This window comes from Physeter macrocephalus, chromosome 2 (genome assembly GCF_002837175.3).
Source record: "Physeter macrocephalus isolate SW-GA chromosome 2, ASM283717v5, whole genome shotgun sequence".
Lineage (NCBI taxonomy): Eukaryota > Metazoa > Chordata > Mammalia > Artiodactyla > Physeteridae > Physeter > Physeter macrocephalus.
Window position 1 is genome coordinate 128,955,590 of NC_041215.1, and position 58,165 is coordinate 129,013,754.

At 37.2% G+C, this 58,165-nt stretch overlaps 1 long non-coding RNA gene and 1 pseudogene across 1 annotated transcript; one reads left to right on the top strand and one right to left on the bottom strand.

Moving 5' to 3' along the window:
* Positions 1–14,951: 14,951 nt before the first annotated feature.
* On the bottom strand, positions 14,952–25,044 carry LOC102977851 (60S ribosomal protein L7a-like; annotated as a pseudogene).
* A 7,569-nt stretch (positions 25,045–32,613) lies between these two features.
* LOC114484671 (uncharacterized) lies at positions 32,614–39,537 on the top strand. Its single transcript, XR_003677825.1, has 3 exons — positions 32,614–32,793; positions 33,893–33,962; positions 39,464–39,537. It is a non-coding gene; the product is annotated as an uncharacterized lncRNA (long non-coding RNA).
* The last annotated feature ends 18,628 nt before the right edge of the window (positions 39,538–58,165 follow it).

A 58,165-nucleotide genomic window follows, 5' to 3' on the forward strand; every position in this document is an offset into this window, starting at 1 on the left:
AAAGAAAGAAAGAAAGAAAGAAAGAAAGAAAGAAAGAAAGAAGGAAAGAAGGAAAGAAAGAAAGAAAGAAGAAGGGAATTACCTTCTGGTCCAGTGGTTAAGACTATGCGCTTCCACTGCAGGGGGCATGGGTTCGATCCTTGGTCTGGGAAATAAGATCCCGCATGTCACACGAGGTGGCCAAACATTAAAAAAAAAAGAAAGAAAGAAAAAGAAAGAAAGAAAGGAAGGAAGGAAGGAAGGAAGAAAGAAAGAAAGAAAGGCATAAACTGTATGTCTCCCGGGCAAATCAAACTGTAAGGTCACCCAACCACTGAACACCAAGCAATTACTATTGTAGCACAGTCATGTGAAATATCAGTGGAGGATTCCTTTTCTGGCTCCCTGTGTTTTAGGTTGGCCCTTTCTCTCCATCACTCATTCTATCTCCCCACCCACCTCCACTCTAATTCTGGTAGACAAGCTGTATGTGCATAGATTTCTATGGAGACTGCTTAAACCTAAGAATGAATACTATTTAATGGAGATCTATCCAGCAATGTGAAATCAGCAAAAATGATTTCTCTCTCATCCCTGGAAATGTTGCTGTAAGAAGAAGACGAGGGTGTGTGAAGGAGAGTGAAAACCACATGCCTGGCCTCCCCAACTTAGTGATGATGGGGGTCTGGGAGGGAAACTGGGAGACTCTCCCTTGACCTTTTGGGGGGATGCTGAACGCAAAACTCAGGTGGCTTCATATCTCAAGTTTGCAGAGTAGTGGGACATGCAGAGATGACCTAGTCAGTGTTGCTTGGCTATAGGGGAAGATAGCAGAGCAGGGGAAGAGTAGCACAGCTAGGTGGGAGAGGGCCAAGTCAGGCCCCACTTCCCATAAAGCTATGTTTGTCAAGCGTCCCATGGATTTCAGAGCTTTCCATGGGTGAAGGGGGTGCCTCAGAAGTTGGCTAAAATCCTGAACCAGCCCACAGCTCTTCAGGAAACCATGGGAAGGACTCTGCTGGGGACGAGAAATAGAAACAGTTCTTTGTCTGCGGTAGCACACACCCAGGATGCTGACAGGTGCCTGGTTGAGTGCCAGAAGCTCTTTTAAAATCAGATGTTTTCTGAGCCACACAAGAGGGCCTACAGTGGATCCAAGCATCTGGACAACACAAGCACAGATCTGAGAGAGCTGGGAATTGAACAGTGGGTGGAAGAAGACTCGAAAAAATAGGTACTTGAGATGGAAGTTACCCTAGATTATGTTCGAAAAGTGTGTCATTGCTGAGCTAGAATAGGTGCTTCTAAAGAAATTGAGATCTATTAGCAAAATAAAACGTTTATCACTCTGCACTTCAGACTTGTGATGGTGCTGTGTCCTGTGCCTTTTTCTCCCTTCCCCTTTGGCCCTTTACAATATTGCTTCCTACTGGAGTCATTGTCAGCTCACCTCCGAAGAATAGGGAGATACTTTACACCTTTTTCACCTCTTGTACTTATTGCTTATTTATAGTTTGTTCTCAAGATGTCTACTAAATGCATGCAATAAAGACTACATAACAAGGATAGAAAGCCTTCTGCAAGTACACGTGTTTGTACAAGAGTTAGTTCAAAGGCTGGGACTTGGGGGTCCATTCACTGCCAGGACTCACTTGGCCAGTTGAGCTGACTAGAGAGGATTTTGTCTTTTTTTTCCACTACACTGTTTATATACTCAGAAAGCTGGTCTTCATAAAAAAACAAAAGCCTTTTCTCAATTAAAGAACCATTCCTCAGTTGAGGATATGAATGGATTTATTTCCCCCACTACAACCTCTAAAAACCATTAGATTTTTTAAAACAAGTATAATTTGAAGTTAGAGCAAGTCAAAGTTTGGTTAAATCAACACCTTGTTAGCTGCTGCAAATTTTAACTTATTGGTGCTATCAGGAAATACCAAAAGTGTTAGTTAGTTATGATGACTATAAATGAATGCTTTCTCTGTAATCTGTTGAAACACAAACATGTCCTCATGATTCACCAGTCAGATGAGGCTTGCTGCAAGCCAAATAGTGTTTTGGTCTTAATAAAGGATAATTATAATTTAGTAAAAACATCTGATAATTTAAGCAAGCTGAGCACCACCGGCAAACGCATGAGACCCCAGTACACAGTCCATTTTTCCAAAACATCAGATTGAGAAAATGATAAATATGGAGCATAGAATATAAAATACTTCACCATGTAGCTTGCAGATGTGTATCACACAACACACATTTACAAACAGCCCACAGAAAACATTTTCAGTGTCCTGCATTATTAAGAAAGATTTCAAAAAGTACTTTTAGAATACATTAGAAACAAAGGAATTCCAAACAGAGTCCAAATAGCAATAGATTCCAGCTGCTTTTATGTCGATGGCCAATATAACAGTGGTAGTAAGTTCCAGGGGTTACAGCAGGATTCAAAATTCTGATTTATGACTTGAGTTGTGTGCCAGGTCCTTCCTTTGACCTGGAGTGTCATCTGGGACAAGTCATTCACCTCTCATGAGTTTCCTTATTATTTAAGGATTTCTAAAGTTTATTAGCATTTTGACAATGTTAGAACTACAAGGAAGACTTTCATAGCCCTGGAGATGAGCCCTTCTCCTGTCTTGTAAGTTGGCTCTTTCACATATAATTTTTTTTGAACATTATGTTTAATGAATCTTGGACTCTTAGAACAGGAAGAGGGTTTGGAGATAAGGGAGTCTAGGACAACCATGTCACAGAATTCTCATACTCAAAGCGAGAAGTAAATTGATAAGACCAAATATTCTAGAGGCAGAGACTAAAGAGGAAGCCAGGTGTCCTAATTCTTTCCAGTACAGCCTTGTGCATCTTTGAATTGGTGGAGGGTATATGTAACTTAATGCTGGAACAGGGATAGAAGCTTAGAGTCAACTGGTCAACTCAATCAAGGTGAAATAATACCTGTATCTATTATTTACTAGTTCTGGAATCTTAGACAATCATTAAGCTCACTGAACCTCGGCATCTTCCTTTATAAAGTAGTTATGACAGTTCTTAATTCACACAAATGTTGTGAAATGAATTAATGCATATCAAAAGTTTGAGTAAATTATGATTGATATGAGGTGAGACATAATTCATTCCCTGCATCAGATTATTATTCATTCCTCTCCCTCTCTCCCTCTCTGTGTCTCTCCCCAGCCATGATCTCTTCCCACCTCCAACACCTTTCCTTATTTTTACTAAAATCCTCTTGTCGATAAGGCTACAAACCACTGTGCTAATGCCATTAATGCTCACACTTCATATCCAATCAATCTCTAAGTCCCACAAAATTGTTTTTCTTGACATCCTCCACTCCCTCCTCATTGGTTTGATGGAGGTTTTCATTTAAAGGCAGCAGCTGAGTACAGAGGAAACAGAGTCAAAAACTGAGATACATAGGTCCAAAAAGAGTATGAAGCAGATGTGAATCAGGAGCCAGAGTTGATCAAAGATGACTGGACAGGCAGAATGATGAACTCAAGAAGCAGCAGAACAGGAGAGTTAATGAGAGAGTCACCTGGCTGAATCCTAGAAAAAAGACCTCATTGCAAGTGTGGATGACCTCCACTTAAAGCGCCAAGACCAAAGCAGTGCAAACTGAAAGACCTTTGAAGGTCAGAACTCTGTGTATTTTATTTACCATATCTATAGTATGTATTCATGAAGGTGAGTTGAACTGACTCTGAGGACTACTTAACATACTGGATTCAGGAGAACTCTGTTTTCTAAACTCTGTTTTCTGTTTTCCTACTCCTTCAGTCACTCATTCAATAAATATTCATTAGGATGTGCCAGCATATAATTTGAAAGACTAAAAAGGAGGAAAAAGAAACATGAGGCAACAGAGATCTCTTTCTTCCTAACCTTATTTTTAATGTATTTATTCCATTTTTGTTCCTAACCTTTTTATGCATGCCTTGAATTGTCAGAAAAGATGATCTTGTGGTTGCCTGTGGACGTGTCCTCCTAGCTTATGTACAGGGGTAAGATTCCAGATTGTGGGGTATGGTGAGAACCACAAAATCTAGGGATGGGGAAACTTCTGCAGTTACCCCAAGGCCTAGGATGATCTAGGGCAAATCCAGCCTGAGTCTTACCATTTCAGAGGTGTAGCTTCCTGCGGCCCCTGTTGATCTGGTGAAATATCTCGGGAATTGCCATGCTTTCTGAGGACAAACGGGTGGGGAAAAAATTGCATTCAGGACATTCTTCCAGAAGTTAGTGTGTACCTAAGTAGTTGAAGACCTAGACATCTACAGTACTTGTCTTTTTCTTAAAGATCATTTGTTTACTCCAGCCCCTACATCTTAGCTCTCAGTTGAATGGAAGGACCTTGCCTCCTGCTAACTCCACCCCATGGGTCTTCCCCTCTTTTACGCCCTGGTCCAGGCACCAGTTTTTTGTTTTTTGTTTTTAACATCTTTATTGGAGTGTAATTGTTTTACAATGGTGTGTTAGTTTCTGCTATATAACTAAGTGAATCAGTTATACACATACACATGTTCCCATATCTCCCCCTCTTGCGTCTCCCTCCCTCCCACCCTCCCTATCCCACCCCTCTAGGTGGTCACAAAGCACCGAGCTGATCTCCCTGTGCTATGCGGCTGCTTCCCACTAGCTATCTATTCTACGTTAGGTAGTGTATATATGTCCATGCCATACTCTCACTTTGTCACAGCCTACCCTTCCCCTCTTTAAAGTGCAGCTTAAGCTCCAATTCCAGAGAAAATCTTCCTGGGTCATTTCACTCTGCAGTGGCTTCATGCTCATCTAAACTCCTAGAGCATTTGCTTCATTTATATTTCTAAATAACTATAGTTAATAGTTATTGACTTACTAATGAGGTGCTGCATTTTACATTCTATGTGCATTAACTTCTCTAATTCTCACGAAAATCCTATGAAATAGATACCATTTTTAGCCTCACTCTGCAGAGAAGGAAACCGACCCCAGAGCCCATGCTGCACTGCGTCTCTCACTAGAGGAAAAGTTAAGAAAAACCCTACTGACCTTCAGCACAAAAACTCATAGTGTTAATAATACGGACACTTGCTTCCCAATTGGGGATTTTTGTTTTGTTTTGTTTTCTCTTTATATGTAGGCAGGTCATAAATTCACTCATGCTAGGCTTAGCTGTCCAGAGAAAATGTAGCTTTACTTCATTTAACTGTCCTGATATTTATCACAAGGCCCCACTCCACTGAACAAAAAAAACGTTAGACCTGCCAGTGTGTACTATCTTAATGTCTTCTGTGTAATCAGTCGCTCTGTGTCTTTTCAGTCTAATGCAGTCTTTTGTGGTTCTGTCTCCTCCCCCCTGACCTCTCCAGATGATGTCTGGCTGTGTGCGGAAAGTAGGGCTAAGGTTCCATGAGACAGGGAATGAAGGGTAGAAACAAATCCTGTCCCAGTGGTCTTCTCGGGATCCTCTGTGGTGAGTACTGTGCAGCAGTTGGTCTGGTTTGCTCTCTGGAATGGTGAGCCCTGGGGGATCTGGTCAGTCCTGGCCTTTGAGATTGTGAGGGGAGCCACTCACTGCTGGATTCTGTGGTCCTGGCCAATTGATGGTCCACTTGCAAATTCTCACAAGTGGAAACTTCCTTGTCCTGAACCCAGACTCTTATTGGTCTGCCATCTCCCTGTAGCTCTCTGTACCTTCTCACCAGGCAGTCAATAAATGTTAAATTCCATGATTTCCCAGAAGCCCTATCTCAGGCTCCTAGTCAACCACTTCGTCCCAGCAACCCTGAATTGATGTTCCCACGCCAGACTGCACAAGGCCATGGGGATGGGCGTGGGCTTCTCTGAAAGGCATTACTTTGTTAGTTATTATTTGACTTTTCTGCCCTACCTCTGTCCCTCTTCTTACATGATCTCCAAGAGAAAGGGTGAGCTTTGCCTGTTGTCTGACAGGAGCTTTTCTACAGTCTTAATTGCAGACAAAGTGTAGAGAGAGAAAACAATATACCACTAGGGAAAATAAATTAGCAAGTATTGCAAATGCAAGATTGAAATCACACTACAACACATACCACCCCTAACACTCACTTGGCGTCTATTATAATAGATTACTCTTTTTGGAATTCACTGAGCACATGAATTTATTAGATGGGATTTGTCAAATGATTCTATTATTCAGGATTCAAGATAAGGAGTGTTTGAGGCTTTTCATTTAGTTATTTCCTTTAATTTGATCACGAGAATTCATATCAGCAACATTAATCCTACATGAAAAAATGAAACACAAAATTTACCATGATGTTTAAACGTGATCCTTAATTTGAAACATAGGCTTGGATAGCTTAAAAAAAAAATTAGAGTAGCATGGAAGGGATGAAAGAGTAAATATTCCCTGGCCAAAAAAAAAAAAAAAAAAAAAGTAAAATTTTCAAGCAATGTCCTTGAGGCAGTTATCTAGTCTAATCTGAGATAAGAATGGCCAAAAGGAAGATATGGGTGGAAGTAAGGGAATTGTGCTCTCTTATACAAACAAGATTTGTGATGGAAAACACAAAGGACCCAATTACTATGATTTAAGGATATTGCTACAAATAGGCACAGACCAAGCATAAAAGTGCTGGTGGTGATGGATAACATCTGACCACCACCAATGAGATGCATTAAAAAATGAAAAGTTTCCAAGGACGTTTCCACAGCTGCAGGCCAATATAAACTTTTAACTCTGCTAAACTCTTTTCTAAAAACAAAACAAAACATTAAAAAATAATCCCTCAGTACATTCCATAAGTTTTAGTTAGTTAATTTCAAATATATTTTTTGCTCAAAATAACTATCTACCTCTCTGCCCTCACTCTTAAGTCTAAGAGTTCAACCTGTCATGTGTCAAGAACCTCTCAACCTTAAAAAACTCTGCCTTCTCTTTCAGGAAGCCTTCACATTTGGCCCGACTATCTGTTGAGAAAGCACATGTAGTAAGTGAATTTACTCATTGAGCAAACTGAATAATAACTATTGTAAATACTGCATTCAGCCACCAACTGGTCGCTAGCAGCAGTCTGCTATAAATGAAACTCATCTTCAGTTGGGCTTTCATCAGGAAAATTCACAAAAGCCTACTTTGCTTTAGAAACTGTCAGTTGAGGAAGTGGTTCAGAAAGTTAGAGGAACTCCTCTTCTCCCTCATATTGAAGCAAAAGAAAATTTAAAAGGGCCAAGTCAGTGCAGAGAGAAAGCAATCTAGGAATATGTTTCAAAGAGAATAAGGATTTCACTCAAAGCTTGTCTATTGATTAATGCCTTATGGTTGTTATTCATTATTTCCTGACTTCATTTAAAATTATTGGATTGGTCCAAGACAGGAATAAAAGGTTAATTTCAGTTGGACAAGACTGAAAATTGATATGGTTCATCCCACAATGTTCCTTCTTTTCTCCTTTTCAGAAAATCCCTCCTCTAACTAAGCATTCTTCTGACTTCTCCTTTTTTCCATGTATAAATGAATCACACAGTAAAGCAGGTAGAATAAATCTAACTTTGTTCTTTGTCCTCAAGATTTTATCTATCTAGATCCTTTGGAATTACATATATCTTAAAATCAATATATCAATTTCTACAGAGTGCTGAGGTTTTTTATTAGAATTACATTGAATCAAATTGACACTGTAATGATATTGATTTTTCCAAATCATTTCTTTAGGCCTTAATTAATTTCTGTCAGTAATATTTTGTAGTTTCAGGGTAGAGATGTAACATTTCTCTCTATATTTTTCCTAGGATTTGATATTTTTTCATGTTACAGTAAATGGTTTTATTTTCAAAAGTTCTTTCTCCAGTTGCTTAATGATAGTATATAGAAATGCATGCTTTCTATTGACCTTGTAGCACAGGACCTTATGAAATTCACTTATGATAGTAGCTTGTTTGAGGATTATTTTGGATTTTTTACATATACAATTATGTGGTCTGCAAATAAATACAGTTTTACTTCATCCTTTTTCATTTCTATGCCTATTACTTCTTTCATTTTTTTTTTTATTGAAGTATAGTTGATTTACAATGTCGTGTTAGTTACTGGGGTACAGCAAAGTGATTCAGATTTATATATATAATATATATGTTATAGGTTATTACAAGGTATTGAATATAGTTCCCTGTGCTATAGAGTACGACCTCATTGTTTATCTATTTTATAAACAGTAGTGTGTATCTCTTAATACCAAACTCCTAATCTATGCCCCATCCTTTTCCCTTTGGTAACCATAAGTTTGTTTTCTATGTCTGTGAGTCTGTTTCTGTTTTGTGAAAAAGCTCATTTGTATCTTTTTTTTTAGATTCCACATGTAAGTGATTTCATATGATACTTGTCTTTCTCTGTCTGACTTACCTCACTTAGTATGAAAATCCCTAGGTTCATCCATGTTGCTACAAATTGCATTATTTCATACTTTTTATGACTGAGTAATATTCCATTGTGTGTGTGTGTGTGTGTGTGTGTGTGTGTGTGTATACCACAATTTCTTTGTCCATTCATCTGTAGAGGGACACTTAGTTTTTTTACTTTCTTTATTGAACTAAGAACTCCAGCCCCAATTTAATTTAATTTAATTTTAGTTGTGACTGGTAGGAGTAGATATCCTTAACTTGCTCAAGATTTTAGGAAAAACATGTTCAGTATTTCCTCATTAAGCATGATAATAGTCATAGGTTTTGCATAGATATGCATTATCAGAGTAAGAGAATTCCTATGTATTTACATTTTACTGAGAGTTTTTCATCATAAATGGGTATTGAAATTTGTCAGATAGATGTTTTTAATCTATTAAACTGAACATTATTCTCATTTATTCTGGCGTATGTGTGTGTTGTGATTTGAACCAATGGATTTTGGAATATTAAAAAAAAAAAAAAAAAAAAAAAAACCTTGTGAAAAGCCAAAACAGCAAACGATCTTTCATTGATGGAATAAATTTCACTTGGTCATTAAGATATTACGCTTTTTATATGTTTCTGGACTCAATTTAACAATATTTTTAAGGGATTTTTTCCATCTAAAATCATAAGGTTGTTGGCCTGTAATGTTTTTTTCTTGTAGTACTCTACTTGGGTTTTAGCGTCAGAGTTATGCTAGCCTCACGGCTGGAAAGTTTTTCCCACTCCGTCTCTGAAAATGTTTACTGGTGATATATTTTCGTCTTTAACAAAGTCACCTGGGCCTGGAGTTTTCTTCAATGAATGATTTGGTTTTTGCAAACGTAATGTATTTACAACATATAAGAATATTCAATCTTTCCATTTCCTTTTGTGTTAGTTTTATAAAGTCGATCCAACGAATTTGCTCATTTCATCTAATCGTTGAGTTTATCGGCAAGAAGTTGTTAACAACAGCTCCTTATTTTCTTTTTAAAATCTGTGCAATCTGTAGTGAGGTCCATCTTTCATTACAGATAACTATTTTTGTTGTCACTCTCTCTTTCTCTCTTCCTTGAGCACTCTCACTAAAGGTTTACCAATATAATTAATCTTTTCAAAGAATCAGCTTTTGGTCTTGTAGTTGTTTTTAATTTTCTGCAATGTCATCTTTATTTTAATTTCGTGCTTTTTGCTCTTATTTTTATTCCCTTTCTACTTATTGGGTTTAATTTCCTCTTTTTATATCTCTGTGATGTAGAAAATCAGATCACTGATTTGAGTTTTGTGTACTTTACCAATGTATGCCCTAAAAACTATAAACTTCCCACTAAACGCAGATCTAACTGTACCCAGCAAACTTTAACAAGATGTGTTTTCATTATCATATGTTTAAAATCTTTTTAAATTTCTCTTAGGATTTCTTCTTTCACCCGTGGACTATTTAGTAGTGTGTTTTTAAGTTTCCAAATACTTGGGAATTTTCTAGTTATCTTTTGGATACTGATTTCTAATTTAATTTCATTGGTCTTAGAATATATATCAGCATGTTTTCAATTCTTTGAAATTTGAAATCTGCCTTATGAGCCAGCATAAGTTTACTTTGGTGAACGTTCTGTGAGCGAGTAAAAAGACTGTGTATTCTGGATGTGAAGTGTTCTCCTAATGTCAGTTAGATCAATTTAGCTAAAAATGTTGTTCAAATTCTTACAGACATTTGCCTACCAGTTACTGAGATATGAAAGTTTCAAGTAGAACTTTCATATTTTTCCTTTAGTTTTGTCAAGTACTGATTCATTTTTTATAAATATGTTATTTGATATGAACACATTTGTTGAAAACAAATTTTTATATTTTCTTGCTGAAGTTCCCTTTTATCATTATGAGTTACCTTTTTTATGATAGTGTTGCTTATCTTTAAGTCTATTTGCTTATATTAAAAATAGCTTCACCAGCTTTCTTATGATTTCTTATGATTAGTGTTTCCATGATCTATAGACATTTTTCATAATTTTACATTCAATGTAAATGTCTTTATATTTAAAATGTCTCTGTTATAAAGAGCATATATTTGGGTAATTTCTAAACTATCCCTTAAATCTATGTCTTCTAATTGGAGTACTTGTTTATTTACATTTAATGTGCTTACAGGTGTAACTGAGTTTAAATCTACTGTCTTACTAATTTGCTCATTATCTTTCACATTTATTATCTGTTCCTTTCTTCTTTCCTCCCTTTCTTAGATTAATTGTGTATTTTTTTCATTATTGGCTTTTTATATTTACCATTTTGTGATAAAGCTAATGATTTTTCTAAAGATTGCAATATACATCTCAGGTTATCACATTCTACCATAAAATTATAACACCTGTTTATAGTTTAAGAAGTAAGAACACTCTGCTGTCACTGTCATATATTTTACTTCTATATTTTTTAAAACTCCACAGCATTTTATTATTTTACCTTTAAACAATCCGTGGTCCATTTTAAATGTTAACTACTTACCAACATTCACCATTTCTGGTGTCTTTGTTTCTTCTTGGAGATCCATGTTTTCCTCTGGTACCATTGACCTTCACTCTGATCATCTTCCTTTAGTATTTCTTGTAATACAGACATGTTGACAATAAATTTTCTTAGATTCTGTTAGCCTGAAAGTGTTTCTTTTTTATCTTCATGATGAATCCCTTTGTTAGATGTGGAATTATGGGTTCATGATTTTTTATTTTGTACTGTCTTTTGACTTCTATTGTTTCTGTTGAGAAACCAGCTGCCATACTTATTGTTGTTCATCTGAACATGGTATCACTTCTTATTCTGGATGATTTTATGATTTTTTAATTTTTCCTTTGTTTTCAACAGTTTTGCTTTAATGTGTCTCTTTATATTTATTCTGACTTTCTATTGACCTCTCTCTGACGTCCTGGTCCTTTCTTCTGCTGTCCAAAATCGTCTTAAATCTATCCAATGACTTCTTCATTTTATATGCTTTAATTTTCAGTTCTAGAATTTCCACTTGGTTTAATATTAGATTTTTGCTTCTCTGCTGAAATTCTCTATCTGTTCATCTGTGTTATCCATCTTTCCTCTAAATGTTTTAACCACTTCATAATAATTATTTTTAAATTCCTTTTCTGTTTATTCCAAAATCAAGGAAATCCATGAGTCTGCCTTTTGATTATGGGTCACATTTCTCTGTTTATTTGTAAATCTCATAATTTTTTAAATATATATCACATATTTTGTATAAAGGAACACTAGAGACTAAAGTATGTTTTTGTTTTGTTTTTCCCTGACAAAGTTCACACTTTTCTCTGCCAGCCAGCAAGTGTGAAGGCTGACAATTTAGGTTCCATCACAGGCCAAAACTTTAATTAGTTTCAGTTCATATCTGGTTTCAAATGAGGTAACAGTCATCCCTCAGCATCTGTGGGGGGATTGGTTCCACGATCCCTGCATCTACCAAAATCCAGGAATGCTCAAGTCCTTTATATAAAATTTCACAGCACAGTAGGCCCTCTATATCCATAGGTTCCACATAAGCAATAGGAGGGGCTAACTCTACATAAATCTCCCTTTGCATTTCAGCCCAACTCTTGAGTTTCCCTTATTGCCTTCTGAAGGGATCATTTCTTTAATCTTATTAGAATTGGAGCTGGGAGGAAATAGATTAGTTTCAGTTCACCTCTAGATTAAATTTCAGTCTTGCATGTGATGCAAGATCTTCTTTTGCTCTCCTGCTATTTCCCCACTGGGAAATCAGCAAGATTCCCAGAGCATGAGAATTTTCAGAATGAGGGATTTATTTTGGCACTCATGCTTCTCCAGACTTCTATCTATCATACCAGCTCATTCTGTTAATTAAACTTTAACTCATTTCTCTTTGCCCAGAAAAGTGTCTCTGTTTAGGTATCTCCCTAGCTTCTGCCAGTACCAGGACTAAGGCAAAAGTGTCACGTATGAACGTGGCTACTATTCTTTACTCTTTTAGGAAAGGCTTAGCCCTGTCTGAAATTTAGTTCATTTAGACTTCTATTTATCCACTGTACTTTGGTGGCTTTTTAAAAAAGTATAATTTTTAGTTTATCCATTGTTTTCTTGCTACTGTAACGGAAGTGACGTTCATTCTATCTTAAATGGAAGTGGAATCCACTGTGTTGTTTTTATTATTGAGAGAGATAATATCTGTACATTGAAGGAAATAACTTCTGTGAAGTAGCTATAAAACATAAAAAGAATGAGCTGCCTATGAGGGGATATATAGAGTAATATGCATATAATCTTAAAGAAGTGTCTGTATGAGTGCAATGAAAAATAATCAGTGTTAACAAAATGGTGGAATGGGATTAGGAAAGAATTGAGCAGAAGCATAAATAAAAACTGACAAACTTGTTGGGAGACTGTATCCACTACAAAAGAATAGGTAAAAGAATAGGTATCTGATAATTAATAGGGAAACATAGAGAATATTCAGAAATATTTTCACCAACTAACCTTTAGTGGAGTTGCCAATATTTTGTCAAAAAGGTCCAATGTTAGTTTGTTCCAGTATCTCTTATGTGTCTTGAAAAATGAGCATTCCAACTGTTATGGGCTGAACTGTGTTCTCCAGAATTCATATATTGATGTCTCAACCTCTGATAGCTCAGAATGTGACTATATTTGAAGATAGTGTTTTAAAGAGATGAATAAGGTGTAATGAGATATTTAGAGTGGGCCTTCATCAATCTGACTGGTGTCTTTATAAGAGGACATTTAGAGAGAGGCACCAAGAGTGCACACACACAGAGGGATGACCATGTGAGGGTGCAGTGAGAAGGTGGCCATCTACTAGCCAAGGAGGGAAGCCTCAGAAGAAACTAAACCTGCTGACACCTTGATCATGGGCTTCCAACCTCCAGAACTGTTAGAAAATAAATTTCTGTGGTTCAAGCCACCCAGCTTGTGGTATTTGTAATGGCAGACCTAGATAACTAATACATCAACAAAGAGTAAAAATCATCACAACTCATTTCAATCTAAAACCATAGGAACTCTCTAATAAAAATTTCAAGGGTATTTAAATAAACAAACAGTGAAATCTCTAATTATCCTTTAACTTAGTCGGGAGACTAATTACCATTTTTCTCCTGAGAACATAAAATCTATTGGTTTTCATGAAATGAAAAACAGAGTGAGTATAAGCTTTGTCTCATGCTTATAGCCCAGACAAGGTGGCCCCAAGGCTGAGGGAAGGATAGCCAATATCATCTTTTAATCACAAGGAGCATAATTTGTGCTGGCTTCAGAGCCAAGAATGTAAAAACATAGCCTCCTTGCAAATGAAAATAGTAGTTACAAGCCAACTGGGATCAAGTGTGGCTTTATGCTTTCTACCATTGTTTGCACAAACTAAGGACAAAGCGTGTTTGTCCAGACAAGTCAGAACTGTCCTATGCTGTATAATTAACTCGTTCAAGTAAAATTATACATTATCTAATGTATGATCAGTCTTATTTCTTCATATCTGCTACAACCATGACTTCTTTTTAAAGTTTTTATTTTATCTATTTTAGAAACTATTTTCAAAGGCTGAAGGAGAAGAAGGGTATCTAGATTCTTCTCAGGCAAGTACTCAGGCAAGACATAATACTCAAATATCTTAATTCTATTACAGTGTATCCAGAAAACGTCATCCAAAAAAAATTGTATCATTTATCTTAAGTAAACCAAGGATTAAAAAAATACATATTTAAATTTTTGTAACCTAGATAGAACTTTGAGATTTAATTTTGGTTTATATATCAAGGATTTCCTTTCATACTGGAGCTTGCATATCCTTTTTGTGTATGGTATTTTTAGTTTACATTGATATAGCTTATGTACTTCAATATGTAGTTTTTATCAATATAAACTTTAGATATACATCTGTCTTTTATATTTGTATCTTGCATTTTGAAGACATATTAAAAAGTAGAAACAATCTCCATTATATTACCTTTTACCCATATCAAATGCTCCATAAATATTTATTAATTTATTCAACTAAATTAATACTTTTTCTTTTAATTGGTTAACTCTACTGTTTTCTCTTCAGTTTTAAAGGGTATGGGTTCAGTTACATATCAAAGAGTTCATTTTCACTGGTAAGGAACATATCCCATTACCAGGCATTTTGTGGAATTTATACCACGTAGTAAAATTTAATTTCCTTTAGTCTAGGACAATTTCAAGGTATAGTGGAAATAATGAACTGGAAACTCAACAAGTCTGGGTTTAAATCACCCCTTTTCATTTTACCAGCTAAAAGACCTTGAATAAGTTATATAATTTCTCAGAGCCTGTTTCTCCTCTTTTTAAATGGAGATAATAATATTTACAAGGTCATTTTGACATTATACATAGTGGTGAGCACAGAGTTCTTGCTCAATAAATATATTTTCTTCCTATTTCCTCACATCCTGGGGATCAGCCAATTATCTGTTTATTTAGCCTTTTCAAATGATCCTAATTTATTCTTTCTTTTTTTTTGAAGAAATTTTTTTTTTTTTTTTACTTTTATGTATAGAAAACTCAATAGTGTATACTTAGCTCAGTTTGATGGCCAGTTCTTTGACCTTTGCCCTTTCCAGCTTGGCAATGCAAGCCACCAACTTTGGACCCAGGATGTTGCCTCCTCAGTGATGGTGGATTTCATCATATCTGTCATTGTAATTGGTCCTAATAGCTTCCGCCAGCTTAGCCTGAGGTCCTCTGTCTGCTGAGTTAACTCGTGTGAAGGTGACAGTGGTACAATTCTTCCTGTGGAATGGATCTCCAGCCTAGCCTTCCCTTTGCTAATGTGGTAGGGAACCCCCATCTTATGCCACAGGGCAGGCAGGAAGACAACCAGCTCGATGGGACCCACATTTTTGCAATCATCACCAGCTAAAGCTTCTTCTCCACCAACGCAGTGACAGTATTAACCCCTGCTGGAAGGATAGGTGGCCCCTTTGTGGGGACATCCCCTTTGCCGGCAATTTTCTCCTTAGCCTGAGCCAACAACCTCTGCTTCTTCTCTTGCTTCATATCTGGTCTGCACTTGTGGGCCAGCTTAAGCAGTTGAGTAACTCTTTGGTGGTCCAAGGCCTGGGTGAACTGGTTAGTCAAGGGAGGCACTTTCAGCCACTTATAGAGGATAGTTCTTTGCTGCTGCAGCCAGATGTGGTCAGGCCATTTGACAAAGTGGGTGAGGACCCTTTGGGGTTGATGTCCTGTCCTGATACGTAAAGGGCAACACTATGAGTGATGCTCAAGTTCCTTGTCAAGTTCGTGTTTAGGACCACTCAGAAGGGTATAGGTGTATCAGTGATCTAGGTGGTTTAAGATGCCATCACAATTCTGAATTATTCTTAAATTTCTTCGATTGAAAAAATTCTGGTGGATCTTTGAAAACTATGTCAACACACAGTTGCCAAGTTAGAGCTGCTCCTCAAAGTACAGTCAGACCTCATTTTATTGGGCTTTGCTTAACTGCACTTTGCAGATTGCATGTTTCTTACAAATTGAAGATTTGTGGCAACCCTGCATGGAGAAAGTCTATCAGTGGCATTTATCCAATAGCATTTGCTCATTTTGTATCTCTGTGTCACATTTTGGTAATTCCTGCCATATTTCAACCTTTTTCATTATTATTATATCCTATGATTTTCTAGAAAGAAAAGTAAAAAAAAAAATTCCTACAAAGAATCAGGAACTCAAGTGACTTTAGACTCCTCAATAGCAACAAAAGGAACAACAAAACAATGGAATCATGACTCTACAATGCCAAAGAAAAGTTAATTCCAACTGTGTATTCTATATTCCAACTATCTATCATCTGCCAGGGTAGCATAAAGCATATTTTCTTAATGCAAGTTCCCAAAACACTTATTTCCATTACATTCTTGCTAAAGGGGCTGCTGGAAGATGATTTCCACCTAAAAAAAGAGCAGACCAAGAAAAAAAGATGATGAGGGATTCATAACAGAAAAGATACAACCCAGGAGGGAAGTGATGAAAGTCTTCAAAATAATGGTGGAGGGAGATCTCAGGGAGACAGCTGTGCCCCAGACATAGACATTCCTGGAGCAGTGTGACACAGGGAACAGACATGTGGAGGGCCGTCCACTCCATGCCCTCTGTAGAGATGCCATCTTTAATCTGATCAAATTACTGGAGGATGTGCTCCACACCAAGACAGTAAATCAAGAAAGAGCAAGGCATAACATCCAGAAAACAGCATCAAACTCCAGATTAGTAAATTCTAAGGACAATAGTTCAGATAAGATGTAACCTGATGATAGCGTTCAGAAGACCCGGAGCAAAACCAGCCCAGAGAGAACAAAGAAGTCTCCGGGAGAAGAAAAGCCTGGGTAGATCAACTGATCTCATTGACCTTACGGAGAACTGTCCTATGGAGCTATTAGGAGGTCAGAAGAATTAGCAAGAAGTGCAAAGATAATCTGATAAATGAAAAAAACAAAGCAACTACTTCAATCTCAAGAAAGACAGAAAGTAAGGAAGGAAAACATCATAATCCACTGGATGTTCGACCGTGAATAATATTTGCAAAGGCATCAAAGGAACACTGGATATTCTTTAACTAAAAATTATAATATAAATCTATTAGGAAGGGGTTAAAGAGAAGTGGGGGTGGGATGGCAGTGTAGAAGAGCAAACATAAAAGGAAATCAATATGAGATTATATGCACATATGATCTAGATGGATATCTGTATGTTCCAATAGGGACTTGCGGAAGCGAGGAGAGAGAAAGAGAGGAGACCTGGGAGCTAGCGGGCATGATGTCCTCCCCTCGAACAAAAACTTCACAGAGTATCAACATCAGACAAGGCCATTCTGTGCCTGTGATCGATCAAAACAAAAACAAGACCACTCCATAATCACATCTGAACACAGACAGAACATGAGGATTGTTCAAGCCACAGAATGACCAAACTCCCCCTTCCTGCTTAATATGAGTGATCACTGCCTCTTTACCCTTCAGCTCTAGCCTCACTCTAGTCTCCCCTTCTTCAAGATACAATTTATGATGATAGCCATAGAATTGCCCCTGCTTGCGTATAGCATCCAATCCAGAGCAAAGACCCACCTCCTTAACCCTACCCTCCAATCACCTAATACTAGCTCAAATCCTGTGAGTTTAATTAACACCCTCTTAGTGGGACTTCCCACAGATGGTGTGGGGTCTCCCTTGTGACAATGAGTAATAAACCAGCTCTTTCAACCACAGGTGTGTTCCTGGTGGTCTTTGGCGGGCGAGCCTTTCTTTACTTATAGGAAGTATGGGGAGAGAAAACACTGGGTTTTGTTAAAATTATTTTAGTACTTTTGGACATGTGAACGTATACAGGCATGCTACTTTGATAAAATACAAATTAATTTTTAAAAAGCTTATCACACGTTACTTACTTAATAGATATACTACGTCTGTATACCAGAGTGGGAAAGCATATGCATATGCTGGCTGATGGGGAGATTGTAACTGTTTTAAGAGGTGTCGTCTTAAGAAGACGGTCCAATAATTTCCAGTGATGCTGAAAATAACTGGAACGATAACAATCCTCCCTGGTCCATAAAGGGCAACGTTTTAGACTCTGGGTCTGGTCAGCAGCAACAGGAAGGGGTTAACCTGTAGGAGAATTGAAACTGAATCCCTTTCACTTGCTCTGCTTTGCAAAGACCAGATATTAAGGGAAGAGAAAACTGAGTATGGTTATTCCACAAAATTTGGATCACTGCTTAAAATAAGCTTGCAAGTATTTATTCATTAGTGATCCATAAAAATAGAGTACACACTTTAAAAGCCTAATTTAACATGCCAAGCACTGGATGCACAAAGAAATGGATACAGTTTAAAAGTATCTGGTATGTGGCAATTTGGGTTGATCTTTAGTTCACACTTTGTTTCTAAAAATCCATCTATTTCTGTGGCTAATGCTAGTGGTTTCTTTCAATTACAGATTCTGGTTCCTGGAGGTAATTAGAATGGCCCGATATTTTTTTAGCTGACATTAAAGCCTCTCTTAAATAACAGAGGGAAAATGGAGCCACCCAGCAACATAATCATGATCCAAATAATCCCTAAAAGGCTTCGTAGTATCGAGGCACATGAGTCAAACAGAGTCACAATTTTTAAATCTGCCAGGATGTCATAAACAGGCTTTAAGGGGAAAAACCCAAACATTAATTTCAATCATCCAGTTTCAATAACTTTCAACACATTGTCAATCTTGTTTTATTTATGCCCCCCACCCACTTCCCCTATAGCCCCAGAATAATTAGAAGCAAACACAAGACACCATATCATTTCGTCTATAAACATTTAAGAAAACGCCTATAGAAAGATAAGAGCACTTCTTTTTTTAAGCATAAACACGATATCGTTGTTGCACAAAATCACTGCCAATAAACTTGTAATATCCTCAAATACCCAGTCAGTGTTCAAATTTCCCCCAAATATCTGATAAATATTGTCACATAAGTGTTTATATAGTTCATACTTTTGAATTGGGATAAAAAAAATTCCACACATGGCATTTGGTTGGTATATCTCATAAGTTTCTTTCAATTCTATCAGTCTCTCCCTCTTTCATTTTCCTGGTTGCAATTTATTATTTGAAGAAACCAGGTTTCTTGTCTTGTAGAATTTCCGTACTCTGGATGTTATTTTTTTTGAACCAATGTAGTTTTTTTTTTTAATGTTCTCTCCCCACCACACACCCCTCCAAGACTTTAAGACTTTTAAAAGGTTAAGATTAATCAGTGGATTCGGGTGTTGTCAGCTTGATTCATCCATTATAAAGGTTTCCATCTAATGAATGCTGGAGAGGGTGTGGAGAAAAGGGAATCCTCTTGCACTGTTGGTGGGAATGTGGATTGATACAGCCACTATGGAGAACAGTATGGAGGTTCCTTAAAAAACTAAAAATAGAGTTACCATATGGTCCGGCAATCCCACCACTGGACATATATCCAGAGAAAGCTCTAATTTGAAAAGATACATGCACCCCAATATTCATAGCATCACTATTTACAATAGCCAGGACATGGAAGCCACCTAAATGTCCATCGACAGATGAATGGAAAAAGAAGATGTGGTGTGTACACACACACACACACACACACACACACACTGGAATACTACTCAGCCATATAAAAGAATAAAATAATGCCATTTGCTGCGCTATTCCTGGCTTATCTTGTCCATTTTATGTTCCAGACCTGGAATCAGCCACTCTCCATGGTGTTTCTGTTTCTTGTGGAGACAAATGACATTTAGAAATCACAATCTGGATTCAACAGGTGTTCCTTGCTACAGATTGACCATTGTTTCCATGCTTTTTTAGTGGACAAAGATAAGCAAAAAATCATAAAAATGTATCCTGAATTCATACTATTATTTCCAGTTCAGATTTAGGATTAACTAGTTTTTACTTCATTTTGATCTTATGTCTTTTTTCCCTTATACTGAAAATCTTGGTTCCTAATAGCATTAACGTAATTACTTATTTGCTATACTGTGTGTGTGTGTGTGTGTGTGTGTGTGTGTGTGTGTGTGTGTGTGTGTTTCAGATTCTCTTTTAGAGTCATTTGTATTTACATGTTTAGAGTCATTTTAGAGTCATTTACATTTACATGTATAAATATATTTAATGATATATGACAAACCAACTAACTCAAAGATATATGTGTATGTATATATATATGTATGTATATGTGTGTGTGTATATATATATATATATATATATATATATATACACATTCCTCCTGAAGTCTAATTTTACAGAGATTCCAGATAAGGAGCAGAAACCTCATTTCACAGAGAGGCTATTGCATAGAAATTTTGTCATTTCTATGAAAAAAGTCAGAAGTCTGAAACTAGATAAAAGATACAGCAAAAAAAAAAAAAAAAAAAAAAAGATACAGATGTGCCTGTCCAGATCCCAAGCTGGATGACCAGGACTGGTGATCTTTTTTCAGATTAATGTGAGAGGGACAAGAAGGTTAGGAAAATTCACAGTAAAATTTTTTTTAACTATCTTGAGAAAGATGGCAAGTGAGATGGGTATGGACTATTCTCAGTGATGTCTGATAATTGCAGAATTAGGTGTAGTAGAATGAGTTAGCTGAATAGAGAGTAGTAGAAAGGGGATATTTGACACTGAGATTGAGTGGTGATGGTACAATATCTAGGATATAACACTTTTAGTGCAGGGCCATGGGATGGTGATTGGAAAGGCACTAGGGCTAAAGAAGTCAAGGAAATGGGAACCCAGGTTTGGGTGGATCATCTATGTAGGTATTGATATCTTTAAGCTGGGGTGTGATCAACTCAGGGAGTGATTCAATTGAGATGTAGGAATAAAGTATTAGAATTTCTACTTATACCTGACAATATCCTTTCAAGATTCCTTCCTAGTGCATGTCTTATGTTGTACGCTATAGTACAATACACTTTGTAGAGGGACTGATTTACATGAACAAGCAGCCAATTAAAGATTGGAGCTGACTGGACCCTGCAGTCTCTTCATAGTGCCTAAATTATACTCCATGGTATGGCTATGCTACCATAAATGTAACTCATTCCTTCTTAAGAGAATATTTGGTTTGTTTCTAATAAAAACAAAAATAAACAAATGGGACCCAATTGAGCTTAAAAGCTTCTGCACAGCAAAGGAAACCATCAACAAAATGAAAAGACAACCCACAGAATGGAAGAAAATATTTGCAAATGATACAACTGACAAGGGATTAATGTCCAAAATATACCAGTAACACATGCAGCTCTATGTCAAAAAGCAAAACACCCAATCAAAAAATGGGGGGAAGATCTAAATAGACAGTTCTCCAAAAAAGACATACAGATGGCCAAAGAGCACATGAAAAGATCCTCAACATCACTAATTATTATAGAAATGCAAATCAAGACTGTAATGAAGTATCACCTCACACCAGTCAGAATGGCCATCATCAAAAAGTCTACAAACAATAAATGCTGGAGAGGGTGTGGAGAAAAGGGGACCCTCCTACACTGTTGGTGGGAAGGTAAAATTGTTAGAACCACTATGGAAAACAGTATGGAGGTTCTTTAAAAAACTAAAAATAGAACTATCATATGATCCAGCAATCCCACTCCTGGGCATATGTCCGGAGAAAACCATAATTTGAAAGAATACATGCACCCCAATGTTCATTGCAGCACTATTTATAATAGCCAAGACATGGAAGCAAGCTAAACGTCCAGAGTACAGAGTAATAGATGTAGTATATATACAATGGGATATTACTCAGCCATAAAAAAAGAATGAAGTAATGCCATTTGTAGCAACATGGATGGACCTAGAGATTATCATACTGAGTGAAGTAAGTCAGACAGAGAAAGACAAATATTGTATGATATCACTCATATGTGGAATCTAATTTTCAAAAAAGAGATACAAATGAACTTATTTATAAAACAGAGGCAGACTTATAGTCTATAAATCTATTAAAAACAAACTTACGGTTACCAAATGGGCAACGTGGAGGGGAGGGGTAATCAGGAGCTTGGGATGAACACATGCACACTACTTTATGAAAATAGATGACCGCCGGGGTCCTAATGTATAGCACAGAGAACTCTACCCAATATTCTGTGATAACCTATATGAGACAAGAACCTAAAAAGAATGAATATATGTATGTGGATAACTGAATCACTTTGCTGTAGACCTGAAACTGACACAACATTGTAAATTAATTATACTCCAATAAAATTAAAATATTAAAATTAAAAACAAATATTTGGTTTGTTTCCAATCTTCAGTATTATAAAAATGGTAAAATAAACACTTTTCTTACATATGTTTCTGCATAGCTATTCAATTAGGAAAAATTCTTAGAAACAGAATTAGTGGGTGGAAATTGATGGATTCCAAAGGTATATTATTAGCTAAATTGGTACATATAATTGGAAAAAATAATACTTATTGCCAAAATATCACTGAAAATGCTAATTGACTTTGTATTTTATGAAAGTTCTTATCAAGTCATAAATAAAAGAAAATTGATTAATATGAGAGGGGCAGAGAAAAAATTTCATCAACACAAACACTGATGTACCTGATTATAGGAAACCTTCAGAAATAAATGTTTTGTGTCATTGATTCTACTTTTCAATTTTAATGATTCCCACTTTCCTAATATTTTCTTTTATATATCTATTTTGTTACATAGACTTATTTTTGTGACTCAACTAAGTTGCCGATTTATGCCTCCAGAATTATGGAAATTTCACTAAGCAGAACAGAAACAAGAAACTGGCTTTCCCTTTTTTCCCATAGTATCTGGGAAGAAAGTACCATAAAAGGTAACACGAGGTATACCTTGTCAAATTCAAGGTAACTAACTGATTCCTTAAACAACAAGAACAAATACCACCAAAAGCCCTCAGTTGCATTTTTATCATTATTATTATTTTTTTACTATTTTGCCATTTGATTTTTTACTTCTTGACACTGGTCAATGTTACTACATAATTTCAATTCATTGCTTCAGTTTCCAGATCTGGAAAACTCAAACGAGATTTAGTTGGAGAATCAATGACATTCAACTTTAATATCAAGCTGACTTCTAACAAAATTGTCAGAAATGGTGTTTCCTATAGAGGAGGAACCATTCCACTCATCCATGTAATAGAATGAGAATTAGCTTCTGTTTATGTCTTTAATTAGGCACGTTCTCTTCTTCCAGACTGACAATGCACAAAGGAAAAAACAGAAATCTGATCATGCAGATGAGAACAGAAGAGTGCTTTTTAAAACATATTAACCAAGCGATGGAATTTCTGTGGTTAAAGTCATACATGGTCCCCAGAGAAGCCATTGATAATCGCCCTTTTGACTGAATGGAGTCCTTCAGTCAATGCATTCTGTTTTAGTTGTTGTCTTTTTTTTTTATTTTTAATTACCTGATTCACTGTTTTTGTTGTGGTCCCATGAGGCTTTGCCTTCTCCTGTGGAATTTTCTTGAGGAGAGTCGCATGAGATGACATTTCTTCTAATTAGATTTCTTGGCTGTTAGAGATTATTATGCTAGAAAAACCCCACTCTTTCCTCCTTCTTCCCTTCTCCATTACTACTATCCTGTTCTTGTGTTTTTATTTATACAAGATGCAAGCCAGATGTTATATTAGTAAGAGAGCTGATTTTCCTCAAGGAGCTATTCATTAGCATAGAAAAGAATTGCAACCCTGTTGCAATTTCTGGGAATTCTTTAAATTCTTTCCATACTTTTTTTTTTTCATTTTAAGTAGTAAATTTTGGAAGATACACTTGAATTACTTTTGTTTACTGGGAATGTTGATGGAGATTTGGAGTTTTCACAATTAAATTTTAAAATCAAAGAGAGAATTAAAATCAGGAACTGTATCTTATAAACATAGGTAGCATATCACATTTGATGTGTGTAAACTTTTTGAAAACTTAATTAAATGTAACAAAGGTGCCATATCAGAGCAAGGGAGTATCTTACACAATGAAGTCCAGATCCTTTGTTATTTGAGATATATACATTAAAATACGTAGAATTAGATGATATTTTTATTTCTGTCACAAATGCTAGTTTATTAAATGAATAATATTAAAACAAAAATAAAGACCTTCTTATACTCTTCAGATGAATACATCTTCTAGGGCACAAAAATATTTTTTTAAAGACCACAGTTAAATTCATTATGATTCCAAAAATAATCTCTTAAAACAGACATGAGATCCTTAAACTCCCAAACATCACAGGAACACTCAATAAAAGTTTTGGAAATCTTTTTTACATCCTCAGAAGACTTATTTTGTGTCTTCTTTCCTTTCTGGTTTAGGCTCTGTAACTTAAATTAACTGACCAGACGAAAGAGGTCATCTGAAGTCCATGACCACAGGGGTAAGACTTGAACCTGGGGAGCAATGCAGTACTTCTCCCTTTCAACAGGTTGTCCAGGCACTCATAACCTGTGTGTATTATTCATAAGTCGAAGCACCACCTTGGTTTTTATGCACACCATATTTTTAAATCAAAATGTATGGACAGCCCCAGCAAACACTGCTTGCTCCTCTAGCGCTATAGCAGGTAGGAGTCGATAAGACTCATCTCTGACTTAATTAAGCCAACTCTAGTAGTAGTTATCTGCAACTAAAAATAAAGTCCTCACTGTCTCAAGAGCTACCATACTTTTTATTTTATGTCTGGTTGTGCTAGCAGCCACAGAGGTGGGGTGGACACTCTCTTTGCTCATCATGGGCCCTTCCATACCATTATCCTTTGGTCATCCTTAAAAACCTCAGCTTTTTTCTTTTTTTTGGATTTGATTTGATTTGATTTTTTTAACATCTTTATTAGAGTATAATTGCTTTACAATGGTGTGTTAGTTTCTGCTTTATAACAAAGTGAATCAGCTATACATATACATATATCCCCATATCTCTTAAAACCTCAGCTTTGACCTCCTGTCTGTCCTCCTTAAACACTTCTTGCTTTCCAGGACTCTAAACTCTGCTGTTTTCTTACTTCACCGGCTGCTCCTTTTCAGTCTCCTTTGCTGACCTGTCTTCATCTCTCTGACCTCTTATTATTAGAGTCCTCCAGAGTTCAGGCCTTGGACACATCTTCCCTAACTACTGCATTCCTTTGGTACTATCACCCTGGCCCATCTTTACATGCTGACTCCAAAACTGAGACCTTCACTCTGTACTTCTCCCCTGAACTCCGGACTTGTATATCCCATTGGGCACTCCACACAGCCACTCCGGTGTCTAGAGGCTTTGCAATAACATGCTTTAAACATCACCTGACTGCTCACGCTTCTCACCTCCTCCGCTGATGCCACCCAAGTTCAAGTTATGACTATCTCTCCCTTGGACAATTACAATAGACTCCCAACCAGTCTCTTTAAGGATCTGTTTCTGTCCTGCAGTCTATTCTCGACACTGGAGCCAAAGTAATCATGATAAAAAATAAGATAAATTATGTCACTCATCAGTTCATATCTTCCCATATCTTTCCAGCTCACTCAGAGAGAACCCCGATATATGTACACTGACCAAGAAGGTCTGACCTCATCCACTGGGATTTTGCTGACCTGAGCTCATATCCTCTCGCCCTTCACCTGACTTCAGTCACACTGGCCTCCCTGATGTTATCCAGATGCCCCTTGCCAGGGACTCTCCCACCTCAAGTCTTTTGTACATGCTTCTTTCTCTGCCTGAAGTGTTTCTCTGCCAATGTCTATGTGGCTTGCTTCCTCATCACCATACCATCCTACTTCATTTCTCTCCAACACGCTTGTTGCCATGTGGTGTATCAGATGTTTCATTTACTTATTTTACTTATTGCCTGCCACCCTCCCACACACAAAAATTTAAACTCTGTAAGGGCAGGAATTTTTGCCTTTGTTGTTCACTGATGTTTCCATATCCCTGAAAATAGTATCTGGCAACACAGTGCTTACTCAATAAATAAGTGTTGAATGAATGAATTTCAGATAGCCTTGAAATCATAGATATTACCAGTCAATCTGTTGGCAAACATAAAATGACAACCTAGAGCATTCCTTAGTTGTGTATTCAGTGCTATGGTGGAAAAATATACAGAATAACTGCCTTCAAACGAATTATAAGAAGTTATATTCTACTTTGGGGTTTTAGACACATCTGTATAGAACACAAACAACCCAATGTAAGGACAACACATAAAATAAGAATCACAATTGCTTCTATATAACTGCTATCTTTTGAGACAGGACATATATCAATAAATACATCATTCTAAAACCTATTTTTTTTAAAGCAAGTTCCAACTCTATTCATTTGTCAGGAACAAATTCACACATCAACATACAGGTTGACCACAAAATAAATAGGTGTTCAAATTTCATTTATTCAGTTATTCAAAAAACAGATTCTGTGAGCCTCTCACGTACCAGACACTGCCCGAAAGACACAGGCTCTAATTGTGAATGAGAAGGGCCAGTAACTTGCACTTACAGAGCTTATCATGATTTACTTGGGCTTTGACCTAACAGATGAAGGAAAACTGGAAAGTTTTCTCTGTTCTTGCGTGCCACAGAAGCATGCTTCCCCTTATAGCTGGAATTCCTTCAACATCTATTTGCCAAATATTGGTAAGTTATATGAGGAAGAGGAGTAAGGGCACAGGGGCAGTGAAAGACAGTTTGCCTATTTCATGAAAAGTTAAATATGTACTTATCATATAACCCAGGAGTTTCAGTCCAGTAGACATGAAAGCAACCACAGAAAGACCTGTACATGGATGTTCAGAACAGCTAAATTAGTAATATCCAAACACTGGAAACAATCCAGTGTCCATCAACAGTTCAATGAGTAAACAAACTGTGGTATACTCACACAATGGAATAATAATAAGTAATAAAAAGGGCAAACTATTGATGCATGCAACAATTTAGGTGGATCTCAAAATTGTCATGCTAAATGGAAAAAAAAAGATACAAAGAGAATGGTATCATTTCATTTATATAAATTCTAAAAAATGCAAATGAATCCATAGGAACAGAAAGCAGATCATTGCCTAGAGACATGGATGAAAGAAAGTGAGGACTGCAAAATGGCTCAAGGAACCTTTTAAGAGAGATGGAAATATTTATTATCTTCATTGTGGTGGTGTTTTATGGGAGTATACACCTACCAATGTTCATCAAACTGTGCTCTTTAAATACATACTTTTTCTTGTACAAAAGTTATACCTCGGGCTTCCTTGGTGGCGCAGTGGTTGAGAGTCCGCCTGCCGAAGCAGGGGGACACGGGTTCGTGTCCCGGTCCGGGAAGATCCCACATGCCGCGGAGCGACTAGGCCTGTGAGCCATGGCCGCTGAGCCTGCGCTCCGCAATGGGAGAGGCCACAACAGTGAGAGGCCCGTGTACCGCAAAAAAAAAAAAAAAAAAAAAGTTATACCTCAATAAAGTTATTTTTTTAAATAGACATACCATACAATTTATCAAAAAAGAATTTTGGAACCACATGTTCCTCCAAGAAAAAGCACTGGCTGAAGCACCTAGCAATGTTTGGTACATAGTGGTGCTAAATGCTAAATGCAAAAAATAAATATAAATAACTGTTAGCACTTACATAAGGCTTCCTATCTATCAGTAACATTTGTTAATTTAATTCAGCTAATAACAAGTCTATAAAGCCATCTTTATTATTAAATTTTTTTTTAAAATACTGTATAATTGTCCTCTATTTTAGGTTAGGACACTGAGAGCCTAGTCCTCAAGGCTCTCCAGCTGGTGAGATGCAGAACTGAGAGTCCAATGCATGCAGTCTGTCTCTGGATGCATGTCTTTAGCTCCCTCAGCATACCACCATAGAAGAAAGCAAAGAAGGAATTAACGAGCTCAGAGAAGAGAGGCTTCTCTGTGTGCTTGGCAGTCAGAGAAGTCTTTTTAAAAAGACAGGATGTTTACTGAGCTTTGAAAGATAAGGAGGCTCTGGAAAAGGAAGAGAGTAGACGTGCATCTCAGACAACGTAGATGCTGCCAGGCATGAAAAGGCCTGAGGAGGTATTTGTCCAGTTTCTGGTGACATTCTTTACAGGGTGAGTTAGATCAAATTCCACTGACCTTTTATCTTATAAATATTGCGTGCAGGCTCGAAATAGCCACATCAGTGGCGGAGAAGGACAAGGGGAGGTGATTTCTCCCCTGACAGAGGTTCCAGGGCAGGAAAGGAACAGAAGATGGAGATAGAGCTGACTGTTTCATGACGGATGCGGCAACCTTTTTCTTTAATGTACGATATTATATGACTGAGAAAAGAGGAAATGATGAGCCTTGGCTTCTCATACCGACAGGGAAAAGGAAATATTGCTTTCACAGGGTCATGTGCCCACACCAAAACTGGTTGTCAGAATTAGGATTTAATAACAACAAAAATATTGCTCTTGTGATTCGACCGTGGTGGTGAACATGATGTTAACCAGACATCCAGGAGAACAAATACAGTGCATACACTCGCAACTAAAGAGACGTCTTTCACACCGGAGAACAAACTATGAGGAAAGGGAAGGCAAAGGAAGGGAAGGTCACACAAGGTTGCTGAAGAAGCAGAGAGGACCAGACGCAGATCTTGAGAAAGCTCACAAAGCAAAACCAACAACTGAAGAATGGAAGGAGGAGAGCAGACATGTGGTGGAGGTGGAAGCTGCCCCGAATCCATGCTGATACAAAGAGGATAAAAGAAAAGTGGACAGTAAGAGACACCACGCAGATACACCCTATTTGCAGGAAGCGGTCTGCCAACGGAGAAGTGAGAGGAGACATCCTCTGCATGATGAGCAGTGCTGCTGCCGCCAATCTGAGTGATTGGGAAAAATAGCACTAAGTTCACTCTCATATAAAATTATACATCATAAAAGAATTTCTGCTAGCCTGAATCATGGCTATTGCCCTTATTTCCATGAGCCTCCTGAAAATGGTAGGTCTAGGAGGAATTTAACTTATTCATATACGTGCAATGATCAAAAAAGTACCCACCTAAAAGTGCATTCAAAATAATTCTCAACAGACTATTAGTGAAGGAAATTCAGCAGCACATTAAGAGTACAATAATACAAACTAATCTAGTGGTCTTTATTCTAGTAGTATAAGTATGGCTCACTGATAAGAATATATTAACATAATTCACTATAGTAATTTGTTCAAAAGTAAAAATTTCAACACCCATTATTTAAAAGAAAAAAATTTAAACCATGGTAAGAGAAAGATAAGCCTTTAATATGTCTTTATCAAACTAAAGGCCTGAATTATACAAAATGAGAAGCAGTGGAAAATTTCCTCTTAAAAACTGAGATGACCACTATCAATGGAAAAATAATTGAGGTATAAAAAGTGGAAAGGATATGGATACAAGTATCATTAGTTGCAGATGATATGCTCATTTACTCAGAAAACTCAAAAAATCATTAGAAGTAATCAAATCAGTAAAATCTATGTATCGGTAGCTTTATCTACATCATATATTAAAACAAGAACCAGTTGGTATAATGAAAGCAACAGTTACTAAAAAGAAAGTAAATTATCAAAGACCAAATGTTATAAGAAATATGAAAACCCATATTAAGAAAACTTTAAAACACTATTTAGGTACCCAAAGACTTAAAGAAAATATATATCATAATCTTAGATAAGAAAACTCAATGTCATTAAGCTACCAACTCTTTCTAATTTAACCTGTGAATTTATAACTTTCCCAAGAAAATGACTAGGCCTTAAAGAAATAGACAAGCAAATTCTAAAGTTGATATAGAAAAATCAACAAGGAAAAATATCCACATAATATCTGAGTGAGGTTAATGAATTGCATTATAAAGCCTAATTGATTACTACAGTGTCCTACTGTGAATGGATAGATAGATCAAAGAAAGAATACATAAATAGAACCAAATACATGAAGGATTTTGTTTTAGGGTATTTCTATCAGTAGAAAAAATAGAAATTATTTAGTAAATGGTGATGAGGGAATTGGTTAGCCATCTAACCAACACTGAATCACTGTATCACTCTGCAATAAAATTCAGATGGACCAAAATTTTAAGTGTGAAAAGTAGAACCATGAAATTACAGTTTGTGTACTAGTAGAAAAGGCATTTCTAAATCAGATACAAAATCCAGGAAAAATAATTGGAAAATCTGACTATTTGAAATATATAAACCCAAAAATCTCTACATGGTAAAAATTATCATAAAGATAAAGACAAAAATAAAATATAGAAAAGTAATAAACTATGGTCTTTAATGTTTAAAGCACATTATGCTAAGTGAAATAAGTCAGACAGAGAAAGACAAATACCATATTATTTCACTTATCTGTGGAATCTAAAAAGCACTAATAAACAAAAATCCCCTACCTCCTAGATACAGAGAACAGATTGGTGGTTGGTAGTTGCCAGAGGGGTGGGTGAAATGGGTGAAGGGAGTCAAAAGGTACAAACTTCCAGTTATAAAATAAGTTATGGGATGTAATGTACAGCCTGGTGACTATAGTTAATATTACTATATTGTATATTTGGAATTTGCTAAGAGAATAAATCTTTAAATTTCTCATCACAAGAAAAAATAATTTTGTAACTACATATGGTGATGGATGTTAACTAGACTTATTGTTGTGAACATTTCACAATATATACAAATATTGAATCATTACGTTGTACACGTGAAACGAATATAATGTTATATGTCAATTATACCTCAATAAAAAAAATTTTTTTAAACAATAAGGTATGGCCCTTAACGTTTAAAGAACATTAATACAAATCAATACAAAAATTTCAAAATATCTAAGTGAATACATAATTATATATAGTCTTTGGTTGAACCGTATACCATTCTAAGTGCTCTACATTACATATACTATCTCACACAATTTCCCAACAATACTACTACTGTACAATACTACTACTATCCCATGTTTTACATATGAGACGAGAAGTTAAGTAACATGCCCAAGATGACACATATATTGAGTGACAGGACTGGTATTTGAATCCAGGAGAATCGTATTCCAAGTTCAGAGTTTGACCACCATACTATGATGTCTTACCATGATATAATAATTAGTCTTATAATGAGAATGAGGCAGCTCCCCAGGTAGCATGTGGAAAGCTCCTCAGGATGTAAATTTAAATGGAAAGGGCAAAGTTCAGAATATGTATATAGATTCCACCATTAGTGTAAAATAATTAATGGAATATAGACACACACATGGATATACTTACTTCCGCATAAATTATTCTTGGAAATATACTGAAAAAAAAAAAAGACCTGGTACTTGGAGAAATAACTGGGTGGGTAAGGGTATACAGGAGTAAGGGGGACATGTTGCTGCATGCTGCTCTATGTTTTTGAAAGTTGTGCCATGTCACGTATTAACCATTGAAAAAAATTAAATATTTTTCTAAAATAACACATATTTAGTGTTTAGTGCACTGCATGGTTTATTGCAATCACACTCTTTGTAGTGAAAGTGCTTATAAAGAGTGAAATGGCCAAATGTTTACACATAGACAGAGAGAAGGCTTGAGCTAAACGGCTGTTAACAGCATTTTCGCTTTCCCCTAGTAGCACAAAGCCAGTTCAGAGCTGGGTCTAGAGTAGACAGTGAATAAACACTACCCAGGTGCCAGAAAGCTCAGTGCCCAACTTAAAGCTGGTCACACTAACTCCCTTAACCCTTAAGTTGACTCATTTGAGTTTTCCTTTTTCCCTTGGTTCTCATATTCTGTGTCTACTATATTCATTTTACTGTTATTTCCTATGTTGTAAACTTCACATCATTTTGGAGTGACAGATAGACTATTCATAGTTAGCATATACAAAAGCATAATTTTAAATATTTGCTTACCAAAGCATTTCCATAAAATGGAACAAGAGAATTTGTTGCTCTCACCAGGCATAGGCACTCAGGCTTTCCATTTAACTTAGTGAAATCACTCACCTGTAACAGTCTGTAATTTGCTGTTTTTAACCAAAGCATCTTGTTTCATTTCAGTGTTTGTGAAGTAGTAAATCACTTCATCTCCCTGAACATGAACTCTAAACTAAATGATCGACCAGTGTGCTCCTTAAAGCTTAACTTGGAAATGATCGTCACTTTCTAAAACCACCACAAAATAACAAGAACCCACCATAAGGCAAAGCCTGAAATGTAACGAAGGCTTTATGGTGCTATTTATAAATTGCTTAAGCATCTGCCGCCAACCTGAGTTTCATGTATTCTCAGGCTGCTGAATTACGTCTTTGTACACCGTAAGAAAGCACGTCTAACATTTTTTACGTAAGGGAGATAAACCCTGTTTGTGAGCTCTGCAGTGAATGAGACTGAACTCAGTACTTGTTTATGGCCCCCAAGATTGTTCACCAAGCCTGAAATGTATCAAATAATTACACGGTAGCAGTAGAAGCTGGAGCTGTGCTTTATGTGCTGTTGGCTCAAGTCAATTATAGCTTCTTTCAAACTGCTCCATCAACTTCTGCTAATTGTAGCATATATCTCCATGACAGAAAGGAGGCTCATCTTTCACTTACACTGCACTTTTTCCAAAGCCTAAAGATAGAAAATCCTGCCTTGACTGATTATAAATATCCCTCCCCTCAGGATATGACTGAGAGAACTAAGGATGTCTGCTTTTCTCCCTCTTCATCGAAAGGGAGATGCCATTCAATTAAACTGAATTTTCCTTTCATTTTCTATGGATGAGTTTACTTAGTATCTCTGCAGGCACGTGGAGACATCCGGGTTGCTGCCTGTCTGGCTACTCAAGGCAGCACTGTCGTTTCACCAACCGAGGGGAAGCTTCAGGATCAAGCTGGGACCGAGTCATTGTATGCAGAGCTTTATAATTTTCCCTGTTGTCATTCTACTTCCTAGCCACCAGGAAGCTTATTCCGGGACCCATTCAGACTTGGATCATCTAGGTTGTTCCTTACCCATTCAAACTTACCAGTCTTGTTTCTCATTCTTTCAGATTTACTAGACATTAGCGACTTACTCCGTTCTGGCCAAGGTTAAAGAAAAGAATTAACTGCTCGTCAGCTATACTAACAGAAAGGCCTCTGAGTTGCTTTCTGACAACCAGGGCATGGAAACCGCTGAGCCATTAGAACCACTGCACTCTGGAAATTGAAAAAGACGTTAGAAATTGTGTATTCTCCACATCCCATAGATTAGGAAATTGACGCTCAAAAGTAACCACCTACAGAGTTAGTTAGTTGAAGATCTGAAACCAAAACTCAGGTGTCCTTTTCTTTCCATACTGATTTGCTGACCGCAAATCTTCAATAGTTTTTGAGGCTTTGAATTGCAAGGTAGCCCAAAAGTGAATCATTGCTGTTTGAGTCTCTGGCATATGTCTATCATATAATAAAAGGTATAATATAAAAATAGACCATATATATATATAAGTAGACTATATATCTGTATCTATATCTGTAATTTATGTTTCTACAACAGAATAATAGAAGATATCTACTAGATAATAAAGAACACAGAGCATGAGATAAAAATTGTCATGTGTGTTCTTGTGGGTGAAGAAGACTCGTGGGAAAGCAGAGTCCTTTCTCTTCATTGGGGTGTGCCATACAAAGATAATTACACTATGGATCATCCCCTTTTATTTTAACCAGATAAAATTGGTTTGAAATAACCGACATGTTTATTTTTGAAAAGAGAATTTGTTGCCTTCTCCAAGCATCAACACTAAGGCTGTCCACTAAACTCTGTGAAATCGTTCACCTGTAGTAGTCACAATTTGCATTTTTACAAGGACTGGAAGAGGAAATATCACAAAAGGCTTAGCTTCTTCTTAGGGAGGGCAGAAGAGTGACAATTTAAGAACATAGACTTTAGTGATAAATGGACGTGGGTTTGAGTCCCAGTTGTGCTGTTTAATTAACTAAGACATCTTGAAATGTTCTTCTTTAGGATTCCATTGTTGGTGAAAGAAACATTATAAAGAAAACCACTTTGTAGAAGTTTTCTAAAGATAGACGAGGTAAGCAATGAAAGTGCTTAGCTCTTTGTCTGAGTCATAGTAAGCCCTGAATGAATATAGCATATTATAACCAAGGGGGCTGTGGGAAAGGGAAGGAGCTGTTCCAGGTTTGTTTGGGTGGTAGGGAGTATTGGAGAAAGGAAGCTGTCTTGAATATATATAACAGGACAATAGCAGATGGGGCCCTAGAATGTCATGTCTAGTGTCAGTAAAAGATAAGTCATCTCCAAAATCACCCTGAATCCTTTCTAACTGATCTCTAGTAGTTTTACATAGTTTCTCACCAGTGCCTTTCCCCATACAGTCCAGACTACCTGAAATGCTTTCCACTTCTCATTGCCACCCCAGCTCTTGTGGTAAGGCTATGTTTTTGGGGTTTTTTTGGTCACGCCAGGGCAGCTTGCGGGACCTTAGATCCCTGACAAGGGATCAAACCCATGCCCCCTGCATTGGCAGCGTGAAGTCTTAAATCCTAGACCACCAGAGAATTCCCTCATGGTAAGGTTACATATTCTTCAGTCTCCGATCATCCTCCTGTTTCCAAGTCCATCTCCTCAGTGAACTGAGCTCTTTAAGGGAACACGCTATGGCAATTATAAAGGTTTTTATGTTATGCATATTTTTATTCCTAATACTTAGAAGAGTATCTGATATATAATAGGTATCCAAACATTATTTGACGAATAAATGTATGAATGAACCACTCACTGCTCAGCCTACCTGGATTAGAACCCCTGGAAAAATTCTGCTGGCGTCCTTCTTTCTAAAGGGAAGAGCTATCCTATTGGCTCTTGAATGGGTGTGACCAAGCACTGGGTATTATGAGTGTCTATTTTTCCAACAAGTATACCTCCCCAAAGACAACAACAACAACAAAAAACTAAAAGAAAAAACTGGATGGTCACCTTTTTTACTGAATGTGACAAAGTGGTGTATTCTAAGAAACAACCCTTTCTAATAACCCAATCAAAGTAGAAAAAGAAATCTAGTGCCTAATCAAGTTCAAGGACAAACTCTACTAAGTCTCCAAAGTTCACCCACTTATTTAGACGGACTGTGTATTATATAATACTATTGTAGTACTGTCAGATTTCTTGGATCTAATAATGTTCTCCATCTTCTAATACCTTTATATCTGCAAGTCTATTCCTAGAGACTTCCTTACCATTTTGAGTAAGTTCCTCATCTATGCCATGGCTTGATGTTCTCATCTATAAAATAGTCATAATAAAAGAGCCTATTAGGTCTTCATAGGGAAGGTCTGAGGAAGAAATTAGTGATAAAAGTAAGACATTCAAAACAGCACAACGAACAATTAATAAAAGTTAAATATGATTATATTAAAATATTTTACATTAATTTAGGGGATTTTATGGTTATAGTTACATAATTAGAGGTGTGTAAATAAGTGATTCTTGTAAACATTGGAAAATTCCTCCAAGAGCTGAAGAAATTTACTTTAAAAATAAACATTGTATTTCTTACATTCCCTCATACATTTTGGATGACTTATCAGAAAGTCCATTCACTGGATTAAGAGGTGTGGGACAGGAGGTCTTCCTTTTTGTGAATATTTCAGTCTACCAATGCCCCCCTAATAGCTTACTCTTTCTTTCTCTTATACTTCTTCCATTTTCTCTCTTCTTACATTTCTACCCCACATGCTAGTGTAGAATTAAAATTCTATGTGATCATCATTAGTATATAGGAATGCAAGAGATTTCTGTGCATTAATTTTGTATCATGCTACTTGTTCCTGATTTTAGAGGAAATGGTTTCAGTTTTGCACCATTGAGAACGATGTTTGCTGTGGGTTTGTCATATATGGCCTTTATTATGTTGAGGTAAGTTCCCTCTATGCCTACTTTCTGGAGGCTTTTTATCATAAATTGGTGTTGAATTTTGTCAAAAGCTCTTTCTGCATCTATTGAGATGATCATATGGTTTTTCTCCTTCAATTTGTTAATATGGTGTATCACAACGATTCATATGCGTATATTGAAGAATCCTTGCATTCCTGGGTTAAACCCCACTTGATCATGGTGTATGATCCTTTTAATGTGCTGTTAGATTCTGTTTGCTAGTATTTTGTTGAGGATTTCTGCATCTATGTTCTTCAGTGATATTGGCTTGTAGTTTTCTTTCTTTGTGACATCTTTGTCTGGTTTTGGTATCAGGGTGATGGTGGCCTCATAGAATGAGTTTGGGAGTGTTCCTCCCTCTGCTATATTTTGGAAGAGTTTGAGAAGAATAGGTGTTAGCTCTTCTCTAAATGTTTGATAGAATTTGTCTCTGAAACCATCTGATCCTGGGTTTTTGTTTGTTGGAAGATTTTAAATCACAGTCTCAATTTCAGTGCTTGTGATTGGTCTGTTTATATTTTCTGTTTCTTCCTGATTCAGTCTCAGAAGGTTGTGCTTTTCTAAGAATTTCTCCATTTCTTAAAGGTTGTCCATTTTATTGGCATATAGTTGCTTGTAGTAATCTCTCATGATCCTTTGTATTTCTGCAGTGTCAGTTGTTACTTCTCCTTTTCCACTTCTAATTCTGTTGTTTTGAGTCATTCTCACTTTTTTTTTTGATGAGTCTGGCTAATGGTTTATCAATTTTGTTTATCTTCTCAAAGAACCATCTTTTAGTTTTATTGATCTTTGCTATCGTTTCCTTCATTTCTTTTTCATTTATTTCTGATCTGATCTTTATGATTTCTTCTCTTCTGCTAACTTTGGGGTTTTTTGCTCTTCTTTTTCTAATTACTTTAGGTGTAAGGTTAGGTTGTTTATTTGAGATGTTTCTTGTTTCTTGAGGTAGGATTGCCATTTACCATTGCAACAAAAAGAATAAAATACATAGGAATAAACCTACCTAAGGAGACAAAAGACCTGTACGCAGAAAACTTTAGACACTGATGAAAGAAATTAAAGATGATACACAGATGGAGAGATATACCATGTTTTTGGATTGGAAGAATCAACATTCTGAAATTGACTATACTCCCCAAAGCAAGCTACAGATTCAGCAATCCCTATCAAACTACCAATGGAATTTTTCACAGAACTAGAACAAAACATTTCACAATTTGTATGGAAACACAAAAGACCCCGAATAGCCAAAGCAATCTTGAGAACGAAAAATGGAGCTGGAGGAATCAGGCTCCCTGACTTCAGATTATACTACAAGGCTACAGTAATCAAGACAGTATGGTACTGGCACAAAAACAGAAATATAGATCAATGGAATAGGATAGAAAGTGCAGAGATAAACCCATGCACATATGGTCACCTAATTTATGACAGGAGGCAAGAACATACAATGGAGAAAATACAGCCTCTTCAATAAATGATGCTGGGAAAACTGGACAGCTACATGTAAAAGAATGAAATTAGAATACTCCCTACCACCATACACAAAAATAAACTCAAAATGGATTAAAGACCTAAATGTAAGGTCAGACAGTAGAAAACTCTTAGAGGAAAACATAGGCAGAGCACTCTATGACATAAATCACAGCAAGATCCTTTTTGACCCACCTCCTAGAGAAATGGAAATAAATACAAAAATAAACAAATGGGACCTAATGAAACTTAAAAGCTTTTGCACAGCAAAGGAAACCATAAACAAGACGAAAAGCCAACCCCCAGAATGGGATAAAATATTTGCAAATAAAGCAACTGACAAAGGATTAATCTCCAAACTTTACAAGCAGCTCATGTAATTTAATATCCAAAAAACAAACAACCCAATCCAAAAATGGGCAGAAGACCTAAATAGACATTTCTCCAAAGAAGGTACAGATAACCAACAAACACATGAAAGGATGCTCAACATCGCTAATCATTAGAGAAATGCAAATCAAAACTACGAGACATCACCTCACACCAGTCAGAATGAACATCATCAGAAATTCTACAAACAATAAATGCTGGAGAGGATGTGGAGAAAAGGGAACCCTCTCGCACTGTTGGTGGGAATGTAAATTGATACAGCCACTATGGAGAACAGTATGGAGGTTCCTTAAAAAACCAAAAATAGTACTACCATACAACCCAGCAATCCCACTACTGGGCATTACCCTGAGAAAACCATAATTCAAAAAGAGTTATGTACCAAAATGTCCATTGCAGCTGTATTTACAATAGCCAGGACATGGAAGCAACCTAAGTGTCCATGGACAGATGAATGGGTAAGGAAGATGTGGCAAATATATACAGTAGAATATTACTCAGCCATTAAAAGAAACGAAATTGAGTTATTTGTAGTGAGGTGGATGGACCTAGAGACTGTCATACAGAGTGAAGTAAGTCAGAAAGAGAAAAACAAATACCATACGTTAACACATATATATGGAATCTAAAAAAAAAAGGTTCTGAAGAACCTAGGGGCAGGACAGGAATAAAGATGCAGACCTACAGAATAGACTTGAGGACATGGGGAAAGGGAAGGGTAAGCTGGAACGAAGTGAGAGAGTGCCATGGACATATATACACTACCAAATGTAAAATAGATAGCTAGTGGGAAGCAGCCACATAGCACAGGAAGATCAGCTCTGTGCTTTGTGACCACCTAGAGGGGTGGGACAGGAAGGGTGGGAGGGAGATGCAAGAGGGTGGGGATAGGGGGATGTATGTATACATATAGCTGATGCACTTTGTTATAAAGCAGAAACTAACACGACATTGTAAAGCTATTATACTCCAATAAAGATGTCAAAAAAAACTATGTCATCAAGAATATAATAAATGGCTTAAGTCTGAAACTCTTACATGCTGCTTCTTGATAGAACATCCTTTCTCCCTCCACCCCTCCCGCCCACAGGTAAATTGTTCCCTGATCACCAGCTGCCACCTTGACAAAAACTGAACCCCGGAGCCTAGCATGTAGACCTATAATTTGCCATTTTATTTTTCAATCTCAGCATGGTGCTCCCTGGTGCCAAGCATTTCCCACTTTGAAATAAAATAGACCCCTGCAGAATTCTCTCACAACTGGTCCCTCATCCTGGTGAAGAGATTGAACAGGACAGAGGAAAAGGCTTACAGGATGATAGGGGAACAATATTCAGTGCTAGGAGGAGCTCCTGTGGTGAATGCCAAGATGACTGTTTTGTCCAAATGGCAGTGAGTCGTGTCCCCAGGGAAAGGAAGGAAAACTAGTTCTTCGAAGAAAAGATTTTACTTTTGGAGTCTCTTTTCATTTTATTTGGCCAGGCCAACTTTATTCCATCTTTTATTTATTTAACTTGTTTTCTGAGAGATCCGGTTGATCTAGGATGACAACACGTTCAACTATATAGTTTGAGGTTCGGATTGGTGCAGAAGTGACAGTTCAGTTCTTCATGAGATCCAACCTCAGAATAAAATGGCATGAGCAGTCTACTTTCTCTTAGTGCTTCAATCCCTTTTCAACCCAGTCACAACTGGTCTTTATTTTTGACATCAAATTCACAATCAAAGTACTAGAACACTTTCTTCTTTCTTTTTATCATCGGGCAATGTTTCCAGGCTCAAACACAGGCAGAAGATGCAGCAAACGATGTCAAAATAGAATATTATACCACAAGCAGAATGGAAGCAAATCATCTACCTATCAAGAAAGTTGCTATTACACTGTAGTTTTGCCTGACTAAAGGTATTGAAAAATGTGTCTCAAGGGAATGCTTTTGGGTCACGAGTAACACCAGAGCTTCTCCTCAAAGACCTTATGATACTCATTAACCTCACGCGCCACCATCCATGTCTTTTCGAATGCTTTCCTTTTTGGTTGTTTTTTCACACCTATTACAAAATATAAAAACCAAAGTAACCTGCTTTCACTCAGTTCAGAAGGGAAAGTAAGGAAGAAAGGACAGCAGTATGGAAAAAAAAAAAAGCTTTGCTTAAGTATACATTTTTACTCATTTATTCATGCAGTAAATATTTATGGAGGACTTACTATGCCAAGTGTGGTAGTAAGTACCGGTTTATACTGGGGAAAAAGACAGACAGGATTCCTGCCTTATGAAATATTCATTTGTCAGCAGAGGGGGAACGGACGATAAACAAGTCCACGTACATGTCAGATTTTAGATGATAGATTCTCATAGACAAAAATAAGCACCGTGAAGAAAATAAGACAGAGTGATGTGAAGTGGGGGGAAGGGGGAGGGAGAGGAACTTCCGATTAGGATGACCAGTTCTCCCTGAGGTAATGTTCAGCTGAGACTAAGGTTAAGAAGGAGCCAAATGCTCAAGATCCAGGCACACAGTGTTCCCAGTGGAAGGGACAGCTAGTGAAAAGCTCTGAGGAAAGAAAGCTCTTGGCCTTGGTGTCTGGAGCAGAGCCAGCTATGGGGGAAGCAGTGTGGGAAGAAATCTGAAACGTGGCCAGGGGCTGAATTGCACAGCCCAAGGGAAGAATACAACCATAACTTTCCCTGTTTGTGAAAGGGTAGGAGGGCAGAAAATTCAGCATGAATAGGAAGTGTAGCCTAAAGGTGTGTAAAGATCATGCAAAGCAGAGGACAAACGAGGTCATCAGACACTGCTCTCGCTTTGAATCTATCTGTAAAAATAGGACATCACCGCCTTGAGAAAAGTCACTTAGCAAATCTGTAACCCTCTTAACCATGTAGATATCAGGCTCTCCTTGCTCCGGTGTACTGGAAAGACAATATTCTAAAATGCTGTTTGAAAATAATATGTTCACTGTAGTTATAATGAGTAAAATATACAGGTATGAAGCAAAGAGTGGAAGAGCATGTACCAAAGGAAACTTTCATTCAGACGGTACTATAAGGAAATGCTTAGTTGTCTCTTGAATGTTATAATAACATTTTTAGAGTAAAGAAAACCCATTTTTGGCTTTTAGGGTATCAAAGCATACATTCACAACTACGAAGAAAAGCTTTCAATACTTGAAAAATAGAAAGCAACTTTGGTTTTTATTCAAAGTATTTCATTTGGTCTAGGTAACATAAAGCACCATGAGATATAATGCTGATAACTTGAATTAATAGGTTATCACTTTACAGAAGTCTAAGAGATTTCGAGAGAAGGGACAGGATTAAATGAGCATCCAGCTGTTCATCAGTTAATTGAGTTCTTTAAAATATTAAATAAGTGTTAGATACTGTTATAAAGAGTCGCAGTATGAACGAATCACAGGCAAATAGACACATGATGCCCGCTTTATGAATTTTGATCTCAGCATGTTTTCCAACTGGCTTATATTCCTTAGGAGATAAGTTGTTCCCCAAATAATTAAGCATCTTTAATGTGTTTTTGCAATCTGGGCTAATGATGTGACAGGAAATGGTCAAAGTGTCATATGGCCTATGGATATGAAAATTTCCCAAGTGGCCAGCTGTCTTTCTGTTAAAACTTCTTTAAAGTGTTTATCAACTTGTGTGTTTAGTATATAAGTTTTTGGAACTCTGAATTATTTTAGATATAGTTTTTAATGTTTCTATCCAAGAGTAGGCGTTCTCAATAGGTGTAAGATTTTGAACAATGGTTTCTTAGATATGACATCAAAAGGACAAGCAACAAAAGGAAAAATAAATAAAAACTTCATCAAAATTAAACATTTTTGTTATTCCAAGTACATCATTACCAAAGTGAAAAGAAAGTCTTCAGTCTAAGAGAAAATATTTTCAAATTATACATCTGATTAGGGACTTGTACATCGAATATATAAAGAACACTTACAGCTCAATAATAAAAAGACAACCCCATTTGAAAATGAATAAAGAATCTGAATAGACATTTCTCTAAAGAAGATATACAAATGGCTAATAACCATATGAAAATATTCTCAATATTATTTGCATTTGCATTAGGGAAATACAAATCAAAACCACAATGAGATGTCACTTTACACGCACTAGGATGACTATTGTCAAAAAGTCAGACAATAACAAGGAAGTGGAGAATTTGGAACCCCTGCACACTGCTGGTGGGAATGTAAAATGGGGCGGCCTCTTTGGAAATAGTCTAGTAATTCCTCAAAATAGTAACCATAAAGGGGACTTCCCTGGTGGTCTGGTGGTTAATACTCCGCACTTCCAATGCAGGGGGCACGGGTTCAGGATTCGATCCCTGGTCGGGGAACTAAGATCCCACATGCCATGTGGCATGGCCAAAAAAAAAAGTTAAACATAGAGTTATGACATGACCTATCAGTTTCACTCCTAGGTATCTAAGAGAAATAAAAACACGTCCACATAAAAACACAGGTATGTATGTTCATAACAGAATTATTCATAATAACCAGAAATGAAAATAATCCTAATGAGCCTCAACGGATAAATGGATAAATGAAATGTGGTACATCCATATAATTGAATATTATTTGGCAATAAAAAGAAATACAGTACTATTCATGCTATAATATGCATGAACCTTGAAAACATCATGCTAAATGAAATCAGCCAGTCACAAAGACCACCTATTGTATGATGCCACTTATATGAAATGTCTAGAATAGGCAAATCCAGGGACACAAAAGGAGATTAGTGGTTGCCTAAAGATGGGGATGGGGCGATTTGAGGAGAAATGAGAGTGACTGTTAATGGGTATGCACTTTCTTCGTGGGATGATGATATGTTCTAAAATTGAGTGTGGTAATTAATGGTTACACAACTCTGTGAATATACTTAAAACCATTCAATTGTACACTTTACAAGGGTAAATTATAGGATTATATGGTATGTAAATTATATCTCAATAAAGCTGCCATTTTTTTAAAGTAAATGTTCTTAACAGAGATTATTGCACTGTATGATTCCTATCCCGGCATATTTCTCCCCCAAAACGGAAGATTTCTAACATACTAAGAAAGAAATGGTCAAGTAATAAGACCAGAATTAACTGATCTCTCACTGAGCTACATATGCTGCTAATTAAGCCCTCAGCGTGGATGTGGAATCTGAAGGGGACAAAAATTAAACAATTTTCCAAAATATATGATGGTGACAAAAGTAAAATTTACTCTTGCAGTATATTAACTCAATTACTATATTTACTAGGACTCTAGAATTATAGCTTCAGAGGACACTTCAGCAATCACCTCATCAAACTTCAACCTTATAAAATAGGGAAACAGAGACCCAGAAAAGTTAAATCTTTTGCCCTCAGGTCACAGAATAAGTGATAGATGGAGCAAGGAACAGAAGTCAGATCTTCTGAATTCCAATCCAGTAGAAGGTCAATTAGATTATCTATTTAGTACATAAGGGTCTTAGATAACAGGTTCAGCCATTATTTTTTATTTATTTATTTTTTTTGCGGTACGCCGGCCTCCCACTGTTGTGGCCTCTCCCATTGCGGAGCACAGGCCCCGGTCGCGCAGGCTCAGCGGCCATGGCTCACGGGCCCAGCCGCTCCGCGGCATGTGGGATCTTCCCGGACCGGGGCACGAACCCGCGTCCCCTGCATCGGCAGGCGGACTCTCAACCACTGCTCCACCAGGGAAGCCCCAGCCATTATTTTAAAAGGAAAAAGACTGTCTCTTAAAATAGTGGTTTATCTTAAAGACAAACACTAGATTTAATGCATACAATATATTAAATTTAGTGTTCCATATTAAAAGAAAAGCTAGAATTTCTTTCTACCGGGAATGGTCAAGAGTGTTATCCTGGTGAATTCTGGAACGTGGGATTAAAGCCAAGGACAAAAATTTATGTCCCCAGACACAGGTAAGGGATAAGAAATGGGTTGTGTGTATCCCTAGAGAGGGTTCTTTTAGGTTTTGGGCAAATCACCATTTACAATCTGTTCATCCTCTCTTGTCCCTTCCATCCCCTGGGTTTCCAGAAAACCTCAAAATGGCAAAAATATCAAATGAGGTAGGGCAAGAAAGCCACAAAGAGAGTAAGAAGCTGATAAAAGACAAAAGCGTTCTTTTGCCTACTTTGTGATTGGGGTGAGGGCTGGGAAAGAATGGCTGTGGATGAGCCTCCATGTTCTCCTATTTCCTATGGTCTAGATTGTTTCTCAAGGTAGGGACCAGCATCACTTTGTTAGAAAAGCAGACTTCAACCCCATCTCATCCCAGACCAATCAGAATCTGCATTTTCACAAGGTTCCCAGGTGATAGGGGTGCACATTAAAAATCAAGAAGACCTGGAGAGCCAGGGGGTCTCCATCAGTTGTTTCTCTGAAGCACTGCCCAGGTGTCTGCATCTTGGGAGTCCAGGTGCCCATGGAGGCTTAAACAATTGGTTAGCATCTCTACATCCTTGGGCTGTTCTAGCTTCTGGGTTTGCATGAAAGTCTTCCACTGTGGCTCCGACCAGAAAAGAAGCTATGCTTGTAGTAAGAAGTGTTAAGTCAGCTGGCTACTAACTCAACTTCCAGTCCCAAGTAATTTTCCAGTTTTCTCCCTCTCTCTGTTTAAAAGCTCCGAACGAGTTCCTGTAGCATCTCAGTGAATACATTTTCATTATATTTCTGTGCTTTCATCCATGCAAAATAAGGAAGTTCTCCTTTCTCAGAAATGAATGTCATATCTCCTGTCAAACTCTTCATTTTCACAAGTTCAGACTAATTATGGCTTCAGATGGTACCGCTAAATAAAGTTCTCTGTTGTGGACACTTAATCAGATCAGTATTCCCAATAGAAATGTCTGTCTTGTGGTAAAACCTGTTGCTGTGGGTTAGTTGAGATTTTAAAGTTATGTTGAGTTCTTTATCCTAATTTTATTCCAAGCCAAAGATTACTATGGAAACTCGTGTGCAGGCTTAGAAATATCTCTTTAGGATTTCTGTTGTCTAAATACTAAAGAAAATGCTGACATCCCATTAGCATTTAAACACTACATGGCTTGTGCAGAGGAGCAAACAGCAGAGTGTGTAAAATCACATCCAAGTTCAGCTGACCAGTCACTGTATGGATGCCATTTTTCCCCATCTACAGTTCATCTAGAACTCTTCTTCCAATCGCTAAACTGTCTTGTGACAATCTCATTATTCTCCAGCATCTCCACCAGAGGGTAAGTGGCTCAGAGGAAAAAAAAAAGGAAAAACAAACAACGGCAAAAAAAACCAGTTAACGTTCTTTGTGAAAAACTGCCTTTCTGAGTAAAGTTTTACTGTAGAAGGTTAAATCCAAGGGCTAAAATGTATCTTTAGGTGGTCACAGATTCTCCATTGTTCTTTCTTTCCTCTCATTGTTCACCTAGGCAATAAAGATCTGTCTTCTATGACTTAAAAGAGCAGCATCAATGGCACTTAATTTTATCATATTTCAGGAAAAGATACTAAGAATTTGTTTTGTTTTTGTTTTTTCTTTGGCCACGCACGTAGCTTGTGAGATCTTAGTTCCACTACTGAGGATCGAACCCGTGCCCCCTGCAGTGGAAGAACAGAGTCCTAACCACTGGACCCCCGAGGAAATCCCAAGAATTTGGTTTAGATTTTATATTTTAGTGGCATGTGATGAACAAGGAGAGACTCGAACCTCTGTACCACCTGACAGCTCTGTACGAGAAAATGACCAAGGTTTTCAACATAGCCAAACAAAGAATTTCCAGATTCAGAGTTACCTTCTCAGAAGTTTATTTTCAATGGGATGAATTTAGATTATGTGAGAGATAAGAGGTAATTTACAGCTTAGGTGGGACTCTAAGTCAATATGAAGATCCCCATTATGGGCCATGGTCAAGTGTGGTCTCTCTCATAACTGGGTGACCGCTTGCTTGCTGTCTACCCCATGTACACTAGCTACCTTTACAGTTTCTATCCCCAAGACAATGGATCCCCAGATCAAACATTTTGGTGGGGTCTTCACCAGAGCCACATTGGTCCACTAAACTCTCCCAGCTGTTTCCAAACCTGTAGGGTGCTCTTAGACATTCTTACTCTCCAAAGGATGGCTGCAAGCCTATAGAGATGTGAGTGCCTAAATCCAAGTAATGTTTAATTGATCACAATATATCTTGTTGTTTTTTTTTCCCTGATAGCTAACAAAAATAGCAATGCTGAACATTGAGCAGTCTGTATTCTGTCTCATTCAGTGAGAATCAAGCTCCCTGGCTTCCATTTCATCTCTACCACTTCCTCATCAGTTGAATTTTTAAAAACCACTCATCTCTCTGGGCTTCAGTTTCCTGTTCTACAAGATGGAGCCAAGCATTGTAGGAGAAGCAGCTCTGCCTACCTGTAGAGACAGGGCCCCAGTCTGGCTCCTGGGCACATCTGCCCCCAAGCGTCAGCTCTGATTAAGTCATCAAAACACTATGCTTTTCAACTATAATATAAAATAATTATTACATTTATGAAAAATACTTGCTGTGTTCTTTCATGCAAAAAAGTGGTTCCCAGCAGTTAAACCATTTACATGTATTTCCTTTTAAGTGAGCCAGAAATTTCTGTGCCCTCAGTAGGCTTTGTGAATAGGTTGTCTTACACTGGGGACATAAGTTTGTGAAAAGAGATGGATTTGCCTTCATATAGGTTCATGGATAGGAATAAAATGTTTTTTCGTACAACAAAATGTGTAACCCTACACAGAAATAGCTATGAAATATCCAAGTCCATCTCCATCCCTATCTCTAACCTTACCCCCACCTCCATCTCTATCTCTGTAACCTCTGTCTCCATCTACAGCTATACTTCCTTGAAGCATGCAGATCATGCTCCCCATCCAGATTTTTTCTTTTCTGATAAAGACTCTACCTGGGGGGAGCTTCCCTGGTGGTCCAGTGGTCAAGAAGCCGCCTTCCAATGCAGGGGACGCGGGTTTGATTGCTGGTCTTGTCGGGGAACTAAGATCCCACATGCCGCGGGGCAACTAAGCCCACGAGCCACAACTACCGAGCCTGTGCACTCTGGAGCCCACGCTCCACAACTAGAGAGAAGCCTGCATGCCCAACGAAGAGCCCAGCTGCCGCAACTAAGACCCAACATAGCCAAATAAATAAAATAAATAAGTTGAAAAAAAAGACTCAACCTGGAAAACTAAACTTTAAGAGTGCAGAAAACACTTACGCAGAAGCATTTGTCACTGCTGTTAAACTAGTTTCAAGATAAAACCTTGATAAGAAATATAAATAACAACTTTTCCCATTTAACCTGAAATACATTTCCTACTCGCTTAAATATAACAAAGTTGCTGATAATTTACAATTGAAATTAAAATGTTGAATTGTTCTGAAAATGTGGTTTTTGTTTATTCTGTTTGGCAGATTGACCTGATCCCTGAATGCTGAGTACCAGGATGGGGTGATTAGGTTTAACATTTAACATACACGTCTATAAACATAGATCTGGACACAGACATATCCAGCAAGGTTTCACTTAGGAGAAGAACACAGAACAATATTAGAAAAATAATATTTTCATGGGTAGGCATTATGGACTGATTTATGTCCCCCTCTTCCAAATCCATATGTCGAAGCCTTAATGCCAATGTAACTATACTTGGGTCTTTAAAGAGATAATTAAGGTTAAACTAGGTCATTGGGTGGGGCCCTAATCTAATATGACCAGTGGTCTTATAGGAAGAGGAAGAGATATCATGGATGTGTATGCATTGAGGAAAGACCATGTGAGCAGACAGTGGGATCATTTACAAGCCAAAACTAGAAGTTACAGGAGAAACCAACCCTACCACCACCTTGATCTTGGACTTTCAGCCTCCAGAACCATGAGAAAATAAATGTCTGTTGTTTATGCCCTCCACTCTATGGTATTCTATTATGGCATCCCTAACAAACTAATAGAGTAGGTTATCATCAAAACAGAGTAGAGGGAAAAACTGGAAATAGAGAGTCCTTCTTTCCATTACAGACTCAGGGAATACCACTTTTGTGACCTTGAGCAAGTCTGATATGCTTATCAGTAAAACTAAAAACCTGGGCTAAGAGAACTCTGATATTTATTCTTGCTCTTGTTTTGTTTTGTCCTATAATGATGATAATGATAATAATAAGAGTAACATTTGTTTGAAGCATTCTATGAGCATAGCATTCTTCTCTCAGTGCCTTGGGACACAATGATGCTGAAACCATTGCCCCTTACAGCTCTCTTAGGCTGCAACTCTACAACATCTGTTTACAGTGTTAGCCTCTCTGCAGAAATAGAGACTTTATTTACATAATTTTATGTATGCCTTTCAACAACTGTACAGTGTTTCTAACCATCTACCCTTCAAAGAACACGAAGAGTTAAGTCTGAATATTGTCATGCCATGATTTGAAATTTCCTATGTTCTCAACTGTACGCACATATATACTCCCTCACATTGTAGAAACATGCTTTTGTGTGGTGTATTTTGAAAATATCACCTAAACCTATTCATGAAAATGATAGCTAATATTTTATGTACTGAAAGCTTTGTTAAACAATTTATATGCATTATCAGTTCTTTGAATCCTCCTAAATGGTGAGGTAGGGAGTATCAACTTCATTCTAAAAAAGAGAAACCAATGCTAAAATGGAACGATTCAGGAGAAATTTACCTAGCAAAAGGCAGAACAAGGACCTGAACCAGAAGAATCTGCTTCCAAAGCATGCATGTTTAATACATTATGCAATTCTGCTTCTCTGGAAGACTTCTAATTTCTGGGATGGACTGCTTTTGGTTAATATGTAGGAACAAACCTTCAACAACAATAAAACTCAATAAATTCCATTCCAAACATCACTTCTTCCAAAAGAATGTTTAAGAAAAAGATTTTCCAGTCTTTGACAGTTATCATTTAAGGATCTAAATAAGTTCACATACAGTTCTTTCTATATCCTCTACATACAAAGCCAAGCTCTCCTTGCTGTGGTTTCCAACAAAACCTCAAGCTGACAGCTGCATTTAGCACTTAATCTCCATCTAAATAATGTTGGCCCTGCCAGATCCAGAATTTGTCATGGACAGAAGAAATCACCCTTCTCTACCCAGCCCTATAAAACAGCCAGCCAAGATCATGTTCGAGGTAAAACTGACACCTGACTTTTACCCCAAAGAACTGCCTACTCCGGCCATGGCTTCACCAAAAGAAACTAACATCTTTGATATGCAATATGTACCAAGTTAGTATGTGTGCCATCAGAGGACGACATTATGTTTCTTCCAGGTCTGAGAATGACAAGTTTGACCAAATATAGTAGTGCAACCAACCAGAATGCTCCATTTCTTTTGAAAGTTATAAAATTATTTTAAATCTACATAGGAAAGTTTTAATCTGCACAGTAAAATTTTCTAATTTACCTGAAAAATGATATTCCTTTAATACTATTGCCCTAGATTTCTTATTAAAGTAATATTTGCACATTCTTTAAACAACCAAATGGTATTCGTAGGCTTATAAGAGGAATAGCAGTATCTTATCAGATTCCATTCTACCTCCATTTTGCACTCTATTAAGGAAATCATACACAGCATCCTGCTGTCTCTTTCAAATAACATTTTCATATCCCAACTATTTTTTGTTTGCTTGTTTTTAGACATTATACAAGATTTTCTGCTGTCAGCTCACACCACCACTACCATTCTCATTTAAGGTCAAGAGCTATGTTCTCCAAAGTCACATATCCTGTGTGGTCCAGGTTAGAGCTTGACATCACAGGACCCACAGACATAGAAAACAAACTTATGGTTACCAAAGAGGAAAGGGGGGCGGGGGGATAAATTAGGAGTTTGAGATTAACATATGCACACTACTATATATAAAATAGCTAACCAACAAGGACCTACTGTATAGCACAGGGAACTATGCTCAATATATTGTAATAACCTATAAGGGAAAAGAATCTGAAAAAGAATGAATATGTGTATATGTATAATTGAATCACTTTGCTGTACACCTGAAATGAATACAACATTGTAAATTAATTATACTTAGATTTAAAAAATAAATAAATAAAAGTAAGAAATGTACCAGAATTGATTATTCTGGGAAGGTGGAATGGTCAGATGTGTGTGCAGACATGAGCTTTAGACTGGTTCCTGCCATGTGTATAAAAAGTGTCAGGTGTCACTCAGCTGCTTCAGACATATCTTAACTGCCACATCCCCACCCTTCTGCAGCTGCCCCCTGAATTTTTGTAGCAGTTTTACTGATGATCAGTCTCTCCCACCTGCTCCAGTTCTTCCTTCAGTACCACAACCTCCTGATTCTATACAAACATTCTACGTCCAGAATTCAGAGAGGTTTCTGTTTTCCTGCCTGAACACTGACTGATATGGTTGTTGGTAATGGAGTTGATTCCAGGGAAATAGAGCCTTAAGGATGAGAATCTGGATGTGGTTCTCTGATGGGACTAGATTCTAAAATAAAAGTAACAATGACCTATGTCTTGTAGCAAATGGGAAGTCATATGATCTGCAGAGGCAAAATGACTGTTAAATTATCACCTCTAGTCACCAGGAATGAAAAGCCAATTAGAAGGCTTTCATCCTTAAAAGATGAAATTGCTAACTTAATAGAATACTATAGTAGTAATTAGAGTGTAAAACTGTGAGGTTGGTTGATTGCTTCTGAGTGAGCCAATAAATGGAGCATAAGAAAAAAAGATGAGCTCAGTACTGAAAATTTCCAGGCCATGGTTCAGATAAAGAACCAGCGTGATCCTATAACTTGCCTGAACAAATTCCTTATCTTCTGTAGCTATAGGGCCACAATTTCTGAAAAACAAATTCAAAATATGATCCTACTGGTGGACAAATTAAATTCAGAATTTTGTGGAGCCTCCTGTGTTGAGGTTAGGGCTTTGATCAGAAAGGGATGAGATTCTGAAAATTAAAATGAGATACATGAAAATTACAATGAGATTATATGAAGATATACCTTGAACACTCAAATCCATCAGGCCACCCTTGATGGGAGGAGCAGCCCTTCCTTTCTTTTCTGAGGACATTAGCCCCTCTTGTCTTAAAAACTCATATTAAACTGCCCTAATGTAGTTGACTTGCAGGGAGAGTAATGATCCTTAAGACTCACCCTCACCACCACTCGTTTCAAGACTTAAACCAGACTCATATCCCAGCAAGCTCCAATACGACAGGAATAATGTATGAACTAGCTGGAGGTCGCATAAACATGAAAACAATTTAACCTTTTTACAATTTATGTTGGAAGAAACCTGAATAAGGTATATGAGAATGGATCCTAAAGATAGACTATGATGGAAAATTGAAAATATTGGATTGGGTTGAATGTACTGATTTGGTACACAATCCAGATAGTCTAGATTCATACTATCTCTAGATTCTAGAGATAGTATGGCAGGGTGTGGCTCTAATAGTTTTCTTGAAGACAATAGTGACCTATGTTAAATGAAGTTACAATACCAAAAATTCCTTGGTATACTCAAGAAGAAAGGATCTAAGGATTTAGGAAGCTATCTAAAAGCTTAGGGAAATAAGAATGTTGGAGTAATATTATTATCTTCACCTACTTATTTAAACTTTAACCATGGTCCCAGGATATTCCAGAAGTTACCCCACTTCACAGAGTTTTGAGAAATACACTTGTGAGGGGAGCACCAGAATCCATGAAAAGCTTTCTAGTGAATGATATCTTTAAGCTAGGAACAAGAGTGAGATGTTGCTATAAAAATGAGGTTTGTGAATCCCATGGGATTGATGGGATTCCAGAATGGCAGGAGGCAAGAAATGGGGCTTAACCTATAGAGACAAAGTGGGCATGGTTCCTGTAATGGGTACCAGGACTGAAGCTGTAATCAGAATTGTTTGACTTGCAAAGTTATTGGTGATGTCCCTGGGACAGAAATATATGGGCAGTCTATGGAAGTCTTACTTGACTTCTACAAGTGATGAACTCTTAGCCTTGTGAACAGAAATCTGACTTGAATCACCACAAAAGAATCAAGGTGCCTTAGCCAGTTTCTAGACATGACCCAGTTCACTAACTCAGAGTCCTCTGAATGGAAGCCTGGTTTCCCTTAAAGAAATCTCCTGATACAATGCCAAAACTTTGCATATATTTTCTTCTTAGCCTTCTCCAATGGGACCCAGAAAAACTTAACAGGGCAGTAAATTGAATAAAGGAAAATACTCAGAAAATTGTGGAGTGGGGGGTAGATTACTAGACACTGACTTAACTGACTAGACTATGCTTAATTATGAGGCTTGACTGATGCTAATTCCAGGGACTCAAATAAGATTAAGGTCAAATAAGATTAAGGTCCATTAAAGTCCAGAGTAGGGGCCTATGAAATCCAGGTGATGATGGAGTTTGCCTTTGATGCAGCTCACAATAGGTCTCTTGGGTTGCTAAACCCACTGCATGGTTATTTTTCTAGTCCTGGAAAGCATTATTGCAAAAGACATACTCAGCAACTGGCCGATTCCCCATATTGTTTTCCTGACATACAAAGTGAGGGCTATTGTAGTAGGAAAAGCCAAGTGGAAGCCTCTAGAACTGCCTCTGCCTGTCAAAATAGTAAATCAAAATCAAAACTGCCTTTCTGGAAGATTGCAGAGATCCCAACCACATCCCGATTCAATTATTCTAGTTAGCCTACGTGTAAGAGGAATGAAGTCAATTATTGAAAATTTAATCAGGACCTCCCTGGTGGTGCAGTGGTTAAGAATTCCCCTGCCAATGCAGGGGACACGGGTTCAATCCCTGGTCCCGGAAGATCCCACATGCCACAGAGCAACTAAGCCCATGCGCCACAACTACTGAACCTGCGCTCTAGAGCCTGCGAGCCACAACTACTGAGCCCACACGGCACAACTACTGAAGCATGTGCGCCTAGAGCCCATGTTCCGCGACAAGAGAAGCCACCGCAATGAGAAGCATGCACACCACAACGAAGAGTAGCCAAAGACCCACCAATAAAAATTAAAAAAAAAATTAATCAGATGGCAATATCCTTTCACTACTCCAGGGATACATCAAATCTATAGCTCTATGTTATAATCCAGTCCAGAGACACTTTATTACATTGCACAAGAGATGATGCTAATTCATCATATTGATGATAGCATGCTGATTGAATGTGCCGAGGTGGAAGTACAAATATCCTGGCAAAATACATGCAAACCAGAGAGCAGGAAATAAATCCAACCATATTTAAGCAGTCCGCCACCTCAGTGAAACTTCTGGGGCTTGAGAGGTCTGAGGCAAGTTGAGATACATCTTCCAAAGTTGAGTACTAGATGCCAAGTTATTGCATCCAGTATCTTCTTCCACTAAGAAAGACGCACAATGTCTAAAGGACTGTTTGAATTCTGGAAGCAAAATACACTCATATATATTGAATAAGAAGCAAATCATTTACCAAATACTCTGTAAGGTGTCTAGTTTAGAATGTTTCAGTGGGGCCCAGAGTAAGATAAGTTTTATGACACGTCCACACTATCGTGCAAGCTGCCCAGCCATTTGCACTGTATGACCCAGCAGATGTAATAGAACTTGTAATGGATACAGCAGATCTGGATGCCATCCCAGTCTTTTTGGCCAGTGCAGTTAATACCTTTGGTTGGACTTTTCAGGGGGGAAAGAAAAAAGGTATGCATTCAATCCATCCTATTTAAGTATAACTCCCTATCATAGAATTTTACAAGAGAATTGATCTTATGGGAATTGAGGACTGAGTTAAGTAATAAAATGCACTTTTTTTAAAATTTTTATAATCGTTACAACCCTCTAAAATACAATTCAAAGTCAGTCAATGGATTAGCCGGTGCTAGTTCTTCCATGTACACTCTGCATGTGACAAGTACACTACTTATACCTTTCTTAAATGGAACTCAACTGCCTCAACTCAAATTTTGTTAACATGATAACTAGAGAGTTCGCCTCAGATTTAGTGTATGAGGGCTGCTATTTCTTTATTATAGGACCCTCGATAAATCACTTGACCTTTCTGTGAACCTCATGTTCTTCTTATCGAAAGAGTAACTGAAGTACTTGTCTTTATAAAGCTGACTTGAGGATTAATATAAGATAATACACGTGAAACTTCCTATATATACAAGTCCCTCAAGTTGGTAGAATTTATGGAGCTTTCGGGATAAATAGGTAATGGCCAGCATCGCCATTGAGACGGCACCAAGGAGAAGAAAATTCCTCTTTGTTGGTTAACTACACCTCCTGGAAAATACCTAGTAAAGGACCAGGATGTGGAAAGCACTCTATCGTTACTATTAGTCCTTTGAATGAGAACAGCAGCAGCAACGAGAGATCTTCCAGTAATCCCCAGATGACACACAATGTGAATCCAAACAAAGGGGCCCAACCCTTCTTGGCTTACAAATACTTTACAGCTAATAGTGGTGAATGCTGAAAAGGGAGCCAAAGGGTCAGTAGGTTGCCAGCAAATGGAAATTTTATTTTTTGAAAATAAAATATTAAATATTGACAAAAATTCTTTTAGTGCTGATACTGTACATAGGGAGACTAAAAAGACCACTGCCAAATTTGATATTGCAGGATAAGTTGTGGAAAAGGCCCATGAATATGTTTTTGGCAAATTTTTAAAAATTTTTAAAGTTTAAGAAATGAAAGATGACTGATGCATTAAAATCTATTGTTAGAAAAAACAGCTGCTGACAATTTGATAAATTATTCATCCAAGAGTTTCAATAATCTAAAACAACTTTTCCCACATATGTTGACACAGGAAGAACTGTCTAGCAAAAAAGATGAAACAGAATAATTTTAGGATATTTCTAAAATAATTAGAAAATCCGTTTGTTTTTTAAGCCTCGTTCTTAATTTTAAACTAAAATTATTGAACATTTCTGACAAGGACTTGATGTAGCTTTAAAAAATATTTGTTATACACAAAAATACTATTTTAGCAGCACAGCAGAATTTAACATATATTACAGTGATCTTTTATAACAAAAATAGAAAATCTGGACCACTTAGAAGAATAAGATTATGACATTGCCTTAACTAAGATTTGGGTAAGAAAAAATTGTAGAAACTCCATAAACACAGAGTTGCACAGCTCAGGTCCCCTACAATGAAGGATGTCCTGGCACCTCCTGCAGAAAGCCACTGGGCCCAGGCCATACCTTTCACATGCTGGCCCAGGTCCAGTGACTGGCTAATGGAAAGGAATTATAAAGGCTGGGCCATTTCAACCTAACATGGGACAAACCTGACAGGCCATTTCAGCTTCAGAGCTCCCTGCAGGTTTGGCTAAAGTTATCACAGAGTATATATCACAGCTCAACTCTCCCTGGGCCTAATCCCACTTGCTCCTCCTCCCTTCCAAGGATACTCACTAAAAAACATCTGCACAATAAATTCCGTCTCCTAATGTGCTTCCCAAGCAAATGATCTGCAACAAGGAGCAAATGGCAGAAGTGAAAAATCAACTTTTCCATCATTCATTCAGTAACTCGACAAGCACTAATTGAGTGCCAGTTATATAGCAAATTAGATTACAATTGTTTGCAAGGAATGAAATAAAGTCCCTGCCCCAACGACTTCACAATCCAATGAGGATGACTGAATTGCAATGGAAACTGAATCACAATAAAATAAGTGCTATGAAATCTTTTTTTACATGTTTATCTATTTATTTTTCTTATTAGTCATCCATTTTATACACATCAGTGTATACATGTCAATCCCAATCTCCCATTTCATCCCACCACCAACCCCGCCCCCCGCTGCTTTCCTGCCTTGTTGCCCATACGTTTTTTCTCTACTTCTGTGTCTCAATTTCTGCTCTGCAAACCAGTTCATCTGGACCACTTTCTAGGTTCCACATATATACGTTACACTATACTTGTTTTTCTCTTCCTGACTTACTTCACTCTGTATGACAGTCTCTAGATGCATCCACATCTCTACAAATGACCCAATTTTGTTCCTTTTTATGGCTGAGTAGTATTCCATTGTATATATGTACCACTTCTTCTTTATCCATTTGTCTGTTTATGGGCATTTAGGTTGCTTCCATGACCTGGCTATTGTAAATAGTGCTGCAATGAACATTGGGGTGCATGTGTCTTTTTGAATTATGCTTTTCTCTGGGTACATGCCCAGTAGTGGGATTCCTGGGTCATGTGGTAATCCTATTTTTAGTTCTTTAAGGAACTTCCATACTGTCCTCCATAGTGGCTGTATCAATCTACATTCCCACCAACAGTGCCAGAAGGTTTCCTTTTCTCCACACCCTCTCCAGCATTTGTTGTTTGCAGATTTTCTGATGATGCCCATTCTAACTGGTGTGAGGTGATACCTCATTGTAGTTTTGATTTGCATTTCTCTAATAATTAGTGATGTTGAGAAGCTTTTCATGTGCTTTGTGGCCATCTGTATGTCTTTGAAGAAATGTCTATTTTGGTCTTCTGCCCATTTTTGGATTGGGTTGTCTGTTTTTTTAAATATTGAGCTGCATGAGTTGTTTATATATTTTGGAGATTAATCCTTTGTCAGCTGCTTCATTTGCAAATAGTTTCTCCCATTCTGAGGGTTGTCTTTTCATCTTGTTTATGGTTTCCTTTGCTGTGCAAAAGCTTTTAAGGTTCATTAGGTCCAATTTGTTTATTTTTGTTTTTATTTCCATTACTCTAGGAGATGGATCAAAAAATATCTTGCTGTGATTTATGTCAAAGAGTGTTCTTCTTATGTTTTCCTCTAAGAGTTTTATAGTGCCTGGTCTTACACTTAGGTCGTGAATCCATTTTGAGTTTATTTTTGTGTATGGTGTTAGGGAGTGTTCTAATTTCATTTTTTGACATGTAGCTGTCCACTTTTCCCAGCACCACTTATTGAAGAGACTGTCTTTTCTCCATTATATATCCTTGCCTCCTTTGTCATAGATTAGTTGACCATAGGTGTGTGGGTTTATCTCTGGGCTTTCTATCCTGTTCCATTGATCTATATTTCTCTTTTTGTGACAGTACCATATTGTCTTGATTACTGTAGCTTTGTAGTATAGTCTGATGTCAGGGAGTCTGATTCCTCCAGCTCTGTTTTTTTTCCCTCAAGACTGCTTTGGCTGTTCGGGCTCTTTTGTGTCTCCATTCAAATTTTAAGATTTTTTGCTCTAGTTCTGTAAAAAATGCCATTGGTAATTTAGTAGGGATTTCATTGAATCTGTAGATTGCTTTGGGTAGTATAGTCTTTTCACAATATTGATTCTTCCAATCCAAGAACATGGTATAGCTCTCCTTCTGTTGGTATCATCTTTAATTTGTTTCATCAGTGTCTTATAGTTTTCTGCATACAGGTCTTTTGTCTCCCTAGGTAGGTTTATTCCTAGGTATTTTATTCTTTTTGTTGCAATGGTAAATGGGAGTGTTTCCTTAATTTCTCTTTCAGATTTTTCATCATTAGTGTATAGGAATGCAAGAGATTTCTATGCATTAATTTTGTATCCTGCAACTTTACCTAATTCATTGATTAGCTCTAGTAGTTTTCTGGTGGCCTCTTTAGGATTCTCTGTGTACAGTATCATGTCATCTGCAAAGAGTGACAGTTTTACTTCTTCTATCCCAATTTGTATTCCTTTTATTTATTTTTCTTCTGTGATTGCTGTGGCTAGGACTTCCAAAACTATGTTGAATAATAGTGGCGAGAGTGGACATCTTTGTCTTGTTCCTGATCATAGAGGAAATGCTTTCAGTTTTTCACCATTGAGAATGATGTTTGCTGTGGGTTTGTCATATATGGCCTTTATTATGTTGAAGTAGGTTCCCTCTATTCCCACTTTCTGGAGAGTTTTTATCATAAATTGGTGTTGAATTTTGTCAAAAGCTTTTTCTGCATCTATTGAGACGATCATATGGTTTTTATTCTTCAATTTGTTAAAATGGTATATCACATTGATTGATTTGTGTATATTGAAGAATCCTTGCATCTTTGGGATAAATCCCACTTCATCATGGTGTATGATCCTTTTAATGTGCCGTTGGATTCTGTTTGCTAGTATTTTGTTGAGGATTTTTGCATCTATATTCATCAGTGATATTGGTCTGTAATTTTCTTTTTTTGTAGTATGTTTGTCTGATTTTGGTATCAGAGTGATGGTGGCCTCATAGAATGAGTTTGGGAATTTTCCTTCCTTTGCAATTTTTTGAAAGAGTTTGAGAAGGATGGCTGTTAGGTCTTCTCTAAATATTTGATAGATTTCACCTGTGAAGCCATCTGGTCCTGGACTTTTGTTGGAAGATTTTTAACCACAGTTTCAATTTCATTACTTGTGATTGGTCTGTTCATATTTTCTATTTCTTCCTGTGTCAGTCTTGGAAGGTTATACCTTTCTAAGAATTTGTCCATTTCTTCCAGGTTGTCCATT